A 72,089-nucleotide genomic window follows, 5' to 3' on the forward strand; every position below is an offset into this window, starting at 1 on the left:
TGGCATTACGAGATTTCTTCACAGATGATGCTTGGCTGGTATGCAAACACCACCAGACATCTGGATAAGCAGTGTGTCCTGCCCATTATTCTGAAAACACAGTGATGTTCCAAACCAGGCACGTCCCTGCTGGCAGATAAGAAAAACAGAGTGATGTTTTCCAACATGGCCACCATGCTTCCTCAGTAGTCTCTCGCTTCCTGGGTAGGGGTATTATAGGCATACTGACACTGACTTTGCTAGAATGTCATTTCCTTGGAAATTATTTGATTTTTCCCAAATGTTTGCTTTTCATTAGCATCTCAAACATTTTAGTCTAAGTGGAGAATTCTGGATATGCAGATATTCATCAGCTGCATTTACAAATCATTGCTTGCTGCTATCAAGAGTTATCCCAGTTTGGAGGCAAACAAGTAAGCCAACAAAAAACAGCTGCAGTCTTACTGAGGAGTGCTACCACCAGAGCAGTTTCCTGGAATTGGATTGAGTCAGGCAGTTACGAGGGAATGGCCCTGAGCCACTTGTCCGCCACTAACTCCAACAGTAGACCCAATCACTGAAATTAGAGATCATCTTTCTCCAAAGGCTACACTTGACCTTAAGTGTTTCCGAGAATTTGTGTGCTTCACGCTGTAGGACATTTCTCCCTGTAGTTCTAGCTAATTCGTCTCTGCTTCAAGTATTTGGCTTGCTCTAATTAAATTGAGCAAGTTTGAGGCTGTAACCTACAGCAGCTGTTCAGCCAGAAATAAGGAGAGATGAAGGTCAGCTGCACTGCTTTATGTCCAATGGATCTCCAAGTTTGAGAAAAAAAATAGTACCTTTTCTGTTGTTTTGTTTAGGCAGGTTCAGAATTGATCAGCTACTGTAAGAAGCACGAATGAAGTTTGTATCTGTTGAGGTACTGCAGAGGCGTTGGTAGATGAATTGTTGTGTAGACGTTTCTACAAACACTGTCTTCTGTTCACCGCCTTGCATGAGTGGGGCGAGACGTGAGCCTGTTACCGAGGCTGGCTTTGCAGTGCTTCATTATGTGAGCACGTTTTAGATCTTGCTCTGTGTGGACAACGAAAGCTGCCTTGATGAAGACTTAGCTCTGCGTGTGCTGATTTTCTTTGGTTATTCCTAGCATGCAGATGGTGAACCACACACGTCTGTGGGGCTGAGCACAGGCATTCTGTGCTCACTCTACATAGACACTTGAGAAGATCATACAGTGGTTCTGTGCTTCTGCCTTTAGTTGAGAACAAAGCAAATGAGAAAACCAAGTGAAGTAAGAGGTACACAGTCAAGCAATGCGCACGGCAGTCCTTTGATTTAATCAACATTGTGTCTTTGAGACAAAATGAGGTATAGAAGAACTGAGAGAAACTTCTGGTTTGAAGCTTCCGATCTGATAGTTAGCTTGATGCAAGTGGCTCTGTTATTTGAATGCCGTCATTTTGAGTTTGAAAACAACTTTGAGCTTTAAAAGATTTACCAAGTCTTGCAAGAAACCCACTCAACTCTGTTTCTTGTTACCAGTCATATCTCTGGGATTGGATCAAATTAAGGAGAATATCAGAGATGCCAATTGTAGTGTTGTTTGGTATTAAAAATGATTCTAGGGCTTGGCATGAAGCCTAATGGCTAAAGCCCTCGGCTTGTTTGTGCCCAGGATCCCATCTTGGCACTGGTTTGTGTCCTGGCTGTCCCACTTCCCATCAAGCTCCCTGTTTATGACCTTGAAAAGCAGTCAAGAACAACCCCCAGCTTTAGGACCCTGTACATGCGTAAGAGGCTCCTGGCTCCTGGCTCCTGGCTCCTGGCTTTAGATTAGCTCAGCTTCAGCCATTGCTGCCATTTGGGGAGTGAATCATTGGACCAGAAGATCTTCCTCTCTGTCTCTCCTCTCTTGGCATATCTGAATTTCCAACGAAAATAAATAAATCTTTCTATGCTTTTATTTTGATGCATTGTTTTTATAAGGCAGTGTCAAGATTGCAATATAAGCATGTTGTTATTTCATGTTATAGGGTAAATTTCCAAGCCATTTTAAAGCACAAATCCTATATAAACTGGAGTTACCTCCAATTTTGCACCTGAGTTGATAGTAGAGAATTACCATTATGTGATAGATACACATTTCTGTAGGGAAGAAATGGCTGGAGTCCTGTTTTACTTGAAACCTTTATTCTCTGTGACTTAGCAACATCAGTTTCAATATTTAGGGAGGGAGGAAGACAGAGAGAGAGAGAGAGAGAGAGAGAGAGAGAGAGAAATAGTTGCAGTCCATTGGTTCACTCTCCCAATTGTCTACAATGACCAACGGGTTGGGGCCAAAGTTGAGAAGCAGAAACTCAACATAGTTTTCCCACGTGAGTGGCAGAAACCCAGTTTCTTGAGCTGCCACTAATGGCTTCCAGGGTCTGTGTTGGCAGAAAGTTGAATTTATGAGCCGGGAATCAAACCCACACACTTTGATGTGAGATGCAGGAATCTTAACAACTAGGATAGTTCCACTCTTTTTTTTTTTTAAATTATGATTATTTATTGTTAATATTTATTTTTGTAATGATACAATTCCCTATGCTCAGGGCTTTCCCCTTTACTCTTTTCCCCACTGTTTTCTTATTGGTGATTTAAAATATAAAAACTAGGCATTAAAAATCATGGAAATATTTTCAACTTGAGGCCCCCCTAAGACAGGCTTGTTCCTCTGTTTATTCATTCTTATTTTCATCTCTACATTCTTCTCTGAATCAGTCTGTTGAAATCTTTCTTTCTCTTTCTTCAAGATCCATCCTGATACGTTCTGACACGTGATTCAAAAGGCTGTTCTTAAAAGGGAGGGCCTGGTGTAAATCTTACAATAGTGTTTCTCAAGCTGTGTTTCTCTAAATGTTAGCAACTCTGTTTGGAAAAACTTGTCAGATAAGTTTTGGAAATATTGAACTTTCATTCTCTTAGGAGTTTTTTGGTGCTCATTTTTTGTGTAAAAGAGTCTAACTAAGCTATTTACATGCTTCAGAATTGTTCTCTAAAATGTGTGGCCACAGACACCCTCTCTTTCTTGTCTTGTCATTCTCTATGCCCTGCTTCGACCTTTGACACAAAGGATAATTGTAAGATTCCACCTTTTAAATGAGGGAGTGTTGGGGGCTGATGTGGGATCATCCATGATCAAAGAAACACACAATTGAGATAGTCAAGAGTTAATTGGAAATAAGAGTTTAGAAGAGATGTCTGATTTTGGAAAAGAAACCTGAAGTTATTTCATAAAAATTATAATAGAGTATTGGTTCTGTCTATTGTGTTTAGGTCAGGGGGAAGTGTAAATTTACCTTTCAAAAATTTAGCAATTTTTTTCCATTAACTATATAAGTAGCTCTTTTGAAATTTTAGAATTTCTTAGTTTTATCATATCTCTGCCATATAAGTCTTCATTTTTAAAAAAATAGCCATTTTTATCCCTGCTGTTTTTCCCACTCAGCTTTTTTTTTAGTCTGTCAAAAGTGCAAGCTGCAACGGTAATGATAGGAGAATGATGGGTGAAATGCCAGCCCTAATTAGAGACTTGATTACTCTGTAATAAAAAAAAAAGGCCTATGTTTGATTTGGACGGTTCTGGGTTGTCAGGTAGAATGAATCAAACATGTCTGCACTATTATTTCAAAATGTGAACATGCATTATTTATATTGTATTTCATAGCTATAATTAATTATGTGTCTGTGGAAATGATGTCCCAAAGACAGTTGATTTTATGTTCAATCTGTATGTGCATTTGTAAAACTAATTTGTTCTCATTAAATTTTTTAAGGCTTTATTTGAGCTAAACTCAGAAGGTCTTTCAGGGAATAAAACTCACAAAATACAAAGCAAAAGTCTAATTTAGATTTTTACTAGTAAGCTACTCAATGCCTGAAGCATTGTAGCTGATATTATTATAGTGAATATTTTTGAGCTATAAAAATGAAGAGAAAGCGTACTTCTTCAGAAAGTGTTTTAGGACTTGCTTGAAAGCCTTGGCTATAAAATGAATGAACATAATGTAATCTGAGCTTCCATTGCATTGTGAAAAGAACACTGTGTTTAGTCAGTCAAATATCAGGCTTGCATGGCAAACTATTCAACTTTTTATTTGCAAAATCATGTACTATTTTTCTGTCCTCATTTTCAATATCTGCTAAATATATGAACTACTAATTTTTTATTAATTATTTTGCATTATGTTACAGTTAATGAACTACTAATATTAAAGTTTGTGTTGTTCTCTCAAGTGTTTTACTTAGAGCATTTTTCTCAATCAGTGATAATAGTAGGTTGACTTACTTCAAGTAGATGCAGGAGTCAAACATAATATTGAAAACAATTTATGTTAAGCTCACTATAATTAGACCTGTTTAGCTGTATGTAATTGCAGTCAGTAAACCAACATTTACCAGAAAAGTATATTTTCATCATTTTCATCTGTTTATATGCTAATTAATTGCTAAGTTCTAGTCACTGCTATATAATTAACACTCAAATCCGACATATTAGGTACTTGAACAGATATATTAGAGTTAATTCAATATTAAAATATCACTGTTATTGAATTAATGTAAAAAGACTATTAATGTCTGACATAGTTGGCTTCCATAGCTTATGAGAGCTCCATTTCTCTGTGAGGATGTTCTGTTAGTTTTCAGCATGATCATGATGCTAAGACCAGCTGATTGTTCTTTTATGTTATCCAGTTTCAGAGATCACTAACCCAACCAAATGAGGCAATTATTTTTCTCTTTATTTGGTGTTTTCAGAGATCATTAAGCTTATTTTGTCCACATTGGAAAAGAAAGCAATTCTCTAGCCAAGGTATTTTTGATTCTCAACAACTGATTTCTTGTTGGAGTTAACCTCATGCTTCTAAAAGTTGGACTTAAAGGTTCTTGTTACTGCTAGGACACAGACAAGACTCTGAAATCAGAAAAATGCAGGATCTATGGCTATGTTGATCAACTACAGATGGGTAAATGATAAGGGGAAGTGGGGTACAATTTGAACTATCACGAGTTGGGGCAGTTAGAAGTGATCATGTCATACACTTCCACTAACAAACAGCTTCAAAATAAGATGGGAAGTAAGCTGTCCACAGGGTTCTAGTCTTTAGAGAGGGCCATGAGATCAATGGTGAGGCTCTTAGGATGTGGGCAGAAGAATATTCCTATAACCCACAAAGGAGACCAAGGGTGTAGGCGTGGGATAAGGCCACCAAAATGTAGCAAGAGCAAATCAGAAAGACACCGACATCCAAAAGGCAAAGAGGCATGCGAGACAAAACCATGGTTTGGATTTCACAGTTTGGTGAGGAGGAGGTCAATGTTAACTCTTGCCAGACGCTATTACAGTGGCAGCTGTGGTAAAGGATTATGATGACATGAAGGTAGAACCTGCAGGCAGCAAGTGTGATCTGATACCCCACTAAGTCGACCGAACCGTGTTGATGGGATCTGATACCCCAGCAAGTCGACTGAACCTTGTTGATGGGATCTGATACCCCAGCAAGTCGACTGAACCATGTTTATGGGATCTGATGCCCCACAAATCGACTGAACCGTGTTGATGGTATCTGATACCCCAGCCAGTCGACTGAACCGTGTTGATGTGATCTGATACCCCACAAATCGACTGAATTGTGTTGATGGGATCTTAGCATATCCAAGGCATGAAACCATTGGGCATTCCTGAAGCTGTCATCTTAGTAGCATAAGAGAGCTCTGTACAGCCAGAATTAGACTTTGCACTCTGATTTCTTTCCTTAATTCACTTAGATACACATTATTATATTAAAATTTTACCTATTCTTGAGAGCTGTTTATCTTTTCTTTCTGTCAGCTCATAAGGAATTATTCAATTATATGAAGGTTTTCTACTTATTTCATCTAAATTTAATGCAACAGAGTTTTACTCTTTATTTAATGTCCTCAGTGATAGTTAAAGAAACTGTTCATAGAACAACCTAAATACACATTTTAAAATACAAATCAACACATATATGTTTCCAGAATAAGTGTTGAAATGTTTGTAAATTGGAAAGGCAAAAGGAAATTCTTGTCTGATAAACCTACTCATTAGCTTCTACAATATGAATGTAGAAAATTTTAAAATTTGATTGGTTTTAATTCTAATTTTTTAAGATTTATTTTTATTACAAAGTCATAAGGAGAGAGGAGGAGAGATGGAGAGGAAGATCTTCCATCCGATGATTCACTCCCCAAGTGAGCGCAACGGCCAGTGCTACGCCGATCCGAAGCCTGGAGCCAGGAACTTTCTCCAGGTCTCCCACACGGGTGCGGGGTCCCAAAGCATTGGGCCGTCCTTGACTGCCTTCCCAGGCCACAAGCAGGGAGCTGGATGGGAAGTGGAGCTGCCGGGATTAGAACTGGTGCCCATATGGGATCCCGGTGCGTTCAAGGTGAGGACTTTAGCCGTTAGGCCATGCCACCGGGTCCTTTAATTCTAATTTTTAAAGTTTATTTATTTATTTATTTTTACTTATTTGAAATGCAGAGCAGGGAAGAGAGTGCTGAGAAGGAGATTCTTATTTGCTGGTTCACTCCCTAAATATCCATAACAACGCAGGGTGAGCTAGACAGAAGCCAAGAACTCTGCGTTCCAATTGGGTCTCTCACATGGGTGTTAGGCCCCAAGTGCATTAGCTGTCCTGTGCATCACAAAGAACCTGGACCAGAAGGGAGCACAGCACTTATGTTCAGGTGCTCCAGGATGAGGTTCAGGTGTCCCAAGAGGTGGCTAAAGCTACTGTGCCACAATGCCAGGACTTAATTCTAACTTATGTTTCATTATATTTCTAAACTCAAATTTTAATCTTTATTAAAACTTATTTACATGAAAGGTAGAATGGGGAATAGAAGGAGAGACAGAGATGGAGAGAGACTCCATTCACTCACTCACTTCTCAAATGCCTGTGACAGGTGATCATCCAGGCTGGACCATGAGCTTGACCTTACCCCACACAGGCGGTAGGAACCCAAGTCCTTGGGCCGCCCCCACCGCCTTCCCAGGGGCACTGGCAATCTGGATCAGAAAGTGAAGGGATCAGGACTTGTCCGATGTGGGATGCAGATGTCCCAGGAGTGGCTTTCCTGCTGTTCCATGATACTTGCCCTTGGATTTTTTGTTAAGTAATAGCTGTAATTCAAGATATAGTCTTGCTCTACGGTGACTGTTGTGTGACAGGCCCACTGAGGCAGGCTGCTTTGGCGCTGTCTGCTGTGTGTTAACTCCGCCTTCTAGCCTGGGCCTTCTACAGTCATTTGTTCAGAATCATGAGTAAGTAATACAAACTGAGGTGCAGAATTAAGGGAGAGGATTTGTGTCACAGAAAGCCATATGCAAGAGTCAAATCCTATTGGTTTGCAAGAGCCAACTGTGTATATGCTAGTCCAACTCCATGTTCAATGGTTGCTCAAAATGTGCAATGATTGCACCAAGGAAGTTGGGAAGTGCTGGTAATCAGAACACTGACTTCCGCAGAAAGCACATCGCTTTTACCTGCTAGACATTGCTGCTGTCCTCTTTCTCAACTCTCTGCTGGCAACTGCGTCTTTAACTTTTGAACAAGATTTTGCATACTACATTGTACTGTACTCTGCCACTTTCTCCCCATCTACTTTCCCACAATTGCTGTTTTTTAAAAAAACATTTTGCTTTGGGGGATGTTTTAGACTCAGAAAAATTGAGCAGTCAGTACAGAGAATTCCCATCTCCAATTTACTACAAATAGGTGAAACAGCTTCACTAAGTGGAGTAGGAAAAGTTCTGACTGAAGGAACTCTGCCAGTAAGGAATTTATAACACTGAAAGCAAAGGAAATTGATAATAAAATTATAAAACTTTTGGATAGAAAATATGCACATTTTTTGAGATCTAGGGTCAGAATTCAGTCCTTGCAGCGAAAGCAAGACCCAAAAAGAAATCATTGACAAACTGGGTCTCATCCAATCAAAGCTTCCATCTGTGACAAATGACAGACATGTGTAGACAGAGAAGTGAAATAACAAGTAGGAAGAAAGCATTTTTAAACCATTCATCTGATAAAAAAAAAAGCTAGATTCTAGAATACTCTCCAAACTCAAGAGTTAGAGGTCAAGCAATGCAGTTATTACTTGAGTGCAGGTCATGAACAGGAGGCCTGCTCATCAGTAGAGAGCTTCTGCAGGCTCCTTCCTGCTCTCTGCCAGAGGAGGTCAAGGAACAGAGCCGTGAGACATTACCGCACTTTGCCAATAGGTAAAACATAAGGGAAACACCAAAACAGGGGCAGCTACAAGTGCTGATAAGGAACGACTGACTGTTCTGTACAGTATTGGCGTGGTACAGCCTGGAAAAAAAGTTGGTAGTTAAAACAAAACAAACAAAAAATGTAAGCTCCCAGAAATCATATGACCAACCAAAGTCTAGCTTTAGGCATCAGTCCTGGAATAGTGGAAATTTCTGCTAATGTAAATACACAAAAATGCTTATTGCAGCTTTGTTTGTAATATCCCCAAGCTAGAATCAGCCCAGCATCATTCCACAGATTGATGTTTATACATTGTGTATAAACAGGAATGAACTCCAGGCATTTAAATCAACTTGGTTGGTCCTGCAGGTAATCAAGCTGAGTGAGTAAAGTGCATTTCTACCAAGTTGCATTCTGTAGAATTCATGTAGACACTATTCATCAAGTGACAAAATTTGGAAGTGGTACTGATTGCCAGGGTTTTGTGATGGGAGGTAGGGAGAAAGCTGTGCTTAAGACGTGGCCACACAAGGCCGTCCTGAGCATGGCAGAGTCCATTTCCTGGCAGTGGTGTTGGATACATGAACCTACATATGCACGTGGGCATTCATGCACACACAGATGCACAATAACCCTGGGGCATTCTGAGTAAGACTGCTAAATGTTAACAATGTTATTATCTTCGTTGTGATATTACTTTACGGCTCTTATAGAATATTAACATTGGGAAAATGTGCATGGAGTCTCTACTGTGATGTCTTAGAACTACATGTAAATCCACAACTATCCCAATGATTTGATTCATGTGTCCATTCTACAATGTCTAAGGAGTATAAATATGTTTATCTCTTCAAATGTTTAATATTTCTTTAGGGAGAAACATCCAGAACCCTATCTTCTACATTTTCAATTGGAAAAAGACTGGATTCCCTCCTTTCTTCTGAACTTCTGGAGAAGTTCTCTTGTTTGGGTTTCACATTAGAGCCTGAGTATTCTGTGACCACAGGGCCACAGCAGTGGCTGTCTTTTTTTCTACTTCATGCAATTTTTTTTCAATAAAGCTATGTAGGGCCTGTTCTGCTGCTGCTAAATCATACATTTAAATTATTTATTTATTTTTAAAAATGTCTTTTTGGATTTGGATTCAAATCAACATAACATCACTAAAGTCTCAGGAGAACGTATTTGAAATGTTCCCTACCCTAACATCATTTACATCTCCATCAAGACCTGCATCTTCATCTATACATATGTCCACATGTAATTTTAGAGAACACTCCAATAAAATGTCACTTATTCTTGTTAAACTTTAGGTAGATATTTTTATCCACCATCTACAAGTACAGAAATGGAAACTCCTGGAGAAGTTTCCAAAGCTTTTGGGTCAGAGAACATCACCTGAATCCTGGTTGCTCTAAGTGGATTGCCCTTCTGGTGACAATAATGATTGCTGGAGTGACATACGCATCAGCTAGTGAGCAGATGGGAGCAGTTCTTAGAGAACTGCATCATGACCGCTGTCCCTTGCTTATAAACAGCTTAATCCAGGATGATTAAAGCACTTCATTGAACAGCACCAGATTTGCTTTTCTTTTCTAAAAAAAGATTTATTTATTTCTATGCAAAGTCAGATATACAAAGAGGAAGAGACAGAGAGGAAGATCTTCCGTCTGATGATTCACTCCCCAAGTGACCACAATGGCTGGAGCTGCAACGATCTGCAGCCAGGAGCTCTTCCGGGTCTCCCACGTGGCTGCAGGTTCCCAAGGTCTTGGACCGTCCTTGACCGCTCTCCCAGGCACAAACAGGGAGCTGGATGGGAAGCGGGGTCACCGGTATTAAAACCAGCGCCCATATAGGATCCCAGTGCGTTCAAGGTGAGGACTTTAGGCCACCGTGCCAGGGCCAAAGCACCAGGTTTTCTTACGCTGTATGCCCTCGTGATGTGTGAAGCTGACTTTCCACTATTGTGTGTATCTACAATGGAATGAAACAGTGAAACAGCAGAATGTTGGACTTTGGACTGTTGCTGAAGGGCTATACTGTTGTGATAATATTGGGGAAAAGAGGTGCAGAAAATATATCATTAATAATAATAACAATAATAAAAAGAGCAGTCTTTTCAAGACATGGAAAACGGAGTAATTGGCTCTGAAAAGAGATGAAAATGTCTACCCAATCTGAAAGACCCTTGTGTTGAGTGGGAGAATGAGTCCAAAAGACCGTATAAGTTTGTGATAGAGAATGTAGTATTAAATAGTATTATAGCAAATATACCTAAAGGCAAGATTGGGAAGTACAATGTATGTTAACTGCTTTGAAGTGAGGATAATTAACTTTGTTGAATCTCTCCACACCTCACATCATTGTTGAAGCTCCATTTGTTTCCTTTCCTCAGCACTGGACACATCTCTGCTGATAATGTTATTTTCCTGGAGGAAGGCCGATTGCATTTTCCTTTGTGGATGCACTCTATCAGCCATGAAAGCATGTCTGTAAGAGCCAGGGTGCTGAATGTTTCTTTCCGAATTTCCAGTGTGTTTGATGGAATAGGTTTAATGTCACACATTTGATATCTGCAGATGGGCCCTACTAACGTGTTTTCACTGCTATGTACTTTATTTGAGTTAAATGACACACTTGGTCATTCACTGTGGCGTGTCTCAGACAGTCTTACCTTGATTGTGCAGAGGAGAAATGCTGGAGTCCAGCTCCAGCCGAGTTCGGAACTCGAGAAGGGTGCGTGGATGAGGCGTAAAGAGGAAAGAAATGGACCACTATGATTTCATGATCACAATGGACAATGCGGGAAAGCTGTTCACTTTATTTATACAGAAGCTGTCAAACTCTGGCTCAGACTTTTTGTCATGGTCAAGTGGGTGTTTCTAAGGATAATTCTGCCGTTTGTTTCACCTTAAAGCAGGATGTTATCCATCCTGACCCGTGGTCAGGAAGTTCTCAATAGATGGCACATATTAATTGGTAACACATTCCTACTACAATCCTCATGCTACAACTTAATCTTGAATCAGTTAAGGGAGGAAAGGCATCATAGAAGGAGGGAGCTAAAGATCAAGGATGGTCAATAGGGGCAGCAGAGACAGAGACAGAGACAGCATGAATTGTAAAAGGCCCTTCAGCAACATCAGCTTCCAAGCTCACATTGATATAAAGACCAACTCCGCAGTGGCAGACAATGCCTAAATAGATTACAGAATTCTCAGTGGGGTTGTCCGGTGTCCAAGCAAAGGGAGGTGGAACTGCCTTCAGGTGGTTGTAGAGATATTTGCCAGGCCCTGCCACGCAGCGGGAAATTCCTTGTGGCCCTGCTTGCAATGGAACAGTTCTCTCCACACCTTTGCATCTTCCACACCCACCTCATGGACCCCAGCAGAGAAAGGATTTCCTTCCTGTACTAGGACCACAGTTGAGGCGCCTAGAATAAGACAGATTAAAATTTGATTAAGAACTGGATAATGTGGAGTAGTACGTTGAACATGAAGAGTGTAGTCAGCTGGGAAGCAGCAGGTGAGGGCTGTGAATTGGTCTGTTTGTTCTGGTTCCCCCATGTCTCCGTGTCTTCAGAGATCAGGGCATGGTTTCTCTGTGAAAGACTCACATGAAAGTCTTATACTTCAAAGAAAAGGCAGGGGGATGGAGAGAGAGAGAGAGAGAGAGAGAGAGAGAGAGAGAGAGAGAGAGAGAGAGAGAGAGAGAGACTCTCACCTGCTGGTAACTAGCTAGCCCAAACACCTGCAACCATAGACACTGGCCTGGGCCAGAATTCAGAAGCCAAGACTCATATGGGTGCTGATAACCCAACAACTTAAGCTATCACTTCTGCTTCCCAGGAGGCGGTTACAATCAAAACACACAACTGGAAATCGAACCCAGTTCTCCAATACAGGACATAATCATTTTGGCTGATACCTAACTGATAGATACCCTCACTTCTTTCAGTCTTAATTCTAGCATTTATTACATTATTAGCGCAGTTTAGACCTTCTCTTATTTGTTTTTGATCAGCTACTTCTTTTTGTTCTTTTTAGTATCTGATCAGTTTCTAATACTATCTCAACACATTAATGTGTCTATCCCTATGTTTTTCATGCATTCAGATCAAAGACATTGAGAACAAAATATTTCTTCTGTCCTTTTCCATTGTGATGAGTATGATGGCAGATATTGTGGGCCATATGAATGGTAAGAGTGTCATAAATTTTAGAGCGTTTTACAGCAGAGATGGTTGACTGCAGGTAGAAGTGAGCCCAATGACAGAGACAGGACCTGCCACAGGGAGCTCTCCATAAAGTTATTTCATGTCTACAGAAAGGAGAAGATTCAATTTAAAGTGGAATGTTTAAACATGGCCTATTAGCCTGATAACTTTTTTCTTTAATCTTAGCCAATTAAATTAAATAATATTTCAAGCCATTTCATTATTCTCATTCTCAAATTAGCCTTTAAATGCATTTTCAACCATGGTTTCATATCTTATTGGTTGTATTTAATGCAGCCAGTATAATCTGAAATATTTTAGGCATATAGACATTTAAGGAAAATGCTCCCATTTGAAATGTGATTTTGTAGCACGTAACTTGGTTATAGCAGACATGAGGAAGGAGCCATGCTGGACAGAAACCAGCAGGAAACTGCAAACGAGATCTGGGATTTGGTGATATCTTTCCCCCCCCGACTAGTTGAATTTCTTTGGACAAAATAACCAATGTCCTCCTGCAGCTTTGATTAGGATGAAAGTGAATAGGTGGGCTGGGTGCATGATTTTAATTTTGAACCTATTCGTTTCACGCTCCTGCTTAGGACACTTTAATATTGCACCATTTTCTGGAATAAAATTTCACACTCCGAAGAGCCAGATGTTTCAGTCTTGTTCTTACCTGCCCTTTCATTTCTCAAAACAGTCAAGCTGGTATCCTCCTGGCTCTTCAGCACATTCTAACTTTGGTACCCAGAACTGATTGTTCCTTCTTCACAAATGTCCTCCACATCTTTAACTGCCAACTTGCAGATCCCAGCAAGTCACTGATTCCAGGAGATTCCCAGGTCATGCCATCTGAAGCAGTCTGTCCTAACCCGTCCCCAAGATATGAACTCACAGCCTTTTAAAAACTTAGCTCAGCCAGCGATTGTGCTTTCTGTGAGGTTCAGTACACAATTGTTTTCAGACCAGCTCCCAGTAGAACACAAACTCCTTGGAGTATAAGGATGTTGTCTGTCTGCGATGTTGGCATAGAATTCCTAAGAGTCCATAGCAGTTTCAAGGAATCCATTGAATATGTCTCCAATAAATGAGTAACTATTTGACTTTAAATGCATATGAATTATATAAAGTTAACAACATTCTGACTGGACTCTTTATAGTCTTTATCTATGTGACTGAGATGGAGCGGGAGAGAGAGAACAGGAGAGGAACAACTCCACTGGATTACTGCCCAAATACCTGACACCTTCAGGAAACCCAAGTCAGCATCCAGGGTCTGAATCCAGGTGCCTTACATGCGTGACAGGATTTCAATCAATGACACCATCACTGCTGCCTCCAAATTCAGTACTGGCAGGAATTTGAAGTCAGTAGCTGGAGCTAGGAGTTGGCTTCCATCATTCTGATGTGGGATATGGGGATCTTGACCTGCCTTGAACCAGTAGGCCAAATGCCTTCTCCTATAATCCATATTTTACATGGCTTAATGTTGCCAGAACACTCAAATGATATTATCATTCAGATTTAAGACAGATATATCTTCATAGCAGAGACCCATGATAATAAGAAGTTGCTTTGACAGCAATTGCAGTGACAGTCTGGGCTGATCTGCATAGCACTGCTCAAAAAACAATCCTCTGTGACAGATGAGCATTTCCAGCTGCCGTTTTTAGCAGATTCTCTAAATAAGGCAGTTTAACCATCAGTGGCTTGACTATTCTTTCAGAATCTTAAATTCAGATGTGCACTTTAAGCATTGATCCCGAGATAATGTCTGACAGCAGACATATAAAACTTCAACTCTGTCAAGCTCAGAGGCTCATCACAAGTAAGGGATGTTGTACTAGAGGTAACATGCTTCTCTGTGTAATCACATCAACGCTAGATGCTGTAACAGCATATTGAAATCACCAAGCACTTTTAATGAACATGAAAATGTCCCTTTACAATTGTCTGCTGAATTTCAAGCTATAATTATTTCTAACTCATATAATAAACACTGTATTGCCAAGCTGCCTTATGAGAGAATCTCCAAAATGTTCCTGGAAAATAAGTAACATGAAAAAGTTATATTTGGATTTCCTTGTTTCTCCCTCACTCCCTCACTCCCTTCCTCGCTCTTTTCTTTTCTTTTCTTTTCCTTTCTTTTCTTTTCTTTTCTTTTCTTTTCTTTTCTTTTCTTTCCTTTCCTTTTCTTTTCTTTTCTTTTCTTTTCTTTCCTTTTCTTTTCTTTTCTTTTCTCTTTCTTTCTTTCTTTCTTTCTTTCTTTCTTTCTTTCTTTTTCTTTCTTTCTTTCTTTCCTTCTTTCCTTCTTTCCTTTTCTTTTGCTGTCAAAATAAACTTAACTTTGCATTTCATTTTTTTCATAGAAAACATTGGTTTTGTTTTTATCTGAAAGAGCTACAGAGAAAGGCACAAGACACACACGCATCTGCTGCTTCACTTCTTTAATGGTTGCAAAGGTTGAAGCTGAGCTTATCTGAAGCCAGGAGCCAGGAGCCTCCTCCAGGTCTCCCATGTGAGTGCAGGGGCGTGAAGTCCTGAGCCATTCTCTGCTGCTTTCCCAGGCTACATTCAAGGAGCTGGATCCCAAGTAGAGCAACTAAGACACAAAGCAGTGCTCACATTGTATACCAGCATAGCAGCTGGTGGATGATTAGCCATTAACATCACTCTGTCTTCATCTGTCCCTTACATTTCATTTTTAAATGGCCTTTTAAAATACTCTCAACTGATCCTTGACTATTTATAGGCATTTCAAATACATGTACAGTTTGGTTCTTTTGACAATAAGGCCATGTGTGCAACATAACTAATTGCCAAATACTGCACAGTTTAAGTAGCACAGAGTAGCTAGAGTGGTTGTATGATCAGGCCAATCTCCCCGGATGATCTGTCAGAGCCTTGTTGACCCTGTCTGGCCTTGCCAGACTTGTGCACTTCATGCAAGTCCAGAAAGTGGAGCTGTTTCCGTTGCTAACAACAGGGTGCATGAGAGCCCTGACTTTCTTGCTCTAAGAGAAATCTATTACTGAACATGAATTTGCAGAAACATAACCACCACTACTCTATCTTTCAGTGTGGCACAAAAGAATGGCAGGTGCTTTCTGCAAGACTCCTGGTCATAGATCCAAAAGTCTTTTTTTTTTTTTGATTGGAAACTTTATTTGGAGGAAGGAAATGGTCAGTGAGAGAAGGTGAGAGCCTGCCTGTGGAGGTGACTCAGCTGTGTCATCTGTGCTGATGTAGTAATGGGTGTATTAACCTGACCGTGCTGATAGCCATGTACACATACACCTGTGGAAGCCATGCTCTTCCTCACCCTTCAGGCATGTGATATTCCGGTATTGTCAGAATCTTCAAGCAGAGAGTTTACCAAATATATTTTAGATGCTGATGCCCTGGGTTCATGCTAGTCCAATAGCCTGTTAGCAGCTGTGTGAACTTCACTAGGTTACTTAGACTCTGTAACTCAATTACTTCATCTGTAAATGGAAATAGAATTACAATATGGATGTGCTAGTTAGAGGACTGAAGATAGAGGATGAATATAAGATATTACCTACACATAGAAGCTGATTATACACATTATTTTCAGATGCAGCTTTGTATCTGATGATTTAAACTCAATGCAAAAGCATATTAATTTGTTTAATTTTCATTGAGATTGTATAAGCAGAGCCCTAGCACCAACATCAAGTGGCACCAAGTCTGAATCACATTTATTCCAACTTGCCCTAGGCTGCACACTCATTGCTGCACATTGACAGGCCACTGTGTTGTGTGCATGGTGGATCATTGGGGTTTGCTATATTTTGATGCAGTGTGGGTGCTTGCTAGACAGCTGCCTGAGGCTATAGGAGCTGGAGTCTGGTGACATCTTAGCTGGAGGATGGATTTTACACTGTGGCAAAGTCAGGGCAGGTTGCAGGCACATCAGCCTGCAAATGGTGCCTCTGGCACTAGCTCTAGTCTCCTGATCTGGAGTGTGTACTGAGCTCTCTGTGGGATTCTGGAGTGATCATGAAGCACACAGGGCAAGAGTCTGTAAAGGGCTTCCCAGTCAGCAATAGAATGCCTTGTAAGTGCCTTGAGTGACCAGAGCGTTAGCATGCCACTTTACCAGTGGTTGGTGACAGGGTGATTTGGGAGTCAGGGCAATGGTTGAGGAAGGTTCTTAGGGCTCAGGCACCTGCACTGTAAGCACACTCATGTCTGCTCCGGTTGTAGGGGGGTGGTAGCCTTTTGGGTGCCACTTGGGGGGCAGCAAGTATTCCTTGAAGAAGAGAGGATCATTGCTTCTTTTCTGGTATTTTTTGTTAGTAAGTAAAATTTTCTCCTATCTTCACCCTAAGACCTCTCCAAGAAGCCTGGACACACACTCATGTGCCTGCTGGAAGATGGGCTAAGTGGAAATTGTCTGGCTCACTTGCTGTTGAAGAGTGGAGACACACTGGCGCAGAGGGCAGGAGTTAAGGCAAGGAAGAATGTCAGGATCTCGGGCACTACTTGTCATTCTGGAATTAAGCCAGCAAAATGTAATACACAAAACCTGTAAAGTGTAAAATCAAAAAGAATACAAGGTATTACCATATAAATGCAGAATCCATGGTTCATATTGAGCTACGCTTGCCAGTTTCTTACATACTCAATTGCAACACAAATATTTGATTTTTTAGTAAGTGTTAAAATCTATGTGCTATGGGACATATAATTTCCATATAATTTTTAACTCTATGGAATTAGATTTCAAAATACTTTAAACTGCTCAGCAGCAGCATCAGACTGAAGCTCAGCACGTTTATCAGCTTTGACTTAGGTTGCTGCAACTGCCACAGACTGCTTCCTGATGAGCCTCGACCTGCGGCTCTCTGATTGTGAAAACTTCCACTTGTGTCTAGCCTCATCACTCATTTTATTACCCTTATTCAACTCTCAAACTTCATTAATGCGTATGCATAACACTCAGTCCCGTCACATCTTATTAAGATCTAATGAAGCTCTTCTGGACTTAATTTTAGGACTCAGTGACTGTCTAGATTTCCTTGTCTCAGCATTCACTTTTGTCATCACCAGCCTTGACAATTTCTCCTTTGCACACCAGAAAATTTGGTGACTGATGATTGCCTTAAGCCTTCTCCCATCCTAGGCCACTGTTTCATCCAATGTGGTACCTTTCTGCACATCTTCCAGACACTGCCTCCCGTGGCAGGTGCTCAAGTCAACAAATGGCACGTGTTGATCTCATCTGAAGCTCATCATGGGTGTAAACCAGGCTGTGACAGCAAGTTGTTATCAAGCAGATTTTCTCTACCTACTTGATTGTTATGTTTTGTTGTTTCCAATTGCTAGTCTAAGATGTGCTGGCTATCCTTTGGGGGGATGAATTCAATAAGAGCCATTGAGAATAATTAAGTACATTTTCAGAGCTTTCAGGTTCTAAATTCCATGTCATGACTTTGATTTCCTACCTAATAAAGGGAAGTAATGATGATGATGATAATAAAACAGTACTACTATTTATTCAAAGCTACTCTAATGGCTAAATACTTGGGAGAAAGTTAAAAGTCTCTTACAGGGTTGGTGGATTTCAGGAATTAACCAGCTTTTAAAAAAAAATAATTGTGTTGCATTATGTGACACAGTTTCATAGGCTCTGGGATTCCCCCAACCCTTCCCCGTGCCCTCCCCCCCCCCATGGTGGATTCCTCCACCTTGTTGCTGTATTACAGTTCAAATTAAGTCAAGATTCTTTTGTTGCAAAACTATACCAAGCTTAGAGTCCAGCATCTTATTGTCTAGATAAATCCAATAGTTTCTTGGGGAGACCATCTTTGGTCTGAAGGCAGAGGGGGCAGAATATCATCCCGATCAATTAGAAGCCCCGGCACAACATCAACCACAATTTACAACATTATGGAATTAATTGACATGGTATTGAGTAATCAATATGTTAAAACAATGCAAGTTCTTAACCACATCCTGTGACTACTTCATTGGCCCTTCAGTTTTTGTTTGTACACAGAACTGGCTGCTATACACCTTAAAGTGGCTATAGGGTACTATTCAGCTCTCTCATGTCTGTTTTCATTTTAGTATTTAGCAGTTTATTGTGTTGACGCATAATTTTGCTGAACTTGGTAGATTTTAGGATAGTCTGAACTGGCTTATAAATCTAACAAGGCCTTTGTCAACAGTTGAGGTGCAGAACAGTTTTAGGAGGGGTGTGCAGAGAAATCTTCCATCCCCTAGTGAGGAGTAACTAATCTTTGTGTCCTATCTAGTAAGGTATATGTGACTCCACGCTGACCATTTCCTGTTTGGGATTTAACCAACTTTTTACCCCCCTTGTATGTTCATATGGGCATTCAGTCTTAAGAACAATGTATTCCAACAGCTATTTACAAAAGGTGATGCCCTACTATTAGGAAACAGATATACTATGACTATTTTTTGGAAAGTATGCTAAAGCCAGTGATATTTTTTTCTATAATTTTTCCCTCATAAACTTTATAATATCAAGTCATGGCAGAAGCTTGCTGCCTGTTGCCCTGTATTCCAAAGTCATATCTCATAGGGATATATAATTCAGATGTGCTTACTCTTCCATGAAAATGAGCTTTTTTTTTCTCAATTCACTTTTGCATCTGTTTATTCTTTGTGTCCAAATCATGTTGTCTAATATTTGGAGATATAGCCAGCTCTTTGGTCTGGGCTGGTCCAGCTTTGGACAGAGCTTTTTTGTCTCATGGAGGTGCAGGGTTCCTTGTGGGTCTGCAGGCCTGTCCTGAGCTGGTTCTGCGAGGGCTCCACCTGAGTTTCCAACTACCAGCCTCAGGTCTTGCTCATTCAGGAGCCTAATGACACCCGTTGGTGTGTGTTTCCCAAGTCATTGTCCTCCCCATCAAGGACGTGAACAATTTGCTCCTTAATTTTTCTTCCAGCTTTACTAAAATCAGTTTCATTCTTTGCCTTTTTTCTTTTTCCTTCTCAACCTGAAGTCTGCGGTAGTACTGATAGCTTTTACACGAATGACGTAAGATGTTCTTGGGACAGAAGCACCCAGGAACAACTACACATCAGTGGTTGACAAAGGGATATTCTAATGCAATTATTTCTGTCTTCACATTTTATAGAAGAGCAAATACCAAGTTCAAATTACTATAAAGAAGGGGAGAAATGCAGATGAGTTGGAAAACAAAATTGAGGAGATATGTAATCAAATACTCCAGACAATGCCTGAAATATCCACTTTGACATCCAGGCCACAAGCTACTAAATGAGAAGAGCTGTAATGTGTGGTCTGCATCATTTGAGCAAAAAGAAAGAGAATGTACCCCAAGAATCCCAAGAGTCCCAGAAAAGAGACATTTTGAACAAAGAAAAAAATGACAGGGAATCAGGTGATACGCATCCATGGTTTTAATAAAATAAAAAAGAGAAAAATACAATTGTGAGAGAAAAAAAGAACTGTGATTCAACTTAGACATTTCGAGACTAATTCTCCTGCTGTATTGACATGCTCAGGAAAGAATCAATGCCATTTCCATACTTTCCTCCATGTGGAAATCTTGAATGTCAAGAGTAAAAAAATCGGTTCTAACATATTCACATAAGTGTGTCCAAAACATTCCCATGAGGACTGGTATCATGGCACAGCAGGAAAAGCTGCAGCCTGCAATCCTGGCATCTTATGTAGGCATTGATGTGTCCTGGTAGGTGCAATCCTGGCATCTTATGTAGGCACTGATGTGTCCTGGTAGGTGCAATCTTGGCATCTTATGTAGGCACTGATGTGTCCTGGTAGGTGCAATCCTGGCATCTTATGTAGGCACTGATGTGTCCTGGTAGGTGCAATCCTGGCATCTTATGTAGGCACTGATGTGTCCTGGTAGGTGCAATCCTGGCATCTTATGTAGGCACTGATGTATCCTGGTAGGTGCAATCCTGGCATCTTATGTAGGCACTGATGTGTCCTGGTAGGTGCAATCCTGGCATCTTATGTAGGCACTGATGTGTCCTGGTAGGTGCAATCCTGGCATCTTATGTAGGCACTGATGTGTCCTGGTAGGTGCTGATTCAAGTCCTAACTGCTCTACTTCTGACCCAGCTCCCTGCTAACAGCCTGGCAATCCAGTGGAAAATGGCCCAAATGCTTGGGCCCCTGCGTTTATGTGGGAGACCTGGGAGAAGGTCCTGATTCCTGGCTTTGGACCAGCAAGTTGTAGCTGCTGCACCCATTTGGAGAGTTAATTAGTAAAACTTTGTGTCTATGTGCCTGTAACCCTTTTGTATAAATGAATAAATCATTAAAAAATTTTGTATTTCACTAAATCCCATTGGTTTCTGCATGAGGTTTATGTCATGGATTTATTGTAGCTTCATTATCACCTCTGTGTATTTATTTTTGTGCTTAAATAATGCCCTGGAAGAACTCCACATTACCTCAGTAGGTCAGGAGTACTTTTACGTTTTAATTCATTAGGTTCAAAGGAATCAATGAAAGGAATTAGTATGGATCCTAATTAAATATTGCAAAAACAAATTTCTTTCTTTGTCAGTCTATCATTTACAGCTATTACAAAGGGAAGTAACTTGGCCTTCATTTTCCTAGCTTGTGTATTATTACAACTGAGCAAGTGAACTTGATGGTACATTTTGCAGCAAGCAAGGTACACATATACAGTGATGAAACATTAGAACGAATAGGTATTATTCAATTTTACAGATGCCTCTGCATATTCATGACAGGTCTAGGGGAATCTGTTTTGAATTCCCTTAAAATTTCCAAGTGTCCTTCTCATGTCATGGACTCAATCTGGAAATACAAAACTTAATTTATTGGCAAAAGTCGATTCAATTTGAGACACATCGTGAAAGGCTTGTGGCTTCATCCAGAAATAGGAATCTGGGAAGCAGTGGGGCCACAGCAGAGGGAATGAAATACCTACCACATATTCTAGCTGCTGGGAACCTAAACATGGGGATAAAATGAAGCCTTCTGATTAAATTTTCTAGATTTCTGATAATTATCAGCTATAAATGGCCACAATGGTGCTACAAATCAGTTTAGTGTCTAGGTGTGTGGCTAGCAACAGCATGCATTAACGGGGCATGTGCACCTTTGGGTACCTGGTTGACTTGGGCCAGCATCAGCTGTTGCAGCTGGACTTGTTCTTAATTCAGCAGTCAGTAGGGGTTGGACAGGTACAGACTGTGCTGAGTTTTGGTCTAGATGATTAGTTTTGTTCCATTCTCAAATGGGCCAATCTTTGTTTTTCCCATATGTCCAAGCGAAGAGGAGGAAACATTAACAAATGGTGTAGACTGAGAATTGCTGCATTTATCCGTCAGACAGACCACAAGGAAAGTTCAGGCACTAGAGATGGCTCCAGCTTGTATTTCTTGCTGTGCAGAGCTAAAATATTACTTTGTGAATGGCGCACACCTAAGAAGGGGTAGATAACTGGAATCACTTTTGCAATCAGTCATTGAAGATGGCTTTCATTTTTGTCTACAAAAATTCATGCTCATAGCTATTTTGGATATTGTAATTCTTCCATCATATAAGGGAAGGAAGATATGTAGAAATATTTGTCATGTAGAGATATCTCTACCTTTCTTTTGAAGGAAGTTGGATAGAAATATGAACAGAAAAGGAAAGATAGAGAAAATGGGATGGATAATTGAAAAAAGGGTTTATGCTCTGTGTAGGTCTATAATAAAAAATCCTCAACTTCACCTAATAGCAAAATGTGCTTGAAAACATTAAACTTTATGTACTCAGTAGAAACAGCTGATAGGAGCAGTTCAAAAGAAGGTGAGGATAGGAACTCTACCCCCGAGGGACTGTTAGAGACAGGAAGTGCCATCCAATTTTCTGTGTGTCTCTGGTAGAGAATGGACCACCAGTGTGACTGAACCTGTGGGTGCTCAGTGGGGTTACTGTGGTGGGGAGGGGATGGAGCTGACCCTATAGGAGAATGACAGGGGTGAATTGTGAGCTTTTCCAGAGACTGGAGTGGCTATGGCTGAGGTTTAGAAGGCCCAATCCCATGTATTTGTCCCAATACAAAAACATTCTCCTTTGTTATTTTACTGTATTTTTAAAAAGAAATTTATATGCCAAGTATTCCTCTTTCAAAACAAAATTGTCTAAGAAGCAGGCATGGATTACACAGAAAATTGGACTTACACTGATGGAATGCCAAAAAAAAAACCACCTAAGAATATTAAATTTTAAAATAGACTTTAAAATGCAAACATTGACTTACAATATTCTGTCCACTCTATAGCAGTGAAGTGGCTCTAGTGGAATTTGGCCAACCTGGGATTAGGCCCCAGAAACACAGACAGAATTGTCTTCAGGCTTGGATAATTATCTGCCACTTTCAGTAGCTGAGTTCATTTTCTTGTGACATAGTTTTCCATTTCCCCCTTTTCACCAACTATCAAGACTGGCTTCTCAAGTGACCTGGAATTATTTGCTCACCTTAGTTTGAAGGGGCTCTGCCTTTGCCTGTGTTGTGTCCGTCTAGCAGAATAAAAGATGCAGGCATAAAGTGACTCTGAGAGAGCTGGTTGGTAGAAATGAACCTTGGTGGTCTTCTTAAGTCTGATAGAGTAATACAGAGATACTTGCTTTGGATATTGCAGTAGTTCACAAACGAGGTCAAACAAGGTGACATAAAGAGCTGCATAAGAGGCCATCAGAGAAGAGACACAGTCCTGGTCCTACAGGAAAGAAGCTGCCAACCAAGAACACAGTCCAGGTTCTACAGGAAAGAAGCTGCCAACCAAGAACACAGTCCAGGTTCTACAGGAAAGAAGCTGCCAACCCGGAACACTACCAGCAAAGCCCCATTTATGCATCTGGTGACAACATGAAGCCTTAGCTGTGTTTCTCATTCTTGCGTTTGATTAATGATGCCAGATTTCCGTAAATATTATATAATATTATTCAATGTTTTCCCTAGAAAATGCCTCACTGAGACCATATGTAACATTGCTAAAAATTAGTAGTGATTCTAACAGGAATGAATGATCAAACGTTGCTGCAAAGAGAATGGCTCTGTATAGAAGTGCCTGAAGACAGGAGAACTGTTCATGTTTCTTGTCCATGTTGCATAAAGACATGACCATGTGCGAGCACACACTGCATGTGCTCTGTGGGTGTGTCTCCACAGTGTGATTGCTCTCATCAAGAATCCCTGACAAACCTGGTTCCTCACCAGGTTTTACCTTGAACAAGACAGGTGAAATTACTGAAGGATATTAACAAACACACACAGCTTTAGTTTTGAGATTGAAACATGTTGAGAAGCATTTTGCAGCATGTACTGGTACTGCAGTATTGCACACTGTTGGGAGGAGGTCTTCCAGGCCCCAAGCCAAACATTTTTATAGATTTGTGACAGACTTGTTTTGTAATATTTAACACATTTATTTTTAGATGTTCAGAAGACAGTAGTATATTCTTCGTGATGCAGTGTCATTTCAGCTCAATAGAGTCAGAGTGCATATCTCTTCACTTTTGCCTGTTGTCATATTCTCTTCCGTAACAACAAGAATGAAAAGAGTGATGAGACCTCCCAGTTGAATTGTCATTTAGTGCTTAGGCTTGTTTTTCCTCCTCCGGTTTGTACCAAACCTTCTGAGACAGATAAGGCAAACCTACATCAGCCAGTGGGATGTCAGAGAATTGATGTGTCCTTGTTAATTACTTACACAGAGAAATACTGTACTACTGTGAATTGCCTACCTGGGATTGGAGTCCTAGTTTCAATGCTATTTATTAGTTAGCTTAGTCAAGTCACAGGCTTGTTTGTCTTTTTTTCTCGTATGTATAGAAGTTGAATAATAAGCACCTTTGATACTGCATAATACTGTTTAAAAATCTTTTCTATATAAATGTGCACAGCAGAGCTCATGTTTCAAGATTCTGAATGCACATTGCAATCATAAAATGAGCAGAACAAATATCTGTGATATATTATTGTGTTAGTATTATGGTCCCTTAAAAAGCTCATTGAAAGTTCATATCATAAAAACCATATAAAAAGCTTTTGCACCAAAATAAATTATCTTTTAATCCTGCTTATCTAACTTTTCCAAGTATCCTTGGATTCATAGATTTTGTTGGCTGCTATAGAGGATGGATAAGATGCAGTTTATGGATTTAGATTCCTAACTTAACTATCTGCTGAATTGAAATTCTAGCCTAGCTGTATATCTTTGCAAAAGTCATTTTTCATTTTCGTATGTAACTTCCCTTCCCTTTAACAAGTGATAATACTAATATTTAATGGCTAAGATTGGCTGACTCATATATGGTAACTGAAGGAGGCTAACACATGGTCATCACCATATAAAGTTGACCACTGGTAAATGCTAACAAATGTTTTAGTAATGATTTTCCCTATCTTAAATTCTAATAAAAATCTTACACAAGTCAATGGGTCTTCATTTTATGTTGTTTTGTCAAAAATTTTAAAGTAAAATTGCTTCTAATTATACTTCTAATCATTTGTTTTGGTTATTTTGAGAGCAGTTAGTTCAGTTTCTTAATACAAGAGATGTTCCTGGCTGCTTGGCATATCACCACATCTGCTAGTATTGATTTTGCACAGAGACTATTTTACTGACGTATGTGATTCTGATTTTGCCGTGCATCATTTGAAAGCATAAACCTTTGAGATAGAGATTAGCATATGCAGTTCTGGAGGTGTCTCCAAGTGCAATACGTAGGTGTAAATGCTGCACAGAATGAGTCCAAGATCAAGATTTCACGAAGCAGATGAAGACAAATGCTTGTGTGTTTAAGGTAAAGCCAGGTGAGCAACAATCTGTTTACCTAAAACTCTAATTACTTGATGGGATAATAGTCCCTCAATGTTCGATAATTTCTGAGGACAAGGAATTATGAGCAAATTTTGCCTTCTGTTCAATTGTTATATTGCTATAAACAGTGTATTAATTTACATGACATGGCATATTCTCTACCACTACTGAAACTTCAACACTGTTACAGTTTTTCTCTTTTCTGAGGATACGTAACAACACAAGAAATTTATGGTGAAAATGATCCTATCTAGATGAAATAGATAGCCTATGGCCATAACTCTGAACATGCTCGGTCTCATCTAAATTAAATAGACGATGCAACTGGCACTTTTGTAGCACAGGAATGCTATAAATTTTAAAAAGGTCCTTTTTTTTGTCTAATTTTAATACAGTACTTCTTAATCTCCTGCCAAGGTTTCTTATTAATATTGAAAATAATAGATTTAATTTCAAAACTATAAATTTTACAATGTTTATCTTGCATTAGGAGAAAACCTGATTGTCAGGAATATTTTTCTTTTTGTGATTAAATAAGCTCAGGAAACAAAACCAGTATCTGTGTGCATCTGCTATTTATTTGATTTGATATATTTGGGCACCTAGCATATTCCTGATGCTTGGTTACAGATGAGAGACAGATCGGGGCAAAATGCACATAGAATCTGCTTTTCTGAAAACTATAGCTAACTGGGTGAAAGTCACCCACCCTTCCAAAGCTACAGAAATCTGTACCTGCTAAGCTTGTGGTTTATATAATCTAATATTATGTGACAGTAGTGCCAAAGATATGTCAAAATACATTCATTCATTTACATGGTCATGACCTTCAATGTCATGTTCCAGATTTCTTTATTCTGCCAACAAACATTTATTGAACACTGAGAAGAATGTGAATTCTAAAATGCCTTCTTACAGATTTACAGTACATGGTAATATTCAAGAAATACTTGTGGAATTAGTGACAAATGAATGATTCAGTATATATGTGTGTATACACACACACACATCACCATCCTTGAAGTGTGAACTTAATTCCTACTTTCATGGTTACACCCTTGTGGAGGAAACAGTCCAGGGATTGCTGCACTTTGTCCTTAGGGTGGTGATGAAAATGGGACCCAGGTGCTAAGAACCCCAGGAGCAGGCAGCTCATCTGACTTCCCTGAAGCTGACATCACGTTGAAGGCTTTCTGGATGTCAGGTGAATGAGGAAGTTGTGTTGAGTTTGGTATCAGGCGAGTGAATGACAGGGTACTGTGGAATAGAAACGTGTGTATTGATGGCAATGCGTTACACACACAGGGATCAACGCCGGAGCCACCTAAGTATGTGTGCCAGATCAAAGCAACCACCACTTTCTGAGAGAACATCAGGTGCAGATCTGCTTGGGTCAGTGATGCAGGCAAGGGGAAGGAAAATAGGAATGAGTAAAAGGTGAATTCTCACACTGAGAAATAGAGGAGAAGAACAAGCGCAGCACCATGAATTCAGGCTTCTATTTTGGGGGTAGGCATGGTAGACACTCCCTAGGAAGGTCACCATATAAATGATGTAAAATAAAACCATGGAGAATCACCGTGCTACTGATACTAACCAAGGCTCAGTGAAGGAGGAGGAGTGAGCCGGAGGCCACAGAGAGGAACACAAGGACTAGGACATACTCTGGATTGTGCACACTTCAGAGGTGGTTGGAAACAGTTTCATCAGAGGTACAGGATTTCTGTGGGCTTTAATGGTTGAAAGATAGGCTTTTGTAAGGACAGATAAATGTGTGCTATGTCTTCCAACTTAAAATTTTAGTTTTATATTAAAATCATCAAGCAATGGCTACGATCCAATGATTCTGAGCTTATATATTAACAGTTAAAGGATGTACTGAATATTCATAGAATATGAAATAAACTGGGCCCAGTGTGATGGCCTAGTGGCTAAAGTTCTCACCCTGCATGCATCAGAATTTGATATGGGGCACCGGTTCTAATCCTGACAGCCCCACTTCCCCTCCAACTCCCTGCCTTTGGCCTGGGAAAGCAATTGAGGATGGTTCAAGGCCTTGGGACCAGGAACATACATCAGAGACCTAGAAGATGCTCCTGGCTCCTGGCTTTGGATTGGCTCAGCTCCAGCTGTTGCGCTCTCTTGGGGAGTGAATCAATGGACAGAAGATCTTCCTCTCTGTCTCTCCTCCTCTCTGTATATCTGACTTTGCAGTAAAAATAAATAAATCTTAAAAAAAGAGATAAGTAACTGCAAATAAGCAACTCAACTCAAATGAGGAATCCTTGCATTCAAATTTTCCAAAGGGAAAATGCACTCCATGTAGCTCCTTTAAACAGTTGCTGCCATCATTTTGAAGCTGTGTGCTCTATTTCTTCTCTCTATATTTTTTTTAAGATTTATTTTATTTTTATTACAAAGTCAGATATACTGAGAGGAGGAGAGATGGAGAGGAAGTGGAGCTGCCGGGATTAGAACCAGCGGCCATATGGGATCAAGGTGAGGACCTTAGCCACTAGGCCACGCTGCCAAGCCCTCTTCTATATATTTGTATCTGAAAATCATTACAGAGAAAAAGTATTTCTCATCTAAAGATCATGAAGACTAATTCTCATGACAGAGACTCACTCTGATAAGGATAGTTTAGTTTCTGTTGATAATACCTAGTTAAGGCAACAGTAAGGCAATGCCTTCAGCACTTGGGCTGCTGTTTTATTTTATTTTTATTGGAAAGTCAGAAATGCACAGAGGAGGAGAGACACAGAGGAAGATCTTCCATTGATGATTCACTCCCCCAAGGGACTACAACGGCCAGAGTTGAGCCGAGCCCAGCAGAAGCTAGCAGCCAGGAGCCAGGCAGCTTCTTCTAGGTCTCCCACGTGGGTGCAGGGTCCCAAGTCTTTGGGCCATCCTCGGCTGCTTTCCCAGGCCACAGGCAGGAAGCTGGATGGGAAGTGGGGCCATATGGGATCCTGGTGTGCACACACATACACACACACCACACTCTTTCATCTGTTTGACTTGTGCCTCAACACAGCCAAATAGTTGAGTGATGGGAAAAATGAATTTAATCAATCATAAGATGAATCACATGATAAAGGTAGAAGGAATGTCAAAAGTAGAGCGTCACTTTTTACTGCCTCTCCACGAAATAATAAATCCACATAAAGTTTGTCACTGGATGCTGCTAACTTCACTAATGAAAATTAAAAGAGTTCGTTCCCAGTGAAGATAAAATATGAATTACAGTCACAAAAGAATCACACCTGTATTTGACCAATCACCAAAAAATAGAAGAAAGCTAGGAACGTGGTAATAAACTCCACTGTGGGCAGGCTGGTGAACTCTCTATAGACCATCCACATCCTCAGCAAATGGAATTGTGGGCATTACCAAAAGACAACAATGTACAGCAAAACAAAACAAAAGGGGGTGCTCTAGACTGAAAACAGATCCATCAAATTAAAAATTGTATTTGGCTCTTAATGAAAAAAATACTATATAAAATTGATCTTTGTACCTGGAAAAATTTGAACGCTATCTGAATATTTAAAGAAAAATAGTATATGGAGTTGGTGACAATTTTAGGAAGATAATAATACTTGCTATTTGAGCTCTTTCTTGAGATTTATATTAAGGATGAAATGTTAAAATTACTTTGAGGTTTGCGCAGTGGAAATATCGTAGCCAATGAGGTTTCTCTGAGGTGCTATTATTGCTAATTAAAATTATTTTGAAATTTTAGATTCAAAATATCTGGGAGAGGGGCTCAGCAGGTGAGTGATACATTTGTGTGAATGCAGGAATTGTATAGACAACCACTCGCTCCTACCCAGTACAACCTCTTAGTGGTCGTGCTCAGAAGAATCACGTATTAGGAATCCGGCTTAAGGTACAGTGGGGGACAACAGTGTGTCAACTTTTATTTGGATATGTGAGGCTATTTCGAAAAGCTAATGCAAGATATAATTCGAAAATTAGTCTGTTTTGATGAAAAGATTTAAAAATAGATACATACTAGGGGTGCTCAGAAGGTTTTGGAAGATGCAAACTGTGAAAAAACATTAACGATGAAAGGAGCTGTTATTTCATCTTCCAGTAGTTCTTTCTACTCAACCACTGGTATTTATTTTTGTTTTTTATTGTTATTTTTAGCCAGAAATGCCAAAACCATTTACTTTTGAACATGTTTCAATTTGTCAGAAGCCTTGATTTGTTCTTGTTTGTATTAGGCTAACTTTGTGAAATTCTGAAAGCAGACATCAGGTCATGAACTCTTGCTAACTTTCACTTTCCTTAGTAATCAAAATCCTCCCCCTGGGGAACATTGGGTTTCCGTTTACGCTGCCTTGGAATCTGACGCCGCTGTCATTCAAATTCAGTCACCAAGCAGAACTGAGCTCTTCAGAAGCGTTGCTCTGCTGGTCTCAGAAGTGGACTTCCAACTGTTCTGAATGTTATTTTAACCTCCAGCTCTCCCTCCCGTTCCCTGGATTCCAGCAGATGATTTTTTGTTCTACTGAACCCTGAAAATAAAGGCTGTCGTTTGGGATATTCATTCACTTCCTCCCATGTATAAATAAATATAATGATATTTCCTCTTTGATTCCTTCCCTTAACTTGACTGCAGTGTTCCCTTTTCGGCAGTTCTTTACGCTTTCTTAAAGAAACTACCACATTGATGACGTCGCACCACTCCACTGGATCGGCCTCTTGTATGACTTACTGTGATGCCTACTGGCACTTTCACTCAGCGCTCGCTTGGCTTTTCAGCCATCATTATCAAATTGAACACCTTTTTTCTCTGACCAAGGATAGAGATTGTCTTAATTAAAAATAGTTTGTGCCAAGGTGCGGTGCCATGGCGTGGTGGATTAGGCTGCCACTTGCACCGTTGGCATTCCGTATCAGAGGGCCAGTTTGAGTCCGGCTGCTCTTGTGACCCGGCTTCCTGCTAAGGCATTGGGGAAGGCAGCTGAGGGTGATTTCAACTCCTGTGCCCCTGCAGTCCACGTGAAAGACCAGGAGGAGGGAGTTCCAGCTCCAGGGAAATGTCTGTGATCATAGAAATGCTTTTTTTGTTTCTGTTTTTGTTTTGTTAAAACAGCAACATTGGGATATCTTTGTGCTTTGCTGAGAAACTAGCTGATTTCATGTTTTGTCCTGTCAAACTCGATTTGTGTCACTCGTGAAATGATACATTCCACCTGGCTTATAATCCTAAAATAGTTTGTGCTTATCTTTGGTATTCATTAATATGGTGAATCTTATTTTCTGAATTGATTTCTTCTATTAGTCACCTACTACAGCCAGTAGCTACATTAATTTCACCTCTACCTTTTAGAACATTGCCAGAAAAAATGCCAATTTAATACTTGGCATCTTGGAAAATTTCTGAAGGTCAAAGTTCTTTCCCTTCTGTGCAAGTAATTGGGGGTAGATGTTAGCAAACCCTGCCTGCAAAACAGTTAAAGGGCTAGAAAAGTCAACAAACAGATGGTTGAATCTTCCTAGTGGTTATAGATGGAAGAAGAAACAGAAAGAAAAAAGGAAAATTCGAATTTATTGTACAATTTATTTCAACTTGAATGTGAATTGACTTAGATGTAATGAAAATTTGTTTTGTTTACATTTTTGTTTACACATTACATTGAGGGAATCAAATACGTACCTGGTTTTGAACCTGACTCTATCATGAAAGCAACAGTTACTGGGAATCACTTAGCAAGGCCAAGCTTCAGCTTTGCCAGTCAAAAATTCATGAACAAAATCCCATTGACATTTCATAGGTATAGTAGGGTTTTGCAATCACAGAACTATGCAATTATAGCGATTGTTTTTAAAAGATCCACAGATTTGACTGCACTTTACCTGATGTTTTCATTTCTTGATAGAAGCAGCCCCACCCCCACTTCAGATAACCCAGGAAGTACAGGGTCATAAAAGCTTAACTTTCCTGCATGTTGGCAATGACAACCAGCACAAACAAGCTCACACCCAGGGCCTGTTTTTGTTGTCTAATGGGCTAACACGCCAGAAATTTATTCTGAGGCACACATGGATTTTCGTGTGCCATTTCATTTTTACATTTTAAGTTTTTGTAATTTCATTTAATCCAAGAATGTCAAAGAACTGCTGTGAGATGCTAAGGAATGACGGCAGTTAGAGTGTCCAGTTTGACGCTTCTAAAGATGCATACAGATTCTGTAAAGTTCCTATTGATTAAATAAACATGGAAGGAGTGATGAGGAGGCCTTAGTCTGTCCTGTGTTCTGCTGAGAAGTTCATCTGGTCTGTTTTACTTTGTGTTTTGCCTTGTGCCACCCCGAGCCTCTCAGCTTTTCCATCCCCCCCAGTTCTGCCTGAAGGAGGACCCTAGGTTGACCCTGCATTCCTCCCCCCTGGTCTTTGCTTAGTGTTTCCGGGCCCTTCTGCAGCCAGTCCAGTGTCTCCAGAGCATCCCTGTGACTGTGGCATGTGTGTTGACGCTCTAGCTTACATTTCACACATCTTGCAGGTGTGATATTTTGATCTCATAACGTTCTTTTGTGCATTCTCGGTTGGCTAGGGACCCTTCTCCAGTAGATGAACAAAGAAACCGAAGGCTGAAATGATTCAATCTTTCATCAGCCTTCCTTGAGGGGTTTGTATTTACTGTTCATTCAGTGTTTGCCCAGCTTTCAACTTACTATTAGGGAGAACAACTGTACTTTGCTCATCGGATCAAACCATCTTTTTCCTTAAAATCAACTAATCTGCATTGCTAACTATGTGTAGAATATTGTACTGTTTTGTTGCCAAAATTAAGTAATTATGTTTTAATGTTACTTGTCACCTAATGAAGTTATAGCTGCTTTATTATTTTCCAGGTGGAAAGTGGAACCTCAATGTTGTACAGACATTTTGCCTCTTATCAAGCGACATTCATCCAACTATGTGCTGCATGATTCTTCCAAACACAAATGGCTGACACATACTCTCCCCCCCACACTCACACACACACATACACATTTATTTAAGTTTACAGCTAATAAATAAAAATTAATAGAAAATGTGCATTTTCATTTCAGTATAAAAAGATAAATAGTAGTGGTAACAGTCACTAATAACGTGAGGAAGTGGGAATCTTTCACGCTCCCACTAGACATGTGACTTTGCACAAACATTCTGAAAGTAATTTGTGGACATTTATCAAATGCTTTTTTCCCTTTGAATCAGTATTTCTCCTTTTAGGAAACTATTTCAAGGAAATAATTGAAGATGTCCATAGAGTAGAGCAGTTTCAGTGTGAACATTTCAGTATGTTCAATATGTATGAGACAGAAAATATGAGAATGATCTAAGTTTTCAAAACAGAAAACATTAAGGAAGTTGTGGAGCAATTGTATGACATTCCCATATGAGTGTGTGGACAGAATGTGTTTTTGCACATGACCAAATATTCACATTAACAGCTGAATTGAAAGATGAGGCTGGAATAGCTAGGCCAGCAAGTGCTGCTCTGTTTTCACATTCCATGGGTGGATGGATGACAGGGTGATTTCTGTCTTCCTATGCATTTACTCCCTTTGCCTGGCTATATTTCATACTTTATTTTTAACAATAAATGTGTCTTTTTGGCAGCAAATTCAATAAATGTTTTAAAGTAACCAAACTAAAATAACCTCCTTCTGTGCTGCAAAATGGAAAATCTCCCTCATCTTTCCCATCTCTTCCTGAATGACAACCCGGAGTGGAGCTGGCTCTGGGAGGAAATTCCTCCCCATGGTTGATCTGCTAACTGTTCTCACTACATTGAAATTTATCAATCACCTTCCTTGCTCTTCACCTGCACAGAAGTTCACAAAGGGAAGGGAGAGACGACAACAGATTATCATATTCAAAACAGGGAGAATAGTAATCTATCCAATATGCTCCATTTTCTTGACATCTGTGTTAAAATAGTAGATATGTTCAATGTTGAATTTGTGTTAACAATGAAAATACATAATGTTCTCCCATTAACAGGAAAATCCTATGAACATTTAACAAAAACAAACACCTAAGCAAGGTTGTTCTTGGATTTTTTTTCTTGTAATACTGCAGCAGATATTTGATAAACAAAGCTTTATTCTCTCACTGTATTTAAATTTCATTAAATTATGTCCAGTCATTTGCACTCTTGGCATTAAACTTGCTGACTCATTTTTTGGCTTATTTTGGCCATTCTGGCTGATCTGGGGATTTTAGCAATCCTGAAAGATTTGTTTCAAATGATTTGCTCTCTTAATACTATATCTAGATACTGTCCTCCTAAATAATTTAAGTGTAGACAATGTTTATTTTGACCCATCTTTATTTGTGATTTCAAGGAAGTCTAGCCTCCTACTGAGATCCAAGAGTGCTTGGGGCCAATGCTGTGGCATGACAAGCTAAGCCACTACCCTCAGTGCCAGCATCCCATATAGGTACTGGATCAAGTTCTGGCTGCTCTACCTCCAACCCAGCTCCCTGGTACTGGCCTGGAAAAAGCAATGGAAGACAGCCCAAGTGCTCTGGCTGCTCCACCTTCAACCCAGCTCCCTGCTAATGACCTGGGAAAAGCGATGAAAGATAGTCCAAGTTTTGGGCTCCTGCTACTCTTGTGGCAGAAGCTTTTGCCTCCAACCTGGCCCAGACCTGGTTGTTGTGCAATTTAGCAAACGTAAAAATGGAAGATTTTTCTCTCTTTCATTCTCTCAATAGCTCTGCCTTTCAAATAAATAATAAATCTAAAACAACAGAATGTAGAAGAAACTGTGTTCATTTTAAAATTATTTAACAATATATTTTTTTCTTTTAAAAAAAAGATTTATTTATTTATTTATTTTTAATTATTTTGCATTATGTGACAGTTTATAGGCTCTGGGAATCCCCCCACCCCTCCCCACGCCCCTCCCCCCTGGTGGATTCCTCCACCTTGATGTAGTATTACAGTTCAAATTCAATCAAGATTCTCTCCTTGCAAATGTATACCAAGCATGAAGTCCAGCTACTTATTGTCCAGATGGGTTGAACAGTTTCTTGGGGAGACCATCTCTGGTCCGAAGTTAGAGCTGGTAGAATATCATCCCAGTCAATTAAGAGTCCCAGTATAACATCAAAACCATGTCAATTCCATAATGTTGCAAATTGCTGTTGATGTTATATTGGGACTCTTAACAATATATTTTATTTGAGAATCAGAGAGAGAGAGAGGAAGAGAGATCCCATTCACCACCTCATTCCACAAATTCCTACAATGGCCAGTGTGCTGAAGATTCAAAGATGGGTGGTGGGATTCAATCTAGCTGTCCCATGTGAGTGGCAGAAAGCTACCTAGTTGAGCCATCATTGTAATCTCCCAGAGTCTGAACTGGCAGGGAATAGTCAGAAAGCAGAGCTGGGAGCTGAACCCAGGTACTGCGATGTGAGATTTGGGTGTTCTAAACCAGCCTTGTAGCAGCCTACATTATTAATTATCCATTGTGTTCTCTGAATCTTCAAAAGTTATTGTACAAATCTTTAAGTAGTAAGCATTTCATCAGTTGCCTTTTTAAAAAATGTATGAAACATCCAATTGTGTAAACTAAATTGCAACTGCAAAAGATGACTCGTAGTTTCAAGAAATAGATTCATTGCATCTTCCATAGGGCATGCATTTAAAAACGTCAGAACACTGAAACACTGGAAAAGCTATCCCTTCACTGCAGCTACATCAGACGCAGTTCTAAGCCAAAGGAAGACCAGGCTGTGACATGTTCCTGGAGCAAATCCGTTTACACCCCTCACATCAAATTGATGCTCTCCTCTGCAATGTCGCTTTAAATCCGTACCCTTGGATTCCTCCAGCTGAGCATAAATTCCTATTGACCTTAGCTGGAATAACTTACACTCTTCCAAATCTATCTAGAAATGTGGCTACCTAAACCCTAAATTGCTATTTGCATTTTCAGCACTTTTCATTCAGTCAGAAAAGCACATGTGAACTCTGTAATTCAAATAGAGTCGATGGATTTGTAAACCTTTCTCGAAAATTCCGTCATGAATGTAATGTCAGTTACATTTTTTTCTTTTAGTATGTTTCAATTATTGAAAGTATTACAGTATCATAAGCAATTTGTTTACCAGCAGTCAGCTTATATTTCCTTAAAGATGATAGTTGGAGTCTCATTGGCCTTGGCTGAGTTATCATCCTGTTTGATACAATATATGACAAAAGACTTCCATATCCAGAAAGAACTCTGAGAAAACAGACTAGCTTTCACATCGACTGAGGGCCTACTACATAGTGTGTCTCAATTTCAATGTCATTTTACTCATCTCTAGTCTTTATTTATTGATTTGTCAAAATAGCTTCCTGGACAATATAGAAGAAAATTTGAACTTGAAGTGCACACTCTGAAAAACATGTTTTCCTCTCTTCATAGTATTTATATAGGCTTATCTGTACATTTAGGGTATGCATGTCTTTCTCTGCTGCCTACTTAGGTAGGGCTTTTATTAGTTTCACCATTATTATCTGTATCCTGTATGTTCTTATAGGAAGAATACTGTGTCAATTCATGCAAAACTACGGCATTGAGGAAGCCTGGGCATCTTCTTTTTTTTTTTTTTTTTTTTTTTTTTTTTTTTTTTTTTTTTTAAAGATTTTATTGTTATTGGAAAGCCGGATATACAGAGAGGAGGAGAGACAGAGAGGAAGATCTTCCATCCGATGTTTCACTCCCCAAGTGAGCCGCAATGGGCCGGTACGCGCCGATCCGATGCCAGGAACCTGAAACCTCTTCCAGGTCTCCCACGCGGGTGCAGGGTCCCAAAGCCTTGGGCCGTCCTCGACTGCTTCCCCAGGCCACAAGCAGGGAGCTGGATGGGAAGTGGAGCTGCCGGGATTAGAACCGGCGCCCATATGGGATCCCGGGGCTTTCAAGGCGAGGACTTTAGCCGCTAGGCCATGCCGCCGGGCCCCTGGGCATCTTCTTAACGGAGAAAGTGAGGAGCAAAGCCAGAATAAAAAGAGTCTTTTGTGAAATAAGTTCAGTATTTTGAAATTTGGCATTGTGTGTTATTGTTTCAATTTTTCTTAGCTTGAATCTAGAATCTTGTGCCAATGTGGCTGATGATAGAAGCTGATCTGGAATTAAGACTGGCAGGATTGCAAAACTCAGAGTCAATTAAAGCTCATCTCCTTCCATCTGTCTAATCAGCAGGAATGTCGGGCACAGGCTCAGGATACATTGGGAGGAAGGGACCAGCTTATTTACTTTTGCTCCTTTGAGGTGATGCTGTCTCGAAAGTCCAAGGATGTGCCTGAAGCAGGTACTTCCCTTTATATTTTTGAGGAAGGGATTGCTGTGGTATGACCCACCCAGTCATGGCCCCAGGAAAAGGCTCTTGGACCTCTGTGTCCAGTGGCCTCTGCCTTGCTCCAGGAATATTCTCCCTCCTAGTTAACTGTGCCCAGTTGATCCTGGAGGCTTCACAGCTAATGCAGGGATCATAACACTTGGACCTATGAATCATCCTAACATTGTGGGAAGGTACACACATCACCAAAGCTTTGATCCAAAATCTTTCCACATCATAACTAGGGAGAAATCTACACTATTAGGAGTTGTTATTTTGACTTCAGTGTCTTTGGAAAATAGTCTCACCCAGGACATTTATATTTAGGATTGTGTCCTGGAATGGCCAGCTGTATAAATCTTAAGGATTAAACTGTTCTGCTACCAGATCTGGGGCAGACTGGAAGGGGAATGGGAGGCAATGCAGCAGACTCCCTGCAGGGAGGTCCTCATCTAGCCCTGCATGAGAACTGCATGATATCTGTCCACAGCAGAGGACAGGAAATGCTACTGTTGGTAGAACTGCTTCTTGCAGAGCATTGTGGCCATTTCAGAAAGCGTGAATGAGAAACCAGTAAACATGCTGAAGCCATTTTGTCTCAAAATTCTGATATCCATAGTGTAGATCATGCCGAAGTTGTTGATATGGTTATGGTACAAATCAAAGACCAGCAAAATCTGGAGAGAGTTTTCTGGTTTTAAATGTTAAAGTATCTTTTGAAATTTTTGTTTTTCATGATGCAGTTCCATAGGCTCAGGGATTTCTCCCTTCACCCTCTCCCTTCCTTCCTCCGATCACTGTTTTCCTCTATATTATTGCAGTGGTATTTTCCTTCAACAACAGTCACAAATCTATCATTTTGCTGTCTAAGGGTATCCTGACATTGTATGTTTAGACAATGGTAGAAAGTCCAGCATACTATTGTAAAGATAGAGTTAGCAGTTTCATAGGAGTCCTCTTATCTGGAAGTAGAGATGCATACTGCAATGTATCTTCATTTCTTGGCATGCTAGTGTCAATTATGAAGTCCCTCTGGATGAATATATGTACAAAAATGTTTACTGATAAATCTACTGATCTTATCTTCTCATGCAGGTTGCCTTATATCAGAAAGAACGTACGATATTTGTCCTTTGGGGATTGGCTTATTTCATTGCATGTAATGGTCCCTAGTTGGGACCATTTTGTTGCAAATGGTAGAATTTCATTCTTTTTAATGGTTGAGTAGTATTCCATGGAGTAGATGTACCAGTTTCTTTGTCCATTCCATCTGGTTTGCTTCTGTGTTTTTGCTGTTGCAGATTGTTATGCTGCTGTAGATAAAGGATTCTATGTCCCTTTCTCATATGCAGCTTTCATTTCCTTTGGATATATTCCCGCGTGTGGAATTGCTGGGTCATATGGTAGATGAATTTTCAGTTGTCTGTTAACTCCCCATACTGACTTCCATTGTGACTGTACTAACCTAAACTCTTAACAGGAGTGAAGTAGGGTACTTTTCCACCACAGCCATGCCAACAGTTGTTTTCTCGAATCAGTTAAAACCATAAAATGAAATTATAACCAACTCTGTAACGTATTTTTTTCAAAATGCATAGTGTATCATTTAAGATAAAATTCCTTCACAGTATCCCTAGTTTCCTGACTTCAGACGTGTTCAGTACATGATTATTTATAGATACCTGTGAATGTTAAAGCTCACAGACATAAGAAGTACTTGCTGGAGCTGAGTGACTCTGCTCCCCAGGCAATGAGGTCCTGCAGTCCATAAGGATGAGAAGCAAGACCCAGATTTTGTTGGAAGCATTCCCTAGCCCGTTACCAGACTGCTGCCAGTTCTGACTAATTCCTTCTCAAGTACGCTTGATCTTGTGTCCTTGCCTCTGAATTCCCATTTACTGCTCTGTAGTTCCAAAATACTCATTAGGCATGTCAGGACTTGGCATTTACAATCTCCTTGGGACTGAAATTCAGTGGACATTGTTTTCACCTCCTTGGTTTGACATCATGCATTTTCTTGATGGTAAAACCTGGTTCTAGGTACATGTCTGGAAGCACAACACTCTCAAGCTGCATACCATTCAATAGGTAATAATTGATCATAATCTAGTAGAAGTCATAGTTGTGATTACAGAGTTGGTATGTGGCCAAAAGTATGTTTTTGTTCCACAAGACAAACCAAATATAAGAATAGGGCCTGGCATGGTGGCCTAGTCACTAAAGTCCTTGCTTTAAATGTGCCTGGATCCCATATGAGCATAGGTTCTAATCTGGCAGGTTCACTTCCCATCCAGCTCTCTGCTTGTGGCCTGGGAAAGCAGTCGAGGACGGCCCAAAGACTTGGGACCCTGCACCTGCGTGGGAGACCTGGAGGAAGTTTCTGGCTCCTGGCTTTGGATTAGCTAGTTGCAGCCGCTTGGGGAGTGAATCATCGGACAGAAGATCTTCTCTCCGTCTTTCCTCCTCTCTGTATATCTACCTTTGCAATAAAAATAAATAAATCTTTTTAAAAAAGGTAACTGATTACCATGAAAAAAATACAAGTGATTCATAAACATGTGACAAGTTGTTAGCCTTCTGTGAAACTGAATAAATTCACACACAAATGTGAGTCACTGCATGTTAACAGGTTGGCAAGAGTAAAGGACTGTATGATAGGCTTTGAGTATTCCAGGATTCCCAACGCATATTTGGAAACAGAATTTTCTTTTAAGCTCTTACTGTAATTTTTGCCTTTTGGAAACATAAAGATTGTACAGAAGGATATTCCATTAAAATTCTGTTTTTGTCAGGTACAAACTTGGCAAAGGTATCAATCTCACTAAGTTAATTTCCTTGTACATAAAATACATATAATCCTACACACCTTAGAAGATACTTAAATGTGATACCACAAATGGAGAATGTGTGAAATGTCAGGTCTCTTGCTCATGATCCTTTTTGTTCACTGGTGCAATTTTGGGATAGATGGAGTGAGGCTCCTCAGCTCAGAGGAGGAGACGGAGGGGAACCAGTTCACAGTTTGACGATCTATGCCTGGTCCAAGATTTCTTGTTGATGTCTGGCAGATTTCCTTTGTTCAGATTAATTTGCTATTTTACATTTAATATATATAATGTATATATACACAAAGTGAGATTTCTGAAAGACTCTTGCCTTTGACATCAAAATCAATGCAGCAATTTTAAGGCCACTTATTTCTTTGTTCAAAGATCTGTTTGATTCTTACTCACCTTTTCTTTATTGCTTTTTGATTCAGTTTAGTTGACGCTGGGGTCTCCCTTCCCCCTCTCCCAAGGGAAGGGCACTCACTTTTGTAAATGAAATGCAAAATCATTTTGTGACTAATATGAAAAACGAATTGATTTTTTTTAAAAATTTCTCTAGTTTTCCAGAGTCATTTTGTTTGAATGAAAATGAGTAAAAGGAAGAAAAAAAAATACTTATCACTCAACGTGTGTGTAAATAACAATGCTAAGTATACTTAAATAAAATTTGCCATTGATCTGAATCCACATGGCATGTTTGAGTGATTAAACAGGCAGTGTGCAGCAGTAACTAAAGCAGTGAATAATGTCACTGAAAGGAAGACGCACAGATCACCCAGGTTGAGGATGGGCTCATGCCTGGATTGACGCCATCTGCAGGGATAAGACCTATGCAAACACATGGATCTTTAATAGAAAAAATATATTTAGTATAGAGGAAAGATTCCATTCACCTTGACAATGACACTTGCTAAAACTAAATCCCATTTTAATTCTGAAGCTCAAATTAATTCATTCATATAAAGTGAGTTGTTGCTAGGTTATTTAATCTGCAATGAAATGGCCTTTTACCTTACTTTATTAAAAATCACAACTTTTTGCTTGAGAGTTAATAGCCATCCTACCAAGTCCATCACCTACATGTAACCATTGCAATTCAGGCATTTAAGGGGAACAAAGACTGCTAAGTGTTGGTAAGAGATTAAAGCATTTAGGCAAAAGTAATGTCAGCAGAAAGAAAATGTCTTGACTGAAGGAGCAAAAGCCTGCGACGAAGCAAGAAGCACTGAAGACAATCACATTAAACAACTGGGCAGACGCCAAGGCAAATGTGCCATGCTGATAGGTTCCTATTGAGGGAAGCACAAGGTGCAATTTTATCACAACCCAGTGTTGCACGTTTCTTCATACCTTATTCTTGAAATAAATATTTGCATTATTCTTTCATTGAAATGCAGGAGTTAATTTGCTAATATTTAATTGGACAAGTGTGTGTGTGTCTTTTGAGGCAGGACGAGTTGGTATAAGTGTGATGTGGATAAAATATCTGTGTTTCCACCCCAGATTCATGTTTAAGTCCTAAAGCTGAAGTGTGACTGTATGTGGTATAAGTAAATTATTAGATTACACTAGATCATATGAGTAGAAGACCTATTTCTACTTCTCTTAGCATTCTCCATGCTGACTTCCACAGTGGTTGTGCTAGCCTGCACTCCCACCAGCAGTGAGAGGGTACCTTTCTCCCCACATCCATGCCAGCAGGTGTTGTTAGTACTCTGAATGTAACTCACTGGAGTCAGGTGGAACCTCAATGTGGTTTTCATTTGTATTTCCCCGACAGCTAGGGAGTGTGAGCATTTTTTCATATGTCTATTAGGCATTTGAATTGGTTATTTTGAAAAATGTTGTTTCTTAACCCATTTCTTCACAGGGTTGTTTGTTTTGCAGGTCTTGAGTTTCTGAAACTCTTTATAGATCCTGGATGTTAGTTTCCATTGATTTTGTAGTTTGCCCATTTGCCCCCATTCTATTGGTTGCTTCTTCACTTTGTTGGTCATCTCTTTCGCTGTACAGATGCTTTTTAGTGTGATGTAATCCCATTTGTTTATGTTGGTTTTGACTGCCTGTATTTTTGTTGACTTTTAAAGGAGTCTTTTCCAATTCCTATATCTTGGAGAGTGCTTCCTATGTTTTCCTCTAGTAGTTTGACAGTTTCTGGGTGCAAATTTAGGTCATTGATCTATTTAGAACTGATTTTTTAAAATTATTTATTATTTAACTTCAGTAATTACATTGTATTATGTGACACAGTTACATAGATACTTGGGTTCTCCCCACCCCTCCCCAAACCCTCCCACCATGGTGGATTCCTCCACCTTGTTGCATAACCACAGCTCAAGTTCAGTTGAGATTTCCCCATTGCAAGCGTATACCAAACATAGAGTCCAGCATCTTATTGTCCCGTCAAGTTCAACGGCTTCTTAGGTATACCCTCTCTGGTCTGAAGACAGAGCCAGCAGAGTATCATCCCAGTCAATTGAAAGCTCCAACATACCATCAGCAAAAATTTACATCATTATGGAATTAATTGACATAGTAATGAGTAACCAATATGTTAAAAGTAAATGCGAGTTAGAACTGATTTTTGTGAAAGGTGACAGTGAGAGGTGGGAGTCTTGCTTCTTACCTCTGCAGGATGCTATCCAATTGTCCCAACAGCATTTGTTGAAGACTCCAGGCTTTTCCCTCAGATTATTTTCAGTTTTCTTGTCAAAATTAGTTTGCTGTGTATGTGTGGGCTCCCTTCTGGAGTTTCTGTTCTGTTGATCTTCTCTGTTTCTGTACCAGTACCAGAATATTTTGGTGACCACTGCAGTGTAGTATGTCTTGAGGTCTGGAGTTATGATTCCTCCAGCGTGGTTTTTATTCTTCAGGATAACTTTAGCTATTTGTGGTCTCTTGTGTTTATGGATGAACTTTTGTATCATCTTTTCTATTTCTGAGAAGAATGTTGTTGGGATCTTGATTGGCATCCTGTAAATCTGTATATTACTTTTGGCAATTTGGACATTTTGATGATGTTGATCCTGCTGATCTAGAAACATGGTTTCTCCATCTTTTAATATCTTCTTAGATTTCATTTTTAATGTTTTGTAATTTTCATTATAGAGGTCTTCCACATATTTGGTTACAATAATTCTAATATGTTTGAGATCCTTCTCCACTATTTTAATGGTACTATACTTAGATTTTTCTTCTTAGCCATGAAGTTAGTTGTGTATACTAGTGTCATTGGTTTATGTTCATTAATTTTGCATTCTGCTACTCTGCCAAATTCTCCTATGAGCATCCTTGTCTAATTCCAGATCTTAGTGGAAAAGCTTCCACTCTTTCTGCATCCACTATGTTGCTGGCATTAGGTTTTTCATATATTGCTTTGATTGTGTTATAGAATGTTCCTTCTATGCATGTCTTACTTAATGTTTTTAGCATGAAGTGGTGTTGGATTTTATCAAAGGCCTTCTTTGCATATGGTCTTTATTTTTTAGTTTGGTGGCGTCTGACTTGCATCCCATTTTTGGGAATATAGCCAAAAGAAATGAAATCTTTATATTAGATCTGAAGTCCTACATTCACCGCAGAACAATCTGCAATAGCAAAGATATGGAAATAGCCCACAGCCTGTCCGAAGTGCACTGGATCAATAAACTGTGGTATGTCAATTTCACTGAGTATTACTCAGCCATTAAAAAGAATGAAATTCTACCATCTGCAACTAAATGGTCCCAAGTGGAGACTATTATGCTCAGTGAAACGAGACAATTCCCAAAGGACAAATTTCCTATTTTCTGTCTGCTATAAGGTGGCCTTTGTGCAAAATATAAGATCAATAGCCCTTTTAATACTGTTAATGCTACATCTCAGGGGTTTGATACTTTGTTTTTATTTCATTCATTCAGAAAAGTTGTTCTCTTATTAATTTTCTCATTTTCTGCTAGGTCACACACTAGAATCATTTGCTTCAAGAAGGTTTTTTATTTCTTTTTTGTTCCTTCAGGCCATATTTGTCATTTAGTTGCATGTTCTTTAACTTCATGTTGCTGTTAATTTTTATTTTTTCATCTTGCTGCTGATTTTGTTTTATGGCTTTTTATTTAAGAGGATATATAGTAACTGTGTAATAGAGGTGAGGATACAATGCAGTGTACATTTCTACTTTGAAATCAAAGATGGGCTTTCAATGAAGTTGTTAAATATATCTTGACAATAGGATGCTGGATTCTCTGTCATTGTCCATACCTACAATGTCAGGATACATTTAAATAGCAGAATGATCGACTCATGATTGATTATAAAGGACTATACTGGGGGTAAGGGAAATCCCAGAGCCTAAGTAACTGTATCATAAAATAATAAAATAAATAAATTTAAAATATTAAAAAAAAGGATATCTACTCCCATCATTTTCATGTCTTATAAACAGACACCCGAATGCTCGTTCCCTCTCTCCCTGTCTCTAACTCCCTCTCTTTATCCTTCTCTCTTTTTCCCTCTCACTTCCTCTATCTCTTCCTTCCCCCCTCTTCCCATTGATTTTCCTTTCCCTGTCACCGTCTTCTTCTCTCTCTGTTTTTCTCCCTCTCTCTTACTCCTCTCTTTCCCATCTCGCTCTCTCTTTCCGTCCCTCTATCTCCCCCTACCCCCACTGTCTTTCTCTCAGACCCCTCTGTACACACGCATTGAGCGAAGGGTCTATGAGGTTACAGGGAGAAAACGACCATTCATAAACCTAGAATTCCATCATTCTTTTTATACTCAACGAATCTGTAATTCTCTCTATGAAAGCATTCCAAGAGTGCCTGACTAATGTTTATGTAAGGGAACTTCAAGAAATTTGATGCAATTATTAAGAAAAACTATGAATGGACTGGAGACACTGAGAGGTTTGAGTGATGACCGAAATAAAGGTAAGACCTGGATTACACTAGTCCCTTCTTCCTTAAAAACAACACAACACAACACAACAAACAAAAACCACAAAAAGTCCTTAATCTTCCTACATTTTGAAATGTAAGGGTGATTTTGAAATCATCCGTGGTCTTGAATGGTCCAGAGCAAACATACAAACTAAGGATGCCAAAGTGGAAAGACAGGAAGCACCCACACCCAGCTTGGGCTGTGTGCCGCTGGAGTCAGATCGGGATTGGGAACCCTTAGTTAAGTGACTTGTCTCACTCATGATCTATTCAGAAAGTAGAATTTATTCTTCCTCTTTCAAAAAGGGGATGCCCTAGAAAGCAGGGACGAGGCATGGGAGAGATGAGATGGCAGTGGGAGTTGGAATCTTTACCTGCAGGGAGTTGCTGCCATCTTGGATGCTTCAGAAAGCACAACTTGGTAGGCTGGATCAAGGCCCTGAGAGCAGCGAGCTTTGCCAGCTGTCAGGTGTACTGTGAACTTCTCCTTTTGCCTGCCTTGGAGACACCGCCGAATGCCATGGCTCAAGAACAAGTCCAAGTGCTCCTAGAAATCCCTCCTGGACTTTGGAGAATGACTGAGCTGCTGCCCCATAGGCAGTCCCATCTGCCCCCAAGTTACATCCCTGTAGCTCCCCTCTGTCCCCAGTAGGTGTCACAGGTTCAAATGGCATATTTGCCTTTTCTTTGCCGGAACTCAACACAATGTCTGTATCGATGCAGATATTGGATATAACGAGCTAATCTCTGGGCATTATTTTAGAATCGTATGTGAAAGTCCATCTATTCCTTTTCTCCGTTAGTAGCACCACACCTAAATTATCATAGACCTCTGCATTTAGTTTCAAGTTTATGTTTTTATAATAATTTTATTTAAAATTATTTACTGGATTGAATGAAACATCATCTTATGTGCATAGTCAGCAAGAATGTAATAAATGCTTGATATACTTATTTCATAAGTGTTGACTTCTTGAAGGCAAACATGCAGCGAGATGTGGGCAATGCTGGTCAGTGGATGGACCTCGGGTGTGCTGAGAATTTAAAGCCTTATTCAAAATGCAGGGATAAGTTTGATTCCAAAAGTCAAAGTTTTCATTTTTTCTGCTTTTCTGTATTTTTTTGACTTGATGTTATTTCCTTTTTAAAATGACAGGCACCTCCTGCTCCAGTACATGTAAGTGTGGGAAGAGACTGCATGAAACATTGCTGAATTCAACTTTGGTGCTTCCCCACTCATGGTAACACGGCTGGTCTCACCCCCCCAACCTAATAATTCGATTCTGAGAGAATGAGGTTTATTTTGGGTAACACATCTGCCTGAAGTGTCAGTCTGCACTTGGTTCTCAGGCATCGCTTAAATGGGAGGGGAAAATAGATGTGACTCTATTAATAATAGTGAATGTTAATATATAACATTAGAGTTGACGTGTGAGACATAGCTTTGAGCCGTCACTCTGCATGACAGCTCGGCACGGGAGAGTCAGGTTGGCATGAGGAATCCTATTCTGTGGGTGCACACAGAAGAAGAAAGGGACATAGGCGTTAGACTGTCCACTCTCTCTAGTCACTGTGTATCAAATCTTGATGTTCTAGAGTGAAACAGGGCATGTTTTTGATATTTAAAGGTATTTTAAACATTGATTGGCCTACTTTTGCTCACTTGTTGATTTTTAAAATTCCATTGGTAAAAATTTTGTTTATTTGAAACTTGGAACAAAAGTGAGAGTGAGTGAGAAAAAGAGGGAGAGAGATCTTTGGGTCTTCCAACCACTGACTATCCCCAGACAGCTTCAATAGCTGGGCTAAGAGAGGCTGAAGCCAGGAGCCAGAAGCTTCTTCCATGTCTTCCATGTGGGGATAGGGTTACAACCACTTGGGCCATCTTTGAGGGCTTTTCCCAGTTCTTATGCAGAGAGCTGTTTTACAAGTGGAGCAGCGTTAACATGAATGGGCACGCAAATGGAATGCTAGTGTTTCACGTGATGGACTCAACCTCTATGCCACAAAGGCAACCCTCACTTGTTTCATTCCTCCTTCCTCTTGCCTTCAGAGCCCTGAATGTCTTTGAAATACCATCTCTAATTTCTGATGATTTGTGGGTTGATAAGTTTAACTCACTTTTACACTCATGGGATGTAGAGGGTGATATTTCTTTTCCCATGATGTTTGGAATCCCAATTTGAGGGCTAAAAGGCATTAAGTGTTCCCATATCTATTAGCCCATCCCCACAGTCTCTCTCTCTCTCTCTATCTGGGATAGGGCAACAGTGAAGATAATTAAGATTTAAGGATGTAAAACATCTGCAGTCAGAGATGAGGGCAGAAAGGTGATCAGCAGAAGCTTAGGCAGATGATGGACGTGTTGGTGGCAGAAGAAGTCCAAGAGATCTCTTTGTATCTTACTAGGTAATATTTAACAACAATGCTTTGTATTCTTCAAACTCGCTAAGGCATTGTGTTACCTGTGTTCTTACCATGGCATGCTTATTATGGGATGCAGTCTCTGAACGAGGCCTGTTCATGAAGTGGAGATCCAGCAGCTCAGATGCCCTGCTTGCAGCTGTCCCCTAGCAATGTAGGAGATTCCATTAAACAAACCCAACTCCAGAACAGCACACTGGAAATGCATGATGCAGTCCCCAACCCTGACTCTGAGGAAATTACCAGGAAGTTTCTTTAAAGTGATCTGGGGTGGAGAGTGTTTGGAAGAGAGAGGTTGAGAGAGAGAGAGAGAAAGACTGATCTTCCATTCGTGCATTCACTCATCAAATGGCTGCAGTGACTGGGGCTGGGTCAAATGGAAACCAGGAGCCAGGAACTCCATCTGGATTTCCCACATGATACAGGGATCCAAATACTTGAGGTTTTTTATTCTACTGTTGCACTCCATTAGCAGGGACCGAGATCAGAATGCGGCACCCATAAGAGATTGCCGGCACTGCAGAGAACAACTTAAACCACTGCACCAATATATATATGAATATATATATATATAAAAGTTGTAATATATAAAAACATGAGAATAATATATATATATACATGAGAAAGTTATGTAGGAAGCAGCAATTTAATTTTAGATTCTAATAGTTCTTTGTAGGAATCTTTTCAGACTTGAGATAAGCGAAGTCTGAGATTCTCATTCCTCTTTCTGTACGTAATAACAAAGGTGGCTTGGAAATGGGACCAATAGAGACTCCGTAGTTCCTCTCACTGCATGGCTCTGTCCACGGTCCTGCAGCGCTGCTGTGATGACGATGATGTAACTGGGTGCAGTAATTGGGGAGCTCAGATTGGGAATTCCAGAGCAGGAACAAGTGAGTTATGGTGCTGCAGACTTAGATGTGATTTAGATATCAAGTTTATGGTGGAATATTGGCAGATACAAAATTTGCTAAAAAAAATTGCAAATGTTGCCATGACATGATTTTCTTAAAGCCTTGTGTTTATTACTGGAAACTGGTGAATTTAAGAGCCCTGTCTTCTAAGTGAATAATTGATACTTGTTAAGACAGTGTTCTTGATGAAAAAGCACATGTTTTTACAATCCATGAATCTATTCAAGCTTTTAAGGCAAGACATTTAGTACAGAAATGAAACCAATACAAAAATATACAAAGAATGCTCATGATCTAAAAATGTAAGCATTGGGGAGCATATTTATTTATGTTTATTTGAAAGGTAGATTTACAGAAAGGAGAGGCAGAGAGATTCAGACACAGAGAGAGAGAGATCTTCCATCCACTGGCTCATTCCCCAAATGGTCCATTAAGAACAAAGTTTATCTGGACTTAAGGTAGAGGCCAGGGTTCAGGATCCAGGAGCCAGAATCTTCTGAGTCTCCAATGTAGGTGTAGGTACAGAGCCCTAAGGATTTGGGCCATCCTTTGCTGTTATTCCAGGTCATAAGCTGGACATGAAGTGGAGCTGCTGGGACAGGAACTGGATGCCAGCAGTACGGATGGAGGGTTATCTTGTTATATCCCTGCATCAGCTCCAGCTTTAAAAAATATGCTGGGGCCTGGTGCAAAGGCCAGTGGCCAGCTCTGCACCTTGCATATGCTGAGATACCATATAGATGCCAATTTGTGTCCTGGCTGCTGCATTCCCATCAAGTTTTCTGCCTATGGCCTGGGAAAGCAGTGGAGGACAGCCTGAAACCTTGAGGCCCTCTGCCTGCATGGGAGACCCAGAGGAAGCTCCTGGCACCTGGCTTTGAATGGGCTCAGCTCTGACCATTTAGGCCACCTGGGGAGTGAACCAGCAGATGGAAGACCTTTCTCTCTGTCTCTCCTCTCTGTAAACCTACCTTCCCAATAAAAATAAAATAAATCTAAAAAAGATTCAAAAGAAATATGCAGGAAAAATAAAGCTTGTTTTATACACACACACAGATAAAACACATGAATATGTTTTAAAGTGTAGGTGGAAGCAAGACCTATGTGGATGTTAACTGTGTGCAGTACAATCGTTTTCAAAAATAATATGCTGTGTAATAATAACCATGCTTTTTGGTTTTGAGTCAAATTATTGGTCTAGTAGATCTTTAGCAGCCAAAAATGTATATTTAAATGATTGCAAATAGCTGTCTCTGTCTTCTCATTTTATGCGTGTATAGAAATAGTGCATACTGTAGGGTATTTTCATAAACATAAACTCGCCTGAACTTTGTAATGATTTGTGGGTTCAGTGTCATCAGTTTGTTCTACTGAAGAAACAGCAAACCAAGCTTTGTGATTAGCCAAACTCTTGCAACCTTTTCTTCTTATTCTTATTATTTTTCATGATGTGATTCCACAGGCAAAGGGCTCCTCTGCCCCTTTCACTGTGGCCACTCCATCCCAGTTCCTACCGTGTTATTATAGTAGCACAGCCCTTCCACAGCCTTTAAGGGGAAATCAGACTCAGTGACATAATTCTACCATAAGCTGAGTGTTGCAAATACTGACCTTTATGTATAACAGCAACTCATATTTTCTGATTCTGCATTGCCTCAATCAGCTGTGTAATTAGTCCTAAATGTAGCTTTTCTCATTGAACTGATTGCGATAAATACATTTTTCAAATCTGTAATTTTCCAAACTCAAGGTGAAATTTTATGATTTCACATTAAATGTTCAAAACTGATGATGTTTTGATAGAGGCAAGGGGCACACAGTGGATAAGAAATCTTAGATATCCCAGTAATAGCTGTCAGGAGCCAGGAGCCAGGAACCTTCTTGGATCACCCATGCTGATGCAGGGTCCCAAGGCTTTGGGCCATTGTCTACTGCTTTCCCAGGCCACAAGCAGGAAGCTGGTTGGGAAGTAGAGCAGCTAGGACACAAACCAGCATTGTTATGGGATCCTGGAATGTGACCTTCAGCAAAGTAATGACTTTTGCCACTAGGCTACCACGCTGGGCCCTCAGTTCGATTTTAAAGCTCATTTATTTATTTTTGTTTGAAGATGAGAGAGTGAGAGAGTGAGAGAGAGAGAGAGAGTCAGGCAGACAGACTATCCACTGGTTCAATCTCCAATTGCCTGCCACATGGGACCAAAACCAGCAGCCAGGAGCTCAGTCTGTATCTCCCACGTGGGTAGCAGTGACAAGTCCTTGAGTCACCAGCTCCCAACCCCCAATGTATGTGTTAGCAGGAAGCTGGAATTGGGATCAGAGCCAGGACTCAACTATGTGAACTCTGGAATGGGATGCAAACTTTCCAGGCAGCATCCTAATTGCTGTAATGAATGCTTACCAAAGAAAACAACCGTTTAAAATTAAATACTTTTAGGAAAAATTGCACATGCCACTAAAAGCCCTTTCTGGGAGACACATGAAGGAGGCAATTATTTTGGAAACAGCTTGGAATGGAAAGCAGCCAAAGTGCCCATGACCTTGGGTTGTTTCATGTGCTCACATGTGTGTGGACTCCATCGTTTGAATAGTCTCCCATCTTCCATGGGGGTCTTCAGCCAGCTCTGCAGAGGGTTTGGACACATGTCCCTGTTGCGGTGGATGAGCATGGGGAAGGGAAGACTTATTGCTTGTTTCTCCACATTGGATTGGTTAGAATCTTCCTTCCTTCTCCCTTTTGACAAATGTGACCTTCAGCAGGAAAAAGGCAGAAACTGCCACACCTCTTGGGTTCCTCAACGCAATGACGCTGAAAATGAGGTAGACAGAAAGGCTAAGGAGTTATTTTAAGAGAAAAAAATCTCAGGATGGGATTGTCTGCTGGTTTGCTACAGAGTTACCTATGTAAGATTAAAAAAATCTTTATTCTTAACAAAATCCCTATGATTGTAGGAATGTTTGATAGTCATTGGTCCAGGGCAGTGTCTTTAAATATTTTTAAATTAAATACTCCTTAGATTGTGCACTTATGAAGATTTGTAGGTGATGTGCGTGTAAAATTGTCATAACTTGGTGAGAGACCCCAAAGGGCACGTTCAGATATTTGCTGTGAAGCTTCACAGAACTTTGTAATACTGGTTTGTCGTCAGCAGTGTATGCTATGCCCTCACTGTGCTATGTGCTCATTAAAAGATGGCAAATTAAAAGTCATAATGTAATATACACTTTAGATCCTATCATTGATAATAATCTTGTGTGTAAACCTATGTATCTACTACTGTTGATAATTTTTTGCAAATTTAGATTGATCTTGTATCAGATCTGATAAAAGCAAGGTAATCACTTGATTTAATCTCTAGGCAGAGCTGATGAAGGTGTTTATTAAAAGTGGCAGGTGGAGCCCCGCCCTCTCCATGCTGTGACACCAGAAATGGATGCTAGACTAGTGAGAAGAGACTCGGGCTTCCTGAGGCCCAGCAGCCCTGCCCAGCCTGTGCTGCACTCTTAGCTCCAATGGCTCCTTTCCAGTGTCTTCTACAATCAATAATTGTTTTGTAGGGAGCAAGTTGGTTAAAATGAGGTCACACAGCCCTTTTTAAGCACTAGGCTATAAGAAGACCAACTAATGTGGCAGCTGATCCCCAGCCCTGGAATTCCCATCCTTCTCTGGGTGGCATGAACTCAGCTCAGGTGTGAAGCAGTAGATACGCTGGCATCAGCCTGTGCTTTACACAATGTGAGCCCTAATGTGTGATTTAGATTTCAGAGAGAGCAAGTAGAGGTCCAATACTCCCCTCCTGCAGGTCAGATGGCTACCAAGGCTTTCCATATTGAATGCACAAAACCACACCTTGGAAAAGTGAATGTCAGAGGCATAGAAAGAAAATAAGGGCTTGGTGTAAATGTACGAGAGAGCTGGAGAGAGATTGGAGCCACACTCAAGGCAATCAAAGCAAAGTTGGATGGTTTATTTCCACTCTTCAGCTGTTGAGACAGCATCATCGCTGTATCTTCATCCATTGGAGACACAGTGTCTTACTGTAGATAGCTGGATTTGAAGTTGCAAACCCACAGCACACTTACAGGAGATCCAAAACGAGTGCTGCTGCCTTGCTATTTTTTGTAATAATTTAAACGAGTCTCCAATTTTGTAGGAACTTTTGATTAGGGTAGGAAATGTTATTTTTAAAAGAATAAGGCAGATGTTTTATTAGAGCTACAAAAATAGCTATGAACTCTTTCTGACTGTTGATTCAAACACTATTATCTAGTTTCCTAACCAATGAGCAGATGTTAAAATATAACATTCCCATGAGAATAATGTGGAAAGTTGTACTTATTTTTCCTGTGATTTCAAAGGCAGCAAAATGCAGTGAACACAAGTGTCAATAGTTAGATGAAATAATGTGCATATCTGACTATTTATAGAGCATTTATTGCATACATATAGATAGTCCCACAAAGCAAAGTATATACTTCTCTTGTAAATGATAATTTATAAAGTCCAAAGCAAAGTTTTGGAAATTTGTTTTAATGATATAAATTGTGCAATATATATGCAAACCTTTCTGTACTCTAATTGGATGCTTAAATAGGTAACACATTGATCACCTGGTGGTATATCTAAATTCCTGCTATAAAATATATTTCCATAACCACTCGTGGCAATTTTCATGTTAATTAGTATTTTTCATTTCCACAATATGCATAAATTAGCATAAATATCTGGTTGCACGTCTGGGCTATATATGAAAATGTTTCAAAGTGCTAAAAATAATATTCAGAGAGCAGTATCCAAATTACATCTAATGGTTCAGCTGCCGTGCCTCACATCAGAGTACCTGTGTTCGGACCCTTCTGCCTCCTGATTCTAGCTTCCTGCTGAGAAAGACTCTGAGAGTCAGTGATGATGGATGGCTCGAATGAGTCGGTTCCTGGCACCTGCACAGAAGGCCCGATGAGCGTCATGGCTCTTAGCATTGCTTCAACTGTTGAGGGCATGTGGAATGAACCAGCAGATGGGAGCATACATTCTTTCTCTCTGATGCTCTCTAATAAATACATAATTTCAAAAGTCATTTTTGTAATAAGACTTCATTACATAAATAATGTTTGTTCAATGAACAGTTGACTGTAATTATTTACATATTTCTAGTGGGATTTATCAACAATCCCAAGAAACTAATTACGAAAGCAGTTGGAAAATTTCTACAGTTTTGATTCATCTATACAATACCTGCTGAAGATTGCTCTGACATTCGGGCCTCTTAAGTAAGTTTAAATTATATATAATACCTGAGGCTTCCTGTGTCCTTAGTTCTGTAAGCAAGATAATACCTATAGGTATTAGGGTTGTGGGAGATGTTCGAGAACTGCAGGTGGACACAGCAGCATGGAGCTCAGGGTTTGGTGTGTGGGAAGCGTGGCTGCACTGTTCAGAGGAGTCTCTGAACAGGCTTCCCAGGGTCTCATGATGAAAGTGTCTCACTACCCTGGGGAGCTCATGCCCACCTCAGGCTACTGTTTCTCCTTGGATCAGTACTGGGGGCTCCCCGGCATGTGCCACGTGAGAACGGTTCGAGGAGGTGGATAAAGACAGCAGCTGCCACGGGGCTGTCTGTGTAGTGTCGGTTTCTTCTTCTCCCATTCCCTGTGTGTCTTTGGAAAACTTCATCATTTCAATTGATTCTATTGTGACTTTTCAGATCTGAGATTAGGATCCAAATTAGGCTTTCTGCTCCTGAGCTATAGTTAACAAGCATGCCCAGTATTCTAATATTTTCATGCTGTACAGGGCTTTTCTAACAATGGTGATTTACCATGTGTACTCATTTTTATTTACATGTGTTCATATATTTACAAGTCAGTAGCTTGGAATTCACACATTTTTGTATCATTTTTACGTTAATTTATATATTTTATGTATCTTCTCTCAGATTGTTGTTTTAAAGACTTATTTTGTTTTTATCTGAAAGGTGGAGTTCAGAGAGTGTAAGAGAGAGATCCTTCATCTGCTGGCTGACTCCCCAAGTGGCTCCAACAACTGGAACCTGGGAAGAACCTAAGTAAGCAGCCTGATGTCTGCAGCCTCCCATGAGGGCAGCCTCCCATGAAGGCTTGAGCCATCTCCACTGCGTTTCCAAGAGGAGCAGCCAAGACCTGAACCAGAGCCCATGGGAGCACCAGCACTGCAGGGGGAGGCCTGGCTGTCGCCGCGCTGGCTCTCCCAGAACTTCACATGTTTGAACTGGAATGTAATGTATCATGAAAAGAGTGATTCCAATGCTTTCTTTGCACTAAGACTCACTACCAGGACCAAGGTCATAAACTAACTGTTTTTAGTATGTGATGCAAGGTTAGGCACATTCTGTAACTTGTATTTTTATTCTGAAATTGGTATGTTTATTTCGTTTTTAAAATAAAGGAGCAGAGATAGTGTGTAGAAAAGCTATAGACTCAAGCATTCCATGCCGGTTAATGGTAATGCTGGAATTCAAACCAGATTTATTTTACTTCGATGCCTAAGATCCTTTTAGTATGCAAAATTATTGATACACGATGGGTCCCATATCACTGATTTGTTGCTGACAGATGAGCCGCTGCACAGCTGATTCGTGACTAACTCAGGTGTCCAAGACTCTGAACTGAAGGTTTGTCTGGATTCACGGGGACTATGTTCTGCTCAGTGTGGCTCCAGACTCCATTTAAGCGCTTGCAGTTCATGAGGGCATGAGTGAACGGTAGCTGGCCTGGGAGGGTCTCATTGCATCCTGGGGACTAACATGGGTGTCTGGAAGGTTGGATTGAATGGATGAGTTCCCCAAGAAACTGATAACCCCTAGGGCAGCATCATCATCAGAGGAAATAGCTTGAAAGTATTTGCGAATGACTGGCAGCCTTGAAAGAGAATGAATACACCAAGTGGAAGTACTTCTGTGACTGAGACTTACAAGTTGCACAATCTCATGTTGCCACATTTTTCTTGTTTCAAATCCAGCCTGCAGGTAAGGGACAGAGAGAGGATTATACTTGTCCACAAGGGCCAATCAAAATGTCGGTTGGCATTTTTCACCAATCATGAATGTGAAAATAGTGCTCGTAATGAAGATTTTAATCTTAAAATAACCCGAAAGAATAAGATATATTTTGTTTGAAACAAAATGAGTGCTGTAAATCTCCTCCTGAGATAAACACATTTTTTTTTTTGCCAGTTGTAGTACTGAGTTATTTTTTCAGGGACTCTCCTCCAATACAAACATTCTACTGATGACTTTGCTGACGCTGGAGGCAGACCGGCGGGTTTCTGACATTGAGTGTTGGAAGCAGTATGCCTTATTTCCTCTCCATGTGTAAGTAAGATGATTGATGCATCATCTACAGTCATGATGCCAGTCATTTTTTCTATTTGTTTGCCGCCTGATAAAGATAGGGCTTGTCGAGAAGGGATATTATTTATTCATACGAATGCACAATGCAGGCTGACTTTTGCTTAAATCACGTAAAGGAATGATGTTACCAGATACAGCAACATTCCAGTGAGAACCACAGATGCTGTCGAGCACATTATTCTAACACAGTCAGCATCTACTGTGGTATTTGGAGTCTGCAGCCGAGTAACTAGAGAAAAGTGACACCGAGAAATTAGTATTCTTTTTGCAACACAGCCAATCAAAACCATAATGTTGAACCAAGCTGTCCAGCACTTCATGGACTTTTGCTTTATGTTTTCTTTACATTGCCTCCTTACTCTAAAGTATTTAATGCTGATCTTAAAGGCTTGGAATGATACATTACGGCATATTTTCTACTTTTTAGAAAATAAATTTGTAGCTCCTGTACAATGCAGAATAAATCATTCTTTCCAATAAGTTGGAAGGAAAAACAAGATAATATATGTGTTGAAATCAGGATATTAAAATGCTGCAGAACACAGCAGGAAGATTCAGAAGACACAGAAATCTGATCAACGCCCACTATAATGCTAAATTGTCTGAGATTTATTTTCTGGTTATGTAAAGTCTTGTGCTATAAAATATAAAAATGGAGGCAGGGACTTAGGATTATTAAGACATCCTGTGGTAGTTAATCCTTTCCACACAATAACATTAAAACTGCATAAAGTTGGCTAGTACAGTAATTTTTGGGCTGTATAAATGACTAAAGTCAGACAATAAATTGGTAATCGCTTATTCTTGTGAAAAAGAATCTAGAGCTCAGAGTAGGAAGAACAGGAGTTTATGGTCTTCCTGCCTGAGCCTGTTCTTTTCCTCTCCCAAGTCCTTGGTGGTAGGGGGGAAGAGTAGCTTGATTAACACGGCATTGAGCAGAAAGCCAGTGGCTTGACTGCCAAAGAGCTGGCTCTACTTGGAGCAGAAGCCAACTCTGTGACCTCATGAACAAAGCTGAGAAGTACTGCGAGAAAGAAGCAGGGGACCCGGAGAACTGACAGCTTCAAGTTATGAGCTTCATTGGATCCATTGGTAACCCTTGATTACCAATGATTGGGAGATTCTGGGAATGAGAGAAAGAAAAAAGCAATGAGTGTGTGCTCTCACTGGTAGAACTTGAGAGAGCCATAGGGAAGAAGCAAGCAAAGGGGGAACTGAATTGGCACATTCCATACCCCCACACAAAGCTGTAAATAGAGGGTTGGGAATTTTACAGTTTAATATGTTTGTGTTATGACTTAGGACAGATAGAAGAAATCACTAGAAAACTAAAAAATCAAATAGATGTGAAAAACTTGAGAAGAGTTCTTAGGAGCCATCTACTCAAGGGAGACAGACATCCCAGCTCAAGTCAAGACATGTTATTAACAGAGAAGAAAGGAAACGAGGCTCAGAAAAATAGAGCTGAATACTGGGTTAAACTCATATATTAAATGCAATATCCAGCTTTTATCCAAAAGTTTTGAGTTGTGATAGAAGTCTGGAATGTGTTCATTTGTTGAAATGTATCCATTTTTAAAAGATTTATTTATTTTTATTGTTTAGTCAGATATAGAGAGAAGCAAAGACAGAGAGGAAGATCTTCTGTTTGTTGATTCACTCCCCAAATGGCTGCAACAGCCAGAACTGAGCTGTTTCGAAGCCAGAAGCCAGGAGCCAGGAGCCTCTTCCAGGTCTCCCACGTGGGTGCAGTGTCCCAAGGCTTTTGGCAGTCCTTGACTGCTTTCCTAGGCCACCAGCAGGGACCTGGATGGGAAGCAGGGCAGCTGAGACACAAACCAGTGCCCATATGGGATCCTGGCATGCAAGGCAAGTGCTTTAGGTGCTAGGCTATCCTGTGGGGCCCAAAATATGTCCATTTTTAGAGCTATGAAGAAAAAATCTGATAATAAATATGAACCTGATAGGAGACCTATAAGACTGAAACTAAATTCCAGAACTGAAAAAACACTGCAATTTAAATTTTTTAAAAATTACAAGATGAACCCCCAAACAAACTTAAGGTGAGAAACAAAAACAATCGTTTCTCTGGATGATGAAACATGGCAGCTATCCAGGCTGTAAAACAGATGAGAAAGGTTAAATCCAAGACGCCAGAGACTCGGCAACTTTCAGGGAGCCTTGGTATGTCCAACACGCAGGTGGTAGGAGCTTCAGAATGAGTTAGGAGAGAAAAGGAATTGAAAAATCTTTTAAAGAAAAATGTCTGAAAACTCCCCAGTTTAAGAATCCAGAAATATCTAAGAAACTATAAATTCCAACCAAGATGAAAAATAAAGGGATACATAGGTCGGCATATCACAACTGAGCTACTGAGGGTAAAATGGAGCAAGGAATGGAACGGCAAGAGCAAGCTGACTGTTGTAGGAGAGCCAGCAGTTGAGCCAGCAGGGGCAGGCATTCCGCTGGTTAAGAGCCCAGCTGGAACACTCACACGCCATTCCCAGTGCTTGAGCCCCACGCCTGCCTGGCTTCAGCTCCTGCCTGCAGCTTCCTGAGGGGAGGTGGGTGATGTTTAAACTGTCGAGTTTTTGTCACTCATGTGGTAGAACTAGATTGAGGTTTTGGGTTCCAGCTTCAGCTGGCGTGGTCACCCTGCTTGGGCCCTACCTTGCCCGAGTTTTGTGGCTATTTGTACAGCAGATGAGTAGGAGAGCTCTCTACCCTTTTATTCCTCTCTCTCTCTCTCCCTCTCTCTCTCTCCCTCTCCCCCTCCACCCCCCACCAAAACAACACCAAAACCACATTCAATAGTTGTCTCTTTATAAGAAACATTGAAACAAAAAAGCAATGGGATGGCGTCTACAAAACGGTTCAAAGGATGAAATGATCCAGTGCCTACGGGATGCCAGCGCTTAGCCCTGCTGCTCCACTTGGCCAGCTCTCTGCTGCTCACTGTGGCCAGTGGGGAGTGAACCAGCGCAAGACATTTCTGCCTCTCTTCTCTGGAAATCTGGCTTTCTAATAAAAATAACAAAATCTTTAAAAAAGAATCTGTCAACTCAGAAATCTATATGCAGTGAATTTCTTCATAAATGAAGGAAACTTAAAGATAAATAACAAAAATTGAGATGCTTAGTTGCCTCCAGTGATATTAAAGAAATCCTTCAGGAGGACCATGTTGATAAATAGAAAACTCCAATGTTGGCAAAGGAATAAGCACATCAAAACAGTAAACATGCCTGAACATACATAATACTGCGTGTGTCAGCCCCATTTTCCACGAATCTGCATTTGCAATGACCAAATACCTGCTAATATTCCTAACTTAAAAAGGCTGTGCTGTGCCTTACTGTTGTAGGAGGAGACAGCAGTGTCCCAGGTAATATTCAGGCAGGAAATATGCTGCTTATGAATAAGCCTGCATGATAAAGAGGGACTCTTTAAACATAAGCACATAGGAAACAAAGCTCTCTTCTGACTGCAGGATGAAATGTTGGGACCAGAGAGTCCCAGGAATACACCTGTGTCTTTCCCTGGAAACAGTGGTCAATATTCACTAAGCCAATTATAACAGAGCAAAGAAATGAACAAATGACCAGACACATAAGGCCCTGAGAAAACACATAACAAAATTGCAGATATAAATTGAAAACCATCAGTAAGGACAGTAAAATGCAAATAGACTAAATACCTTATCCAAAGGGAAGAGATATTACTAGATCATATATTAAACAAAATCCAAGTAATTATGGATGCGTTGATAGAAGAACTCACATTCAATGGTTAAAAACAAGTTGAATGTAAAGGAGTGCCGGAAAATATATTATGTAAATGGTAACTATGGGAGAGTTGAAAGCTCTAAAGTATTATCAAAATATGCACATTTAAGATTGCAAATATTATTGGAACAAAGTAACTATTTCATAATTACAAAAGATTAAGCAGAAAATAAAAAAACTTTGCGTTTTTTCTTACTCCTCTGAGTAAGTTAAGCTAAGCACCTTGCATAAAAAAAAATACGAACATTATTGAAGACAGTCCTGCTGTGGATGTCAGGCCTCAAGAAAAGGGAGGCTTGTGAATGCTTTGGATATTTTACCTTCTATATAACAAACTTGGGGCTGAAGAAGCTGAAAAACCTTTAGATGTGTGTGCCAAGGTACAAACTACAGAAAGAATAAAATCTCCTTCAACATTGTTCAAGTGAAAGGGTATTTAAAGAGCCATCTTAAAATGTTAGCAAACTTTGTACAATTCGAACATCGCCTACAGAAACTGGCCCTATCTGACCCCACCAGAAACAGTGAGTGCTAAGGTAGATATTCAATGGCACAGCAGACCTCTCTCCATCCACTGTGGTAGTGCCAGGCAAGGCTGAGTGGGAACCTGGGCTTTGAGGCTTTCATCCTGTGGGATTGGTGGAGATCAGGTATGGGCCCAGATCTCAACCTCACGGGGCAGTGGCCCAATGGAGGCTGCTGAGGAGTATCAACCAAGTCCTCTGACCCCTGCTGGCCACGGGGCATCTAAGATCTGCCCGGTCTCCTCTCATCCAAGTAGCAGCTCAGAATTCTGTGGACAAAGATGGACTGGCCCGGGGAGCTTATAGCACTCTGTGCTGAGCTGGTGTTACCTGCTCTGGCCTTGCTACGGAGATCTGGGGGGAAGTCAGCTGACAGAGTGTGAAACCTGTGTGTCTCCCAAGGGTTCAGTGAGTGGGAAGCTTGGTTCCAAGTTCAGCGATACTCAGACGTGGTGGGCCTTTACAGAATGAGGCCCAGGGAGAGCTGTCCTCTGAAAGGATTTGTATGGTTCTCTTGGGACGCAGGCTGCTTTTCTTTGGTATGCTCTGTCCCCATAGGTCATTTACCATGAGACTTCACCAAAGCCAAGTGATGCTGGGCCCATGTCCTTTGGCCTCCAGCAGTGTGAACCAAGTAAGCTGGTTTTTCTGAAAGCACCCAGCTTCCAATATTTAGTTAAAGTAACAAAGACCAGGTCAAAACAGCAGGTGGGAAGAGTGAAATACGGAGCCTTAATGTAACAAAGGTCAGAAGAACCATTTGGCACAATTCAGTACCCATTCATGATGAAAACTCTCAGCCAAGCTACAAGCAGAAGGGAACTGCTTCAAACTGTTAAAAGATATACCACATGAAAGAAAGAACTAGAAGTGTCTTCACTGCAGATGAGACGGTTGTGAATGTAGACATTTTTAAGAAATGGTTACACAACACTTCTCAAATTAATAGATTGGCTAGTTCTTAAGACAACAAGGCTACTATATTAAAAATGTGTTATTATTATCAAAATAGCCTGGAATTATAGAAAACAATTCTACTTACAATAGTATGAAAGAATAAATTTCTTACAAATAAGTAAGTGAGGGGCTGGTATCAGGGAGTGAGCTGAGCCTCCACTGGTGGTCCTGAAATGGCCCAGGGCCGTGGGTCAGGACCTGCGGCTGCACTTTTGAGTCAGCTCTTTGTCCCTGGCCTGGGAAAGCAGCAGAGGACAACTCAAGTCCATGGGCTTCTGAACCCATGTGGGAGACCTGTTAAAGCTGCTGGTTCCTGGCTTCAGATTGGCTCAGCTCTAAGCAGTGAATAAATGGATAGAACCCCCTCTCTGTCTTTCTCATTGTAACTCTGTCTTTCAAATTAGAAAAAAAAAGAATGAAAGTATGCCCTTTTTTTAGTAATAGAAAGTTTTTCTTAGAATCATTCAGCAACGAAATAGTTGGAAAGACACACCATGTTTATATATCAAAAGACTTAGTAATTGTTATATGTCAAATTGATCCATAGATTAATTATGCCCTTGAAAAATTCTATCAGGCATTTTGTCTCTGGGAATTGACAAGATGATCCCAAATGATAGGAAATGCAAGGAACAATAGAAAAGAATTTTGCATGTAAACAAAATTGGGGAACTATACCACCCAGTTTTTTTTTTTTTTAAAGATTTATTCATTTTATTACAGCCAGATATATACAGAGGAGAGACAGAGAGGAAGATCTTCCGTCCGATGATTCACTCCCCAAGTGAGCCGCAACGGGCCGATGCGCGCCGATCCGAAGCCGGGAACCTGGAACCTCTTCCGGGTCTCCCACGCGGGTGCAGTGTCCCAATGCATTGGGCCGTCCTCAACTGCTTTCCCAGGCCACAAGCAGGGAGCTGGATGGGAACTGGAGCTGCCGGTATTAGAACCGGCGCCCATATGGGATCCCGGGGCTTTCAAGGCGAGGACTTTAGCCGCTAGGCCACACCGCCGGGCCCACCACCCAGTTTTAAAACTTAAATCCCTGATAATCAAGGCTCAACTTCCTCCAAATTAACATAATTGTATGTTTTCACCACATGATTTCCTAAGTGATTAATAAATCTCCCATTTTTATTTTATGTTAAGAATGTATTGAAATTAAACTGACCAAATTTTTAAAGATAAGCCGAATATGCTGAGGTCATCTTGGTAGAATTGTTACACTTATTATTTTAGCGCAAAATAAAAGTGTATAATGTGAGTAGAAATTTCATAATGGTTTTGGGTTTTTGCTTAATGACTTATGTGATATAAAAGTGCAGGAGTGTGTGTATATATGCTTCTAAATTGCTTTTCTTTCTGAATCTAAATCTCTTTGCTTTGGGGAATCATGTCTTCCATGGCATGTAATTATTTTATTGGAAGTGTAAACAGTTATTGCAGGTTCCTGCTGAGTAAGACAGATGTGTTTTGCCTCTGGGTTTTGTGGCAGTAGAATGGATGAAGGTGTGTGGTGCACAACACTGTGGAACAGACCCCCTCTGCCTTCTGCACTTGACCTTGACCACATGTCTTCCTGGAGCGATCTCCTCATGGCTGGTCTTCTGTAGCAGCTCACCTGGCTGGCTCAAGTGGACTCGCCTTCCTTGGGTATCCTCCCATGACTATTGGGCAATGTGGCTTGGACTTCTGGGTTAATCGCTTTTCTCCAAACCTCTGTTAAGACCACAGTGAGGCTCATGAAACTTTTCAACTGAATTGTGAAACTTCAACCTTGAAGGTTTCCACTTTAGGAGAGTTTGGCTCAGCAGTTAAATCAGCACTTTGGACAGCTAGAGTGCCTGGTAGGCACAGGCAATGGTGCAAGTAAGGCTGAACAGAGTACCTGGCTTTGCCTGTAGCCCGGGCCACACCAGACAACTGGGGGGACTTGGGCAGTGAAACAGCAAACTTGATATAATTCTCTCCAGCTTTTCAAATAAGTAAAAAACAAAACAAAACAAAACAAAGCAGTAAGAAACATTTTTTTCTTTCTTATCTCATTTTTTTTCTTTTTCTGTTTTTCTTTGTCACTACTCATTCCAGAACATTCTTACGAAGTTTGAAGTTGCTCGGAACAGGACACAAGAGAATCCTGACTTCATGGCTTTTGCTGCTTGTGGGTACATGTGGCACAAGCCTGGATTCAGTGTGTCACTGCTTTCCCGCCCGCGTTGTCAGTCAACATGCTGACAGACACCACCCTGTGCTTTATTAACGTGCAAGTAAATTCTAGCAAGGCTGTCCATCCAAGGGTTTAGAGTGTTTTATTTTCAGGGCGGAACAGGAATGAGGGGACTCCAGTGTTTTCTTCATAAACTTACTTTCCCAATGCCTGTATGTCTTTCTAATTGAAGGAAGTGTCATAAAACATGAACAGTAAACAGGCCTATTTTTTGTTGGTCCTCTCCTCACTGTGTTGCTACCGAACCGTTGTGTGCCTTTGTGTGAATAATGTCAGATAAGTATGGTCTTACATCCGACGAACGTGTGCGTCTTTTAAGTGTTTCAATCCACAGGGCTGGGACTTAGAGTTGGGGTTTGGCCTTGAATTGTCTAATACTGACCTATCCAAGCCACCGTCCTTAGATTCCAATCTCAAGGGATGTTCCAGAGTTTCCATCTCCCTACCTTCCCCACACTGTCTCTGTGAGCAATAGTAGAAAATTTGTGCCAGAATGCAGCAAGTGGTGGTGCTGGAGTGTGTGTGTGTGTGTGCACAAATGTGAGTATGTGTGTGTGTGTGAGTGTGTGTGTGAGTGTATGCATGGGAATATGTGTATGTGTGTGATGTGTGTGTGCACAAATGTGAGTATGTGTGTGTGTGAGTGTATGTGTGTGATGTATGTGTGTGAGTGTATGTGTGGGAGTATGTGTACTGTGTTTGAGTATGTGGATGTGTGTGATGTCTGTGTTTGAGTGTATGTGTGTGATGTATATGTGTGATGTATGTGTTTGTGTGATGTATGTGTGTGAGTGTATGCATGGGAGTATGTGTAGTGTGTGTGAGTCTGTGTATGTTGATGGATAATCTAAGACCAAGAATGAAAGGCATTGAAATTTTGGCTAGTAGATTTAATTTTCCTTTTAGTTTTTTGTCATTTTGCATCTCTACATGAATACATTTCGAACAGCAGTAGCTTTCTTCTCTTTTCAGTGTTTCTATTTCTGTCACCCTGTCTATTTCTATCTTTGTGTCTTGTTCTCTGTCTCTCTCTGCAGCCTGCATTCCCTCCACCTCATCCCACCCCGCGTTCTTTGCATCGCATCATGCCTGGGTTGCGTTCATTTGACTGTGCGTTTTCTCAGTAGTTCCTGTGGGACAGGGTTATCTTGGAAAAAGAGGCAGAAAGAGCATGGTGGGATCTTGCTTTTTCAGGCTGTGGAGAGGGGCGTTTCCTTTTGTGGGGGTCAGTTTTCTGTCTGAAAGACACAAGGAATGGAGCATTTTGAATGTGAAATGGCCAAAGCTGAAATGGCTGGGGTGAATGCTCATGCTTCTTGGTTATGTCTTCAGTTAGAGGGACAAAGGTGGGAGTGCATTTCATAAGCACTCCCGCCTCATTTGGAATGCAACCCTGCATGAGAATTGGCTGTAGTGTGAGCAGCAGAGTAGCCGCTGACCTACCGGTCCACTCAGCAGTGGACACTCCCTCAGTCTGAAAGCATGTGAGCAGTCAACATAATCTGTCCTTAAGGGATGCAAGAATTCCTTTATTATTGCTGCTTTTGATACAATCTCACTCCAAAGGCTTGCTTTGTGGTTGCTTTACAAGTAATTACTTGTCATAATCTTTAATAAAGTTGTATTAGCACAACTTGAATATAGACTTAAATTTGTTACGAAATCATGTAATAAAAATGAATTTCTATAGCAATCAGAAAATTTCAAATACCCTTTAAGTGAGATTATGTTAACCTCCAATTTCTAGTGAAAATTCTTTTTACTTTCTCGTGCTGACTATGATCACACAAGTGTCCTTTGGCTCAGTGGTCCCTGTGTATTTCTTGGAACCATTGTGGTTTCTGTAACAAATGGTCTTGCAACAACAAAATTCAACCAGCCAATATTTATAAAGAGGCCACAGGACTCTAGCATGATTTTGTGTCATGGTTTCTCTCTTCATCTTGGGACATTGTAGCTGCTGATATTAGATATACACAGAACAAAAAGGATCAGTCATGCTATGCTCCTCTGCCCTTGTAACAGTCTGTGTCCCTAAGGAATACCTCTGCTGCTTTGTTTAAGTCCATCAGAAAGGGTCTGCATGGAGTAGTTGGGAATCACAGCCCTGGCTCATTCTTTGGGGTGGATACTGGAAAGGTCTGACTTTCCTACAGAGAAAAGACACAGGGTTAGAAAGCATGGCAGTCTAGTACATTGCTTCATGCTGCTAACGTCATGAAGAAGAAAATTCATTTTATAAAATGTTCTGTTTCTGCAAGTCATGATATTTTGTGAATGTCCTTAAATTAGAAATTGGTTGTACAAGTGCTTGCTAAAGAGTTTAGTAAATTCATGACAGATCATTGAAAAGACTGTGATTACATGATACGAATAAGCCTATTGCATCCAGAGCCCCTCTGCCCCAAAAATATATTTGCCAAATATTTAAGGCCCTAGCATGATGGTTAACTAGGTTGTTACTGACCACCCCCCGCCCCCAAAGGACACCTTAAAATGTTTATAGGAGAAAAATGATTACAATATTGCTGTGATCTCTGTAAGTGGATACATAGAAAAAATGCTTGATCAAAAAGAGTTGATCAATTTGTAAATTTTATGAAACTGCTGCTGATTTCATTTAATAATCACCCCAGTGTCCATTAAATTATGAAGCAACAGCTCTTGCTAGCAAAGAAGACACTTCACTGAAGTAATTATATTAGTAACAATGCTTCTATCAGCAACTTTTCAGATATTTCTAGTCTCCATGCTTTTCCCATTGTTTTTCATTTTTCAGAGTATTGACCCTGGGATTGACATTTTAACCTTTGTTTGCTTTTACCACACTCTTTGATTACTTTATTACATTTGCTGTATTAGTTTCAGTATTTTAATCAGGATCATGACATTTTAAACCAGGAGATGGACTTTCAGGTGTTTCTCGAAATGGTTTCCATCTTAATTGTGTCCGGTTTCAGAGTTGGGGCAAGTACTTTCAGCCAGTGTCATATCATGCATAATGCATTGGCATTGTTCAACTTAAAAAATGACTGAATCGTACCCAGAAAATTCTGTTATATTTTCTCTAGCTAATTTTATTACCTTAATAATTAATTCATCCATTATTTTCTTCAATGCTACAAAAGGTGCATTAGTGCCATCAGTTATCAAGACTAACTCATACACACAGACATGCACATAGAGTCATACTTTTAATTTATTTTATATATTGGACTCTTGGGTAATTTTCAGTTTAGGTCCTGGAAGAGCAAACTGGCCACTGGGAGTGAAAGTGCTGACATCCATCTGCTAATCCCTTAGAGCTCTCACGTTGGAGTGAACTTGCTGTGGCAAGACCCCGTACACAGTGTCGGAATACTAGTCTTTGTCCTCTTGATGAATGAGGGCTTGACTGACCCATATGGTATATACACTGCATTTGATCAATAGATATGAAATAAAAAGAAACAGTACTTCACAGTGAAAATGAAGGTCACATTTCATCCAAAACAGAGGTCATTTTTTAGCATGCTTGCTCTCTGTATCCTGACTGCAGCTTTAAAAGGGAAACAAAGTAGATGAAACAGTATAAAAACTCAGGTACTGATACATGGAGAAGGGATGAAAACTTAAAAGACTGGGCCGAGCAGTGACATAGCCAGCTAATCTTCCACCTGCAGCGCTGGCATCCTATACACGTCCTGGTTCGTGTCTCGGTTGCTCTGCTTCTGATCGAACTCCCCGCTTATGGACAGGGAAAGCAACAATGATGGCTCAAGTCCTTGGGTCCCTGCTCCCAAGTAGGAGGCCCAGAAAATACTCTTGGTTGCTGGCTCCGGGCTTTTGATTGGTTCAACTCTGGATGTTACAACCATTTTGGGAGTCATACAGTCAATGGAAGATCTTTCTCCTCTCTCTCTCACTGTAAAATGTCTTTCAAACAAAAATAAATGTTTAAAAAAAACAAAAACAAATTTTAAAGGTTTAAAAGACAACTGTACAGACATTTTTAGAAGCTTATTTGGATATTTAGAGTGAATATTTAAAAATTATTCTTTCATGGGTGGCATACAACACCAATTTAACATATACAGACTGCAATTCACTACAAAAAGGCATTGCTCATTTAAAGTTAGCTGAAGAAAGTGTTTCCAAATCATTCACACTTATTTATTCATAATAATCTTGATGTGGATTTAAACAAATTTAATTATCATAATTATAATATCACATAGAGGTAATTGAGTTTCAGCTGGAAAATTGGGAAGGTATAAACAGCACTTCCTCTTTTCAAGGAGAGTTAAAAAGACAACAGTGAGAGTAGCTCATGATGTTTGGTCAGCTGACACTTATTAAGTACCTAGTGAATGCTGATCAACCCGCTAGTCTATGACATATTGTGTATATTCCGGAAAAGAGTGAAAAATAAACAATGTCTCTTCAGTGCAAAAGAGTAGTCAGGTAATTAAATTAGAAAAGCATGACATAATTTTCAAGTTCTGCTGAGACAATTCTGCTTCTGTAGGAATGTGCTGTACATGGAGCACGGCAGGGTTTGGACTCTCAGGGCGGCTGCTATCTGGCCTGTAATGGAGCTGCCCTGTGGAGCACTGCGAGCTGAACTCTACCCCACAATCATAGGGTGCCAATCTATCCCTCAGAACCTCAAATACGGGATTTTACTTGAAAATAGGGTTGTTGTAGATTTGATTAGGTAAGACAAAGTCGTGATATATTAGAGTATAATTTTATAATTAATATAATAATTCGTTATTACAATTAATATAATTTTATTGTAAAACAAGTACTTAAGACCACTAAGGCCAATAGGTGATCCTAGGTCACATTGTTTTTGTGTTTTCTTATTTATTGCTTGTTTGTTGTCACTATCCAACAAAATATCACAAACTGGGTTTCCTAAAACAGTGGCAATGCCTTGTTGCGCAGCTCCAGGTTTCAAGTCCAAACTCAAGATGTTGGTCCATGCTCTTCTGAAGTTTGGATGGGAGGACTTCCTCGCCTCTACAGCTCTTGGCTCCCGTAATCCCGGAAGCGCCTCGATCTGTACATCTCTTGTTCCTTCAACATTGCATTTTCTCCATTCCGCACCGTCATCACACAGCGTTGTTTCCGTCTGTCCGTGCCATCAATGGCTATCCTTTTATAAGGAAGCAGGTCATGCGAAAAGCAAGATAGAGCGACCTTATTGCATCGTGACAGCCTGTCACTTCTCAGCCTTTGGGCTGAACTCAGGCATCACTCCTGCTCTCATCTGAACTTAACAAATTGCTTTATCTGTAACAGCCATCCTACTTCCAAAGAAAATATAATTATTTGAAAAACTGAGGATTGAAGCAGTATCATAACTTCAAGAAATTATTTATTCTTATTTTTACTTGAAAGGATGAGAGTGAGAAAGAGATTGAAAGAGAGAGAGAGAGAAACAGACAAGAGAAATCTCCCAGTGGTTCACTGCTGAGATGCCTACACAGTCCAGTCGGGGGTGGACTATGCTAAAGCCAAGAGCCTGAAACTCACCCAGGTTTCTCACATCTCCCACGTAGATGTCAGTGACCCAAGCACTTTAACAGGCACCTGCTGCCTCTCAAAATTGCATCAAAAGAAACTGGATGGGAAGAGGAATAGTTCTGTGAGATGCTGTACAAATACCAACCCATCACTATTCCTTTTTACAGGGAAACAATTCAACTCATAGCACTCAGTAATTTAACTATCTGTGGCCCGTAGTGTAGCCTGAGCTAGCAAGACATGTGGCAGGGATTCTCACTAGAATTCATAATCTCTCATGAATCATACACTAGGTTCTGTGGTGCCAGCACACACACACACACACACACACACACACACACACTCACAATGCTGAAGTTGGAAGGTCGTGTTTACTTTTCAAGATATTTTTTGTGCATTGCTTATCAGTTTCCTGTTTTTTCCTCTGAATATTTACCATGCTCTGCGAAGCTTGTTTTTATCCTCTTTTGTATTACAGTTTCATGTGTCTGTCTTTCAGGAACTTTGACAACTATAGAACCTAACATGAATTTTGTGCTTACACATTTTGAGGAAGGTTAAGGTTAGGAATATTTGGAGGATAGAAAGGTCATGAATATATTTGAGTATCAGGATAAGCAAAGAAGAACATGGCCTCTGGAGCCTGTGCAGGGTATCGCTGGGGTCCAAAAGCATCAGGAATAGCAGCACCTGCATTTGCTGTCTTGCTGTTTTCTGGGGTCAGCTTCTCTGTGGAGCATATCTGTAATCGGCCATAAATTATGTGACCTCTCTTTGGTCATCTATGGAGTTTAGATCTACTGAAGCCTTCAACTTGCCATCTGCTTTTATCCTGGTAAAATATGGAATTGAAATTTAACATTCCCTTAACTGGGCTATGAACATTTAAAAATCATCCTGCTTAGTCTTTGCTTCCCTTTCATTCCTTTAGGCAATTAAATATGGACTGTGTCATGCCACAAAAGTGTTCTCTGGATCAAAAGGGTCTTTTGATGTTTCTGACTCTTGCTTCTCTGGGGGCAATTTCATAATGGCTTAGGAGCGGTGCAGTGCTTGGGGAGACAGAGGGAGCAAGAGGTGCTGCCAGTGTCTGGGACACAGTTGCGGCGAATCCTGCGTGGTGTCAAGCTCTCTGGTTTCCCATGGGGATGCACACCTGTACAGTACCAAAGAGCGGGGTAGCGGGGTAACAGACATTCTGTGGGGAATGTAGTCTAAATTCCACCTGTTCAATTACAGTGACACAAATCAACTTTGAGGGGCTTAGCTGTGCATATCTCAAAGATGTAGGTGAGGCTTGAGCTGTTATGAAGCACTCGTAAATAAGAACAAAATTCAGAGGAATTTTTGAGGATTCTGATTTTATTTGAACTTGCTGTTGTGATCTTAACTGAGTCAGAAACGAACACAAATTGAAGAAAAACTCAATCTGTTGTTATTTGGCTCCATTTGACGTTGAGATTTGTAGTTGCCTTCTCGCAATTTTTGTAAAGGGGATCAAGCGTTTTCTCTTACTCAGCTTAAAGTCAGTGTTGCGCCGCTTCCTGTCACTTGCACGTGTCTGGTGGGCACAGGGAAGCACCTGGCTGGCATTGGTGAGGGGAGCAGGACTGACGCTGGACTCACAGTTGCACCTGCTTCTCCCCTGAGCCAACTCCTGTGCAGCTGGGCCAGGCCCTCATCGCAGGAGGCATCTGGCAGAAACATGGGTGGCTTTCCTAGAATTGAATAAGGAAACAATATTGTCTATTATAGCGGAATTAATAAGCAATTCTGGGCTGCAGAGGTTTGGTGAGGCACTCAAATCTTACGCGTGCCTGTGTGTGTCCCTCTAGTGCCACAGTTCCCTGCTGTCCTCTGAAGGGCCAGGGTCGCTGAATGCATGAGGAAGCCTGCTCTCCAATGTCACAGTGTTAAGAGGCTGTGCTTTGATGAGGTGATGGCAGGCACACATGTGGAGCCTTCTTGATGGGGGTCTTGCCCTTCTGAAAGAGCCTTCAGAGAGCTGCCAGCCCCTCAGACACACGAGGGCATAACTGGAAGGGGATATCATTGAGGAGTGGACCCTCACCAGAAACCAAGCCTGCGGCACTTTGATCTGGGGGTCCCCTGGTGATGGGATTTTCACATATACTCCCTCCTCCACCAGACATCCTTGCTGCCCATTTCCCCTTGCCTAGCTGAGCACCTCATTTGCAGTCTCAGCTCTTGTAGGAACCAGGTCTAGACTCCTAGGTGTAGCCTCTCTGGAGAGCTCTTGTGTGCCCTGGAGGTACCGGGACAGGTAAGCTGCATTCAATCATTCCTCTGCTCATCAGTTTCATTCTTTCGCTGGTGTCCCAGCTTGATTCTTTCAATTACACCCTTCTTAGCATCAAACAGGCACTCAATAAATACTGGCGACCTCAGTGGGGTGGCCTGGTCCCAAGTGGTTGGTGAGAAGACTCGTCAACTTCATTGTTCCATGTCAAACCACAGAGCCAGCCTGGTGAGGGATAGGGCCTTCTGCCTGACTCCTTGTGATGAGAGCCAAGAAGCAGCTGCTATTGCCGTTCATGCTCTTCATCATCGCCTCTTTCTGAACACGGGATGCTAAGGTGTCAAGGCTGAACATGCCTAATGCCCAAGTTACCATTTCTGTTTGGCTAGTGAGTGAACGAGCTGTCCTCCTTGTCAATAGTTGCCTTGTGTTCTAGTTCATTTTCTCCCAAGTTTCTCTTCGCATGCCATTTTCCACTTGAATTTTGTGTGTGGTGTATTCTATTAATATTCTCTCCAGTTAGATCTATCCAGCACCAGCACATTCCACTTCAATCCTCAGCTGGAAAGGGAGTTTGCTTTGCTGGGAAATAGAACTCAATTTTTGCAAAGGTGAAAGGCACTGGATAGAAGGGATTTTATCTTCAGCAAGCTCAAGCCCATCTCATTTTATCTGAGTCTGTATGAATTGTGCATATGATGTCTCTCTTAGCTTTGCAAAAAAAAAAACAGAGCAAAGAGCTTTTGAGAAAATATACTCCTCAAGTGGTTCAGATGGGTCAGAAGCATATTGGACCTCTGGAATTTTGAGGAGCTCTGAGAACTCTTTATTTGTCCAGCCATGTGTGCAACTATAACTTACCAAGCATGCAAACTGAAATATCCAGGTAGTCTTCAACTGTGTAATAAATCTGTGTACATGGTAGTCACCTTTCTTTGCAAAGCAATGTGAAACATGATAGCTTGAGTCTTAGGTTATGTATAGTCTGCTTCAAGTAATTGTAATTGGCATTGTGTTTTTCACCCGAGTCTGTCATTCATATATAATTAGTGTATGACACCTTTTTATTTTTAAAGCTTTGTGGTATATCTTAGATTTGCAAATATGTTAAAAGTAAGTGTAACTTCTCTGGGTGAGCACATTCCTGCTGTATCCTTTAGAGTGTCTGGTATGCTGCTGCATCCAGCCATCACATCTCTCTTGGACATTCTTCCCTGGCTGATGAGAGGCACTAGTGTGGATCAGAGCTGGACAAGTGGTGGTTCTGGCTGAGACTATGTTCCTAGGCTGCAATTCCTGTCAATGGCCTTTTCCCCTTAGGCCTGATATTGCATAGGCTTCAGAAATGCCATAGGTTCTAGATGTACCTTGAGTCCCATAGGTTCTAGATGCACCTTGAGTCCCATAGGTTCTAGATGCACCTTGAGTTCCATGACTAGTAATGTTTCCCTTTCTACAGATGCATTGCCAGTCCTTACTGCTGTCTTCAGTCCTAACTTTCTTCATTTAAACTACATATATGAGCTATTTATTTCTTACAGAGCTCACTGGAAAAGAAGATGGCCTACCTGTGCTAAAATGTCTGCTTTGGGTATATCAGGGAATGCCAAACCCTATTATTCCAATTTGGAGGGGCTAAAGCAACAAAAAGCTATTTTCTCATATTTCCTTCCTGTTGCTGAAAGTG

General features: G+C 40.5%; 1 pseudogene; it reads left to right on the forward strand.

Annotated features, from left to right (window-relative positions):
• The first annotated feature begins 28,990 nt into the window (after window positions 1-28,990).
• On the forward strand, window positions 28,991-29,072 carry LOC118758161 (U4 spliceosomal RNA; annotated as a pseudogene).
• Window positions 29,073-72,089: the final 43,017 nt, after the last annotated feature.

The sequence above is a fragment of the Ochotona princeps genome, chromosome 18 (genome assembly GCF_030435755.1).
Source record: "Ochotona princeps isolate mOchPri1 chromosome 18, mOchPri1.hap1, whole genome shotgun sequence".
NCBI lineage: Eukaryota > Metazoa > Chordata > Mammalia > Lagomorpha > Ochotonidae > Ochotona > Ochotona princeps.